General features: G+C 42.1%; 9 protein-coding genes across 24 annotated transcripts in view; all 9 read right to left on the bottom strand.

Moving 5' to 3' along the window:
• Positions 1-898, bottom strand: part of LOC107278980 (protein DETOXIFICATION 49-like) — a 2,815-nt gene extending 1,917 nt beyond the window's left edge. The window contains exon 1 of the mRNA XM_015757380.3: positions 1-898. This exon is cut by the window's left edge and continues 1,917 nt beyond it. Within this exon, the coding sequence (XP_015612866.1) occupies positions 1-246 (246 nt within the window). The 5' untranslated portion in view covers positions 247-898.
• Positions 899-8,168: 7,270 nt separating this feature from the next.
• On the bottom strand, positions 8,169-12,267 carry LOC4349156 (2-oxoglutarate-Fe(II) type oxidoreductase hxnY). 4 transcript variants are annotated; one of them, XM_026020958.2, is made up of 12 exons: positions 12,125-12,267; positions 11,806-12,001; positions 11,248-11,328; positions 11,131-11,182; positions 10,854-10,996; positions 9,970-10,070; positions 9,739-9,797; positions 9,584-9,640; positions 9,175-9,220; positions 8,862-8,941; positions 8,677-8,772; positions 8,169-8,465 (listed from the first exon to the last, which is right to left on the bottom strand). In XM_026020958.2, exons 1-11 carry the CDS (start codon positions 12,218-12,220, stop codon positions 8,712-8,714), a joined length of 972 nt encoding a protein of 323 aa, XP_025876743.1. In that variant the 5' UTR covers positions 12,221-12,267; the 3' UTR covers positions 8,169-8,465; positions 8,677-8,711. The 4 variants fall into 4 exon arrangements, with proteins under 4 accessions (XP_025876743.1, XP_025876742.1, XP_066161063.1 ...); XM_026020957.2 differs by having other exon boundaries at positions 8,694-8,772; XM_066304966.1 differs by having other exon boundaries at positions 10,875-10,996.
• Positions 12,268-13,446: 1,179 nt separating this feature from the next.
• LOC107279156 (probable serine/threonine-protein kinase At1g54610) lies at positions 13,447-14,497 on the bottom strand. Its single transcript, XM_015758454.3, has 2 exons — positions 14,010-14,497; positions 13,447-13,928 (listed from the first exon to the last, which is right to left on the bottom strand). Exons 1-2 carry the CDS (start codon positions 14,469-14,471, stop codon positions 13,650-13,652), a joined length of 741 nt encoding a protein of 246 aa, XP_015613940.2. The 5' UTR covers positions 14,472-14,497; the 3' UTR covers positions 13,447-13,649.
• A 2,597-nt stretch (positions 14,498-17,094) lies between these two features.
• LOC107279225 (2-oxoglutarate-Fe(II) type oxidoreductase hxnY-like) lies at positions 17,095-21,500 on the bottom strand. The gene is made up of 11 exons (XM_015759116.3): positions 21,351-21,500; positions 21,042-21,237; positions 19,999-20,079; positions 19,860-19,911; positions 19,585-19,688; positions 18,761-18,861; positions 18,465-18,523; positions 18,284-18,340; positions 17,911-17,956; positions 17,579-17,658; positions 17,095-17,494 (listed from the first exon to the last, which is right to left on the bottom strand). Exons 1-11 carry the CDS (start codon positions 21,438-21,440, stop codon positions 17,434-17,436), a joined length of 927 nt encoding a protein of 308 aa, XP_015614602.1. The 5' UTR covers positions 21,441-21,500; the 3' UTR covers positions 17,095-17,433.
• A 1,110-nt stretch (positions 21,501-22,610) lies between these two features.
• Positions 22,611-26,189, bottom strand: LOC4349154 (2-oxoglutarate-Fe(II) type oxidoreductase hxnY). Of its 3 annotated transcripts, none has more exons than XR_001540771.3 (11): positions 26,015-26,189; positions 25,712-25,904; positions 25,142-25,222; positions 25,015-25,066; positions 24,743-24,846; positions 24,460-24,560; positions 24,164-24,222; positions 23,855-23,911; positions 23,358-23,503; positions 23,181-23,260; positions 22,611-23,098 (listed from the first exon to the last, which is right to left on the bottom strand). XR_001540771.3 is itself a non-coding variant. In XM_015759113.3 (11 exons), exons 1-11 carry the CDS (start codon positions 26,105-26,107, stop codon positions 23,038-23,040), a joined length of 927 nt encoding a protein of 308 aa, XP_015614599.1. In that variant the 5' UTR covers positions 26,108-26,189; the 3' UTR covers positions 22,611-23,037. The 3 variants fall into 3 exon arrangements, 2 of the variants coding, with proteins under 2 accessions (XP_015614599.1, XP_015614600.1); XM_015759113.3 differs by having other exon boundaries at positions 23,458-23,503; XM_015759114.3 differs by lacking the exon at positions 23,358-23,503.
• A 13,865-nt stretch (positions 26,190-40,054) lies between these two features.
• LOC9268059 (protein ARABIDILLO 2) lies at positions 40,055-44,326 on the bottom strand. 7 transcript variants are annotated; one of them, XM_026020749.2, is made up of 3 exons: positions 44,233-44,326; positions 44,015-44,140; positions 40,055-41,992 (listed from the first exon to the last, which is right to left on the bottom strand). In XM_026020749.2, exon 3 carries the CDS (start codon positions 41,955-41,957, stop codon positions 40,275-40,277), a length of 1,683 nt encoding a protein of 560 aa, XP_025876534.1. In that variant the 5' UTR covers positions 41,958-41,992; positions 44,015-44,140; positions 44,233-44,326; the 3' UTR covers positions 40,055-40,274. The 7 variants fall into 7 exon arrangements, with proteins under 7 accessions (XP_025876534.1, XP_015614662.1, XP_015614663.1 ...); XM_015759176.3 differs by having other exon boundaries at positions 44,243-44,326; XM_015759177.3 differs by having other exon boundaries at positions 44,015-44,137; positions 44,243-44,326.
• Positions 44,327-44,850: 524 nt separating this feature from the next.
• Positions 44,851-50,619, bottom strand: LOC4349151 (protein COFACTOR ASSEMBLY OF COMPLEX C SUBUNIT B CCB2, chloroplastic). Of its 5 annotated transcripts, none has more exons than XR_010736973.1 (8): positions 50,390-50,619; positions 50,197-50,306; positions 50,051-50,122; positions 49,799-49,942; positions 48,273-48,426; positions 47,582-47,794; positions 45,540-46,469; positions 44,851-45,434 (listed from the first exon to the last, which is right to left on the bottom strand). XR_010736973.1 is itself a non-coding variant. In XM_066304693.1 (7 exons), exons 1-6 carry the CDS (start codon positions 50,586-50,588, stop codon positions 47,598-47,600), a joined length of 876 nt encoding a protein of 291 aa, XP_066160790.1. In that variant the 5' UTR covers positions 50,589-50,619; the 3' UTR covers positions 46,659-47,009; positions 47,582-47,597. The 5 variants fall into 5 exon arrangements, 3 of the variants coding, with proteins under 3 accessions (XP_066160790.1, XP_066160791.1, XP_015614665.1); XR_010736974.1 differs by having other exon boundaries at positions 46,274-46,469; XM_066304693.1 differs by lacking the exons at positions 44,851-45,434; positions 45,540-46,469 and adding an exon at positions 46,659-47,009.
• A 2,439-nt stretch (positions 50,620-53,058) lies between these two features.
• Positions 53,059-55,392, bottom strand: LOC4349150 (F-box protein PP2-A13). The gene is made up of 3 exons (XM_015759454.3): positions 54,853-55,392; positions 54,341-54,459; positions 53,059-53,750 (listed from the first exon to the last, which is right to left on the bottom strand). The coding sequence occupies exons 1-3, from the start codon at positions 55,225-55,227 to the stop codon at positions 53,312-53,314; spliced, it is 933 nt and encodes a 310-aa protein (XP_015614940.1). The 5' UTR covers positions 55,228-55,392; the 3' UTR covers positions 53,059-53,311.
• An 8,028-nt stretch (positions 55,393-63,420) lies between these two features.
• LOC136353790 (actin cytoskeleton-regulatory complex protein pan-1-like) lies at positions 63,421-65,637 on the bottom strand. The gene is made up of 2 exons (XM_066305017.1): positions 64,705-65,637; positions 63,421-64,609 (listed from the first exon to the last, which is right to left on the bottom strand). The coding sequence occupies exons 1-2, from the start codon at positions 65,446-65,448 to the stop codon at positions 64,121-64,123; spliced, it is 1,233 nt and encodes a 410-aa protein (XP_066161114.1). The 5' UTR covers positions 65,449-65,637; the 3' UTR covers positions 63,421-64,120.
• Positions 65,638-67,999: the final 2,362 nt, after the last annotated feature.

Below are 67,999 nucleotides of genomic sequence, written 5' to 3'. Positions count from 1 at the left end.
GCCGAGGAACAGCATCGAGATCATCGGCCGGATGTACAGTATCAGCCCCGTCATGATCATCGGCAATGACAGCCGCAGGATCGACGCCGCCTCGCCGCCCTTGCTCACCGCCGCCGCCGACGTCTTCGGCCTGTCCTCCAACACCGGCGCCGCCGACGTCTTCGGCACCACAACGACAACGACGTCGCCGCCGCCATTGCAACCGCACGGGGGGAGGAGTTGCCGGTCAACGAGAGCCTCGCACATGGCAGCGATGGCGGCAGTATCCAAGCTCTTACACACGTCTTGTCCTGTGTTGCACGTGTGCAACAAAACAGCTAGCTAAAAACGGCGGGAGAAGATGAGGAATTCAAAACTCTAGCAAAGGTAACAAGCTACCACGAGCTTTATAGCAAGATAGCTAAGGCCGAAATGGATAGGGTCATTCGATGCAACAGAGAGAGGGATATCAAGAACAGGACATGGATTAGTTTATAGTGATGTTTTAGAACGGATCAGCTCGACGTCGTCGTCTAGCAGCTTGCAGCTAGCTGTGTGCCGGCGGCGAGCGGCGGCGGCGGCGACGTCGACTTCGTCGTCTCGGGCGGCGGAGCTTGGTTTGGATGATCGATCGCCGGCTCGAGGTGTCTGGATGGAAGGAGACAAATAAATCGAGGAGACGAGTGATGAGAAAGTTGAGAGCTTGAAGCTGGACGAGGAGAAAATGAGCAGCGAGGGATCTATTTATATAGTAGGCGCGCGAGAGGTGATGGGTTATTTCTGCAAAAGCACTTCACTGATTAAATAGACTAATTGCCACCACACAATTTTATAGGTATGTTTTCAAAATAAATTTGTTACTTTTAGCGTTTCTTTAGGTTGTCTCAATCTAGTTAAAATTGTTAAATTCGCTGTCGGAGTTATGAAGACAAGGAATGTTATTGGATGCAATTTGGCAAATGAAATTTGTACAAAATGGGCTAATGAAATCAAGTCAATGCTTAATTTTCTGCAATATTATTCTCCTTCCCTCCTTATATTACATGGAAATGTTGGAGCTGCCCGGCCTGATGAAAAAAAAATAAGGGGAAAAGTCCGACTTGATCATTATCATGAAAAAGAAAAAACTGTTTGACTTTTGCTCATAGACGTACTATTTGTGTTCTTAATTTGCGACAGAATAGTAATAAAGTGCAGCATAGTAAAATCCTGAATTTGTGGGTCATGACGGGGTACTAAAAGTAAATTGAACTTCATTGCTTTCCGGCCGGCCCCTACTATTCATCAAAGATCCGGCATTGCAATGCCATTTTTTTTGGCAGAACAGGAAAGAATATTACAAATTTACAATAGTCCTCTTGTTATAAAAAATAATGAAAAAGTTAGATACTAAGATAGAACAAAGAAACTGTAAATATTGAAATTCCGCGAGTAAGCAGACGAGCAGTCACAATGCCGAGCAACTCTAACACATGTAACAAAACATGAATGAGCATCGGCCACCATCTTCATTCTTTTGTAAGATTCTAAACCACCGTCACCAAAAAAAACTTTATGAACCCTAAATCCGGCACCATTGACTGAATCATCAACCTGACAGACAAGGCCCCGCACATTGTTGCAGGAGTTTTGTATGATAATAATATAAATAACATGTAATTAATAGCTAGACGATATAACTTTATATGCTCTATATAATTTTTATCTTTTGGTCGACCATGGAAAAGAATATAAATAATTAAGATATTGCAGTTTATAACAATTTAAATCATATATAGGTTAATCATTTAAAAGTAAAACTAAGATGATGTGTCCTCAATGACAGAAGAAAAAGAAGATAATATAGATTAATCATTAAAAGATAAAACTAAGGTAATATGACTTTATGGGATACGGAAAGGAGGGAGATAATTTGGACTATAGATCATCCAAAGTTTAGAAATAATTAAGCTGATGTTGCTTAATGAGAGAAAAGAAATATATTAATGGGGATAAACTTTAAAAATATATAGGATATAGATACATGTCGTACAAGTTTAATACATTTCCTTCCATTCTTAAGTGATTTAAATATGCCTTTACTTGGATAGTCAACTAATTTGCTAACAATTTACTACTAGTGCACTAGCTATAGCTTCCTAGTATTCGAGCTGCCAGAAGTACACAATCTGTCTAGTAGCTAGCTAGCCACTATCGTGTGCTGATATTGTTCAGAAAACTTAGATTGCAAACCAATTTTCAGATACAATGATGTACAACTTACTCGACCGAAACTTTATCCTCAAATCAACCAAAATGTCAACTATTTGTTTATAACCAGAAGTAAAAGAGAGGGTCAGCTGAATTCATTTTGTAACAGTGCATGCGTACCCGAGGTACGTGCCTGACATATCTACATTCATTTTGTAATGTCAACCATAGTCCATATACATGATCTCCAAATTTCAGTTTCAAAATATGAATGGAGCTAACTGATCATTACAAACAAAACAGTGCCTGTCATATCTAGAAGGCTGCAAAAGAGTTTACAAATTACAGATAACTACTGGACCTAGCAGTTCAGCATGACAGAAACTAAACACAAACTGTTTAAGAATGTTGTTTGGTTCGTGGTCAAACTTTAATTTGCCACAAACCCATAACTAGCTAGGTTTCACTTTTATATGCAAGTGTTTAGTTCGAGCTATAGCTATGGTACCGTGGCTAAGCTAAACTTATGGTATGAAAGTTTGGCAAAGTGTATTAAACATCTAAACAGGTCCTGAATCCAACATAACGTCAAGAACACCCTACCATAAAGCAACGGTTTCTTTTTTTTCCCGATTACACGGCAATCATACATGCACACACCACACTACACATGCAACACCATATTCACACCCCACATATGTTTCCCCTAACACACTTTAAGAGACGAAAACCAGTGGCATATCCATGATCTTACTAAAATTCTCCTGAAATTCCACCTGCATATATGTAATATTCGTAGGCACTGGGATTTAAACTCTGGTGGATGAAATCATGCAACTACGACTTCACCACCACATCACCAGTGCTTCCTCAACAGTTCCCTTTTTTGAGTAAGTAGTAGAGATATTTCCCTTGTTTTGGAGAATTTATATAATTTCTCTCTACCGGAGGATGGAATTAAATTGTTGTTGTTTGGAAGTAGTTACGTAGGGGTCATTTCATATTATTATTATTATTATTATTATTATTATTATTATTATTATTATTATTATTATTATTATTATTATTATTATTATTATTATTATTATTAGAGTAATTTTTACTTTGGGCCACTCTTATTGACCAATTCTTTTTATTATGGACTAGGATCATGCCTATATTTTTCACTTTACAACATATAGCTACCTATCTTTACACTTTGGATCGGGGTTTACACCATATAGCATAAGAACCAACAAATGTACATTATTATGTTATAATACATCCTACAAAATAAATGGGATTTCATTACAAATGAACATTCAAAGATAAATAGATTTTGTTACTACATATGAACATTTCAAAGATCAAATTTCACTACTTGGAGAAATAGATATCAAGGCATAAGTTATGAACCCCGGTCAAAGTGCAAACATATGTGGTGTTATGTAAAAAGATGAACTACCTCCAGTCCATTGTGAAACTTTGGCCTATAAGAGTGGCTCAAAGTAAAATTTACTTTGATAATATTATCAGTATTATAGCCTATTGTATGGTTGTACTAATGATTAGTTTGGAAACATACGTGTCTCTTCCATGTTGATCCGATGGTCTCTATATTGTTACACAAATATATTTATCCCCCTAACACAGAATTCCCGGATTTTGATACAAATGGAGTTCTGTGATATATCCATCCAATCATGAGAATTTCAATTATATATAAAAAAATGTACGTGCGTTGCAACGAGAATTAAGTAAAGAGAACCTCACCGTACACTTTAAATCCTAAAAAAATATAAAATAAAATTAGTCCCTTATAATTTTTTATTTCATATTTTTCATCACTTTACACCTTGTTTTAAAATATTTTTTTTCTAGTTTGATGTCTTGGTGTTGGGGAAGAGAAAAAAGTCCACCTATCTTATTGTTTGAGGGACCCTTATGGCATTGGTGGCCACCATAATATGGAAATTAGGAGATATTGACCTCCCAAAATATGGGAATGCACTTACCCATTGAAAATTTTAACTTTTAAAATTTATCGACATTTATGTCAAGTCTATTATTTAAACCATGATGGTCCGCAGCACTACCAGTTAAACTCTACTCCCTCCTTTCCAAATTGAGCATCATACTTATAAATGGTGCCGAGACCTAGGTAAGAAAGTATTATTCCTTCTAAAATTAAACCTCATCGACTAAGATGTTATATATACTAGTTGGCACCCCGTGCCTTGCCGCGGGATTTGCTAGTTTTACATCAAATACAATCAATGTTTCAAATAATGTGGCTTCATATATAGCATCGATCTGCTATTACAATACAATTCATGTTTGTTTTAAAATGTTATTGTGTATTGTTATAATATACAAAAGTTATTTTCATGCACAATCTGGATATCGTCATAATTAGAGTAGTTTGCACCTCTTTGCTTTTATCTCGAGCTTGTTTCGAAAACAGGTTTGGGTTAATGATGCCTGATTACTATATGTTATCCAATTGTTTATAACAAAACAAAACTAACATGTTATACAACAATTTGAGTTGTATTAAATAAAGAAGATAAGTTTGCATTATCTTGGAGAGGACTTGGGAGGAGAAAACATATTATTATGTAAAGAATGGATAACAATGTCACACGTGATTATAATCTAAAGGGAGGTGACTGGATGAGTAATCAATTATTAAATTAGATGGATGAGTAGCTTCTTGATCCAACGGCTGATAAGTATGTACTAATGCGATACGATGGCTTAGAATTATTGATGATGTGACTTCTTGCATGCCCTACTTTATAGAAGTAAACTAAATGGGTACAACTATATAGGAAGATAGGATCAGGCATGCAAACGTGCAATTGCATGCATGCCAGGCATACGAGGATGACATTTACTCCTGCATGCATAGACAAATAGACATGTAGAATAATGCCATTTATTTATGCACGAAAATACGAATAGACAGAGATTAAAAGATGATCAATTTGAGAAGACAAAAAAAAATCTTAAGAGATGATTAAATTGAGATGAAGGAAGTATTAGGTGCACTTAGCCACACCGGTCTACCGTAGAATTGAGGCACATCACAGGAGGCCCATAGACCCCAAAAAACCGCGTGGACTCCGTAGAGGATGAAGATCCATCATTTGCTTTGACCTGGCAGCTGAGGCAAATATTCTAACTATTTGACTATTGTCCGGTGAGAAACGGTAAGTGGAGGGTGCCCCTGATCAATCTTCCTCTGTCCATTTTTTTGCTTTTGCGTTAAATTGTTGATGATCCAACCACTTACGATATATATTTGCTAGCTTCAAAGGCAGTGCTTGTCGAACTTAATTGTCAATTACGTACGTTGCCAATCAATTTGTTTGTACCTTTCAAGAATAAAAAAATTGTTGACTGACCTTGCCGGCCGCTTGAGGATATATAAGTCGTCCAATCACCATGGGACGTGTAGATAAAATACTTTTTCGAAAGTCAAACAGCTAAAAACCCAACATACTAATCATAGAACTCGTCCTAGTTTTTGAAAGGTCAAACTGTACTATTTTTCCAAATAAAAAAACTGCCTAAATTTGTAATTTTGATAAGTAAAAAGATTATTTTGGACCTTCAAAAGATGCTAGTCTGGAGAACACCTTATGTTTTAGGCCTTGTTCGGTTTAGAGGGGGTTGAAGGGGATTGGAGGGGTTTGAGGGGGAATAATTCCACACCACAATAGGTGTGGAATAAATCTCCTCCAATCCCTCCCTCTTGGGGATTAACCAAACATAGCCTTAGCGTAAATTTTAATACCTTTCACTACCTACGTGGTATTATTGTATCACAAGGTAATATATATATAAAATTAACAAGAAAATTATGGTACCTCCTTAAAAAATCGGTAAGTATACACTTAAAAATGTATATTTTTAGTGAAATATTCTTAAAACATATACTACATAATACATGAATGATAAAAATTTAGTGCTTATATAATTGTTGACTTTGAAAGGTCAACATAAGATCAACCTTTTTTTTTATTTGAGACGACTATAAATTTAACGAATTAACTATATATTTAGTCCTATCAGCTGGCTTGCTATGCTAACTTGTGGGAGATTCCTCTGACGTCCGAAATCCATTAATTGTAGCCTCATGTTTTTCTCTTTTCATTCATGTCGTCGCAACGTGGTAAGCCGCAGGCAACTCAGCACCCGGTTTTGCATTTAGTTTTATAACGATATTAAGCATGATGATCTTGATCAGGTAAGATCTGATTATAAACCGTAATGTACTTCTCCACTAAAATTAATCTTGCAATTAAGCTGCCCGCCCACAAAACCCTATAGGCTTCTCCTTGCGTGCAGCTACATTCATTCGAGCAGAAAAAGACCAGCTGCAGTTAATATTCTTGAGGTTTGGTATCAGTAGGAGAGGTTAGGCATCAGATTAATTTTCAGCATGCCACATGTAGAAATAATTAGTGTTTCTGAATTGGATAACATGTTGACACTAGCTGTATAGTTTTAGTTTACTAATTTGAGCAATATTTTTGGTGGAGTTTGAGGAGTTGAGATACATGATGCATGTGTCTAGAAACATTGGACGAAATTAATCAAAGACATCTCTTTCACTTCAAGTATAATAACTTTGGCAACTCTCCCATGCAGTTTTCAAATATCAGCCTGAATTTCTTGACGAACCAATTTTTGAGTTGTCACCAAGCAGTAGTAGACACTGTAACTCTATTCATACTGTACAGGTTTGACCTGTCCGTGTGTTTGTATTTGATGCCATGCCGAGATTAATCAACGTATATTTAATGTGCTTGTCTCTATGTAATCATGTAATTATTACGCATTGCAAAGAGTCGCAGAATACCTAAACGCACCTGTCATTGACCTGTTTGGTGAGGTGAGATTTGTCACTTTGTACGTGTAGTTGTGTGACACTTCCGGTCTATTTGGCACAGCTCTAACTTTAGCTCCACCCCTTCTGAAGTTAGAGCTCAGCCAAACAGTTTCAACTCCACCAAATGGGAGTGTAGCTGGGTGGAGCTCTCTCACCAAATAAACTAGAGTTGTGGAGCTGGGTTTAGGCAGGTCCACAACTCCACTCCAGACTTAACTATTAGAGCTAAATTTAGGAGTTAGAGCTGTACCAAACGTGCTCTAAAATAATCTACCATCTCTGCTTGACCATACTACTTCATTTGGTCACCAGTCTTCTTGCCAGAGTTCCGAGCTTTCACCGGCAAGCGAATCAACAGCAACGGCTCGAACCATGAGTAGTTTGAGCTTTTGCATGGATCCGATGACCATTCTGAACTTGTCATGGAAGCCGCCACCCACCAAGCTGCCGTTTCAGACCAAGTTGTAGCATACACACTTGTAACTCTTTGACATGCTCATGGATCCGGTCATGGCAAGCAGTGGATTTTTTTTTCACTTTTGGTCTCTTGCAAAAACTTAGTTTACAAATAGTTCCTCGAAAAAAACTTATAGCAGGAATAGATCCTTTTCACGATGCCAACGACATTGCCGTCGAGAACCTAAAAAAATCAAAAAAAAACTTATTTGTAATAAAAATTATTTACAAATAAGTCCTTAGCATCAAGGTTATTAGTGCTAAGGACTTATTTTATAAATATTTTTATTACAAATAAGTTCTTTTCAATTTTTTTACAAATAGGTCATCGGTGCCATTCGCCATCATACAAGTGACTTGGCTTCTTTGGGAAAGCTAGGGGGCATCGGCACCGTCATGTTGAACCATGGTACCAATGACATTGGTGCCACCAAAGGCGGAATAAGTTTTTTTAAGATATATTTGTAAAATAAGTTTTAAAAAAGGTCCAAAATGTAAAAAAGCCATATGGCAAGCAGTTGTTAGCCATGCAGGACATCACAATCTTCTCGATGGCATATTTAGTCGCGTTCATCAGGTATGAACAAAATCTAGATATCACAACTCAACTTCACTTTGTCAAGAGTTAGAAAGTGAAGGATGGAGATGGGGAATCACTTGCCTCCCAGGATCAAACTGGAGTTTCTTTACCAAGTCAACAAGAATACTAGTCCAAACACCAGTCAGCTCGCAGGTGACAATAAAAAGTTTTTTTTTTGAACGACAAACAATAAAAAGTTCAGGTTGGTGTCGAGCAGTGGAGAGAGAAATCAAGCATAGCACATCACTGCAGACTTTTTCTTTACAGCGTTACAGTAAAACAACACAAACAACCTTCTGGACTACTGTGATGTCTAAACGCAGAAGAAAAATGGACAATGGAGAACGATGGCCGGCCGTGTAGCACATGTTAGCCTCCTTTTACCTGCATCCACAGTTCCACACGGTTAGTGTCGACCTAAAAATCCACTGCTTGAACTTGTGTAGTTCTCTTGCGCGTTTTTGGAAAAGATATGCAGATCCAATTCACATTTTTTTATGTAAACTGTCAAGTGTCCAAGCAAAGGAACTGAGCCCGAGGTAGCTCCACGGGCCACCTAAAAAATCACTGCAAATCAGAACGGAATTTAAATAACCTTATGTTAAGCCTTACACATGAAAAAGCATAGGACTATTTGTATGTAGCGCTCAATCGCTCTTTCAAATAGTCGCCACTCTTTATAGGTGAGAACCTGAAAATGAATCAAATTTCAAGCAGTATGAGAAGCAAGCATAATAAAAGGAACTAGACTTGTGCTAAAGCCTAAAGGAGGAAGAGAACCTCGGTGGGCATGACTCGCTGCAACAGCTTTCCAAACACTGAACCACTAAATCAGGGTTTGGGTCAAGAAAAAAAGCCGCCTGACAAATTGAAGAACATGTGTAAGAGAGTGCACCAAAAAGGTCCTAACATTAAGCACGCAATTTAAGTCGCTGAAACGTTACGTCTATATTATCAGTGATAGTTTGCACATGAATAGGTCCACCTGACTATACAACATGTATTCAGCAGGTGACAAAACCCCTTGATTCCCCAGGAAAAAAAAAAGAACTCTCAATTATGAAATTCTGAATTCAGCAGTCATAATACTCACAGAATATCGCTCTTTACCAACTGCAACAACACGGTGCACTGTAGACCTACAAGTCAGCAAAAGAGGGAGAACATTCAAAATTCATATACAAGGTTTTTCTTTCTTAGAGATATAAAATAGAAAAGGAAGTGTATAATGTAATAAAACAGAACTCCAAAAGAATTATAGAATTTCAAAAACACACTGAAATGGTCTAACCTGTTCATGAGACAATCCTAAACCAACTTCTTGTTAAGAAAACATTGTGTCATACAACAAATTTAGCCATGTCGAATTGCAAAAAATAGAAAGTTCTTGGTGCAACTACTCACAATTGTAACTGGTTTGTTTGAGCTTTTTAACAACCATGGTACATGAGGCTTCCTCACAACCACAGAATATGTCATCAAAAATAAAAGGAAAAGGGTACCTGTAAATACAATTCGTCCACCTTTCTAGCAAATCGCCAATGTTAACAATCAGGGCCCTGAGGGTACAAGAGACCAGCAAATTAAACAACAAAGTAATGATTTATTTGATTTTTTTCCATTAATATATTAAAAAAACTTATTTACTTTTATTTACCCATCAATGTGATGAACATCTTCCCAGAGCTGGGGATTCCTATTCTTTTCCCTGCATATCTGCAAATTCACAACAGATATTCTTACTTTTCTAAACAAGAGCTATTTTTTGCTTGAAAGTGGTAAAAGGTGGGAACATAACCCCATCCTCACCAAACCTTCTGACCATATATTTGTCTACATGATTGGTTAGCTAAGTTGGTGAATTTATTGTGCAAAGAAAATGTTGTACCTGTAGCCCAGGAGTGCCGTCTGTTGCTAGGAGGGTTATCATTCCATAATCAGAGTGAGCTGATGCACCATAATTGCCATCATCAGAGTCGTCTACTTCACCTACATTTAAAATTATTTTCTATTTAGATAAAACCAATAAATACTACAGTACGGACGAAAAACACAACGCTTAACTAGCTCCACAGCAAGAAGGAAACACAGTCAGCTCACAAAAACAAACGTTCCTAGAAGCTTGAAGAAGCTTCACGATATTTTCAGTTCACATCCCGCTTTCCAGTATAATAACAGGTAAGCAAAACAATCAACAAAATGAAGCAACCTAAGGTATCTTTAAAACTTAGATTAACATTGACTTACAGATTACAATAACATATTTATCATTATGCTCCAGCAAACAGCGGGCAGCAGCAAGACAGTTGCTTTGAGAAATTTTAGCAATAGAGATCACACAGATCTGCTCCATTAGCTGCTACTGTAAGTTAACAGTTAAGATATTTTTACAAACTGAAAAGTAGTCTTCAATGCAAGTTTTAGCTAACAAATGAAATTGTTATAGTTTAGAAAAAGATTATAATTGCGATCATGAAAGTAGCAATTTCCCTATTCACTGTAATGGACAGATTTGTAATGTTTCTGAGCACCCACACGACAATACCACAACAATAGGATGATATCAAGTTCTTCATTCTTTAGAATGACATATAGTGCACTCATTCATGTTTGAAATAAATAAACTTGTTGAATAAATCAGAGCTAAAGAAACCATTGGCAATTATCAGCAATCCAACACAACAAGAAGCAACCTAAAGACCAGCACACATGTTTTTAGCATTTCTCTGCATATCATGAGAATACTACTTTGGTTAATGTCATATGACATACAGGAGCATGAAATAAGTTGACCTGGGTAGTGCAATAATCGAAGAAATGCTGATGGGCAGCTGAAGGCACCAATGTTCTCAAAGAATTCAGCGTCAAGATTCAAACTCAGAGCGATTAGAGAGAGTATCCTTTTGCCAGTAGACCTAGTAGTGGTAGCAAATAAGCAGGAATATTTAAATTATTTAAACAAATAACACCAAAGTATTATACAAACACAATGCTGACGTAATACAATTAATGGATTTCCTTCGGTGAGATGAGCAAAACGAGGACTTACAGTGCACTTGCATGGTACATCTTAATTGTCTCCCTCCGACTTGGTAAGCGCTCTGTAGCCAAAGATAGAATTTATTTATGTTTTGGAAAGAAGTGATAAAAAAGGAGAAGGGAGTACCTTCAGAAGGCCACTGGTTAGCATCATTCTGCAAACCTTCATCTCCAATAGGCCCAATATAGAAACTTTCCTTGAGGTCTCCTGTATCATAAATCACAGTTACAGATCTTAAATAAGTACATCACTACAAACACCAGAAGGTAAAATCCACAAAACCTAGCGGTTGTTCAAAGTATAGGCAGTGAGCGCTTGTATTTATTACTCCATGCACCTTGTACTTATTGAAGATTGTGAGATGTTCAGGATAGATCAAACCAGAACCATGGTTCCTAGTTCAGTTTTTAAAAGCATCTTTCACAAACATCGGAACATTTTTAATTTGCTTAATACTGCTAATAAAGAATATTCCATAATCAGGCACTAACATGTCAACTTCTGATTTTTGCCGACAAAAGGGTCACTCCGGCTCTGTCATGTGCTACTATTATACTAACTTGCCAGTGTTATCCCATACACTTCAGGATTAAATTTATCAACAGTCTTCAAAAAGGAGAGGATGCTTAGGTTTAACAATTAGCAGTTTAACACGGCGAGCAGAGCAAAACAGGAGGCGCAGACCTTCGAATTTGGACGAGGGATCGAGCTTCTCGGCGTAGGGCGGGGTGTATCCCCGGTGGTTGCTGTTCCTCCGCAGCGCTATCTTCTCCTCCATCGGCAGCTCGAAGAACTTCGAGCTCTCCGCGAACAACCTCTTCAGCAATCCCTCCTCCACCCCATGGTTGACCACGTAGAAGAATCCGGACTCCACGCACGCCTGCAAAACCAAACCACACCACACGAATCACGCCCTGTTCTCTCTCTCTCCCCGCCGCCGCCGCGCCCACGGAACAGATTGTTTCCAGGAAAATTGCCATGGAATCCGGAATGGATTGGGTACCTTTCGGATGGACTCGGCGGCGGCTCGGGGGTCGGAGGACGCGAGGTCCACCACGGGGAGGTCCAGGCGATTCCCGCCGCCGCCGCCGCCGGCCATCCCGGATTCCTCTTCTGCCAAAGCGGCGGTTTGCTGCTGCTGCCGCCGCCGCCCTCCGCGTCCGCCGGCGGCTGTATCCCCACGGTAACTGGGCTTACAGAGAAGGAAGCAAACTTGGCCCATCTAGGGTAAAACGGGACCACGAACGGCCCATTACTCAAAGATTTGGGGCCCATTTACAACCAGAGAATAGCCCAGCAGAGAGAAACTTAGGCCCACTAATGGCCTAGTATCCCATCACGTACAAAGAAAGGCCCATTAAGAAGCCTATTATGAATTAAACGAGGCCAATTATGCAAGACAAAGTACAGGCAATTCACCTGAAGATAATGGAATAATTAATTATTTACCACTCTTACGGATGGTGATAAATGATTTGTCACTGGACCCACATATCATAGACACATGAGAGCCCACATGTCATAGACAGCGAGTGGCAAATAATTAATTGACACATCTTAAAAGTGGTCTAAAGTTAAATGTCCCGAAAATAATCCAGCTGCTCCATCATAGATCGGCTGCATATCATTTATCATTTTTAATCATTTTTTCTAGATGAATTTGAGACAGAAATTTCAGATATGTCATCAAACTGTTCGTGGATTGCATCATCTCGCACCAGGGCTTCCATTACATCCTAGTTTTCAGGGAAAACCGGAAAAGACTGAAGCGACGACGCGCAATTTCGGATAGTAGTTGTTAGTTCAGTTTTGAGCCTGATCACTGATCACTTACTGTTTAATAGCCACGCATCACATAAGTGCGACTTGATACTTGTATCTGCCATTCAGCCATCAAATTTCCAGTAAAAGCTCAGCATCAAATTTCCAGTAAAAGCTCAGTAACTTAAATGCAAACGGATGCTTGAGATTCCCCAATTACCACCCCCTACCCAATTGAAAAGGAAGGGCTTTTCATCCCACCAAAATCCCTTTGGGATTAAACGAACAATGCCGAATAAAAGATTAGTGCCCGTCTCGTACAAGATACAGCCCAGCAGAGAGAAACTACGACTAACCCATCGCGAGAGGCCCATGAAAAGCCTATTATAGACTTGACTAGGCCCAATTCCGAGTACTGATTACCAGTCATTTCATTTCGGAAAAAGTCCACTTTAAATCCCTTAATTGTACGCCGAATCTAATTCGTACCCCTCAACCAGAAAACCGGATAGAACGACTCCCCGAACTATTGAAAACGGTGCAATTTGACTCTCCCAGCGGTAATGGAGGGCGGTTTTGCTGACGTGGCGGCGCTAACCCAGTCTTTGTCTCACGTGGCGCTTAAGTGGCATTACAATTAAAAAAATATACGTGGGACCCATATGTCATTCACACAAAAAAAAATATTGTGGGACCCATTGACATGTGGGGCCCACATGTCATCCTCTCTCTCCCACCCTTCTTCCTCCTCCCTCTCTCTCCCTTCTCTATCTTTTCTCTCCCTTTTTCTCCTTCCCATCGGACGGTAGGGCCGGTGAAGGGCGGGGGCGGCGGTGCCGGCGTCGGGGACGCGGGGGCGCAGTGGGGCGAGGAGGCCGTGGCGGCGAGGAAGGCACGAGGGAGCGGCTGGGGGGAGGCGGCGGCGGCCGGTGCGGGCGGGGATGTCGCGCGCCGGGGTGGGGGCGGCGCACCTTCTTGAGCGCCACGATCTTGCCCGTCACCGTGTCCCGCGCCTTGTACACGTTGATGTACGTCCCCTGCCCGATCTGCGCCACCGACAAGACCGATGAGCTCAGTTCCCTTCCCCCACCACCAACAATGGCGAGCGCGAGGGCAGGAGTACGTACCTTGTCGATCTTCTCGAAGGAGTCGGCGCGGCGCAGGGTCCAGCCGTCGATGGCCTCGCCGACGACGGCGGAGAGCCAGGCGGGCCAGCCGGCCGCCACCTGCTCCCCGCGCGCCCTGTTGGCGAAGCTCCCCCCGAGCCCCAGGCCGACCGCCTCGGCGGCGGCAGACCGCGACGACCATGCGTGCCTCTCCCTCCTAGCCTGCTTCGGCGGCTTCTTCTCCTCCTCCTCCTCGGCCGCCTTCTTGGCGACGGCGGGCGGCTTCTCCGGGGCGACGGGCGGGGGGTTGGGCTGCTGGGGGTGGTCGAGGGAGGGGGCGGAGGGGCGGCCGAGGACGCAGCTCATGTGAGAGGAAGGGAGGAGGAAGAAGGGTTGGAGATAGAGGATGATATGTGGGCCCCACATGTCAATGGGTCCCACAAATATATTTTTTTTGGTGTGAATGACAGATGGGTCCCACATTTTTTTTTAATTCTAATGCCACTTAAGCGCCACGTGGGACGAAGACCGGGTCAATACCGCCACGTCAGCGCCACATCAGCAAAACCGCCCTCCAATACCGCTAAGGGAGTCAAATTGCACCGGTTTCAATAGTTCGGGGAGTCGTTCTCTCTGGTTTTCTGGTTGAGGGGTACGAATTAGATTCGGCATACAATTAAGGGAGTCAAAGTGGACTTTTTCCTTTCATTTCAGGTTTCAGCCTGATCAGTGATCAACCACTGATCACTCACTGCTCACTAGTCAATAGTCAATCATCACTCATCAGAGCTGCTTCATACTAAATTATGGTAAAAATGGAGCTGCAACATGTAGCAGCCAATTTAATGGGAGCCAGTTATCAATTTTAAGCTTTACACATGTAAAAATGTTGTAGGCAAAATTAGCAATAGGACATCTTGTTAACAACAAATTTTGGTAATCCAAGTATCGGAGATGAAGATAAATCGAAGCGGAATTCAAGATAGAGATCGTTCCGGAAACAAAGCGAGAATCGGCTAAAATTCCGAATCGGCTATGATCAGGATCGGCAGAGTTCGAGTCGGACAAGGTTGGCCGATTGAGCCGATGCCAACAATGTGGAGCGGTACACGCTGTCGGGTTGAGTTAATGTGCTTCATGAGGATTGCCATGTATGGATCGAGTCTTGAGAAGACAATTGTATCTATTAATTAGGATATTTCATGTAATTTTCTTAGAGATATGTTTGGGCAAAAGTCTGTCGCAAAGACTTATGGTATCTTAGAGTTTGTTAGAGATAAGAGTCGTGTCCGACACGGACATATTTTGTAAATCTCGGGTATTAATAGACCCCGAGCCTCATGTAATACAACAACACACGTTCAATACAATCTCAGCGCATCGCCACCCTTTTACTTTCGTTTTGTTTCGACGAGTTCTTGCTTTCGGGTTGAGCTGCATCGTTTTCGATCTTCAACTAGGGGTAAAACTTGTTATGGCGGCTTGCATTCTCGGGATTAGTGCTTCCATCTTCATGATACTCTAGTCTTGTTTATGTAATTCGTCGAGTTATCATATACTCTGTATAATCTTCGACAATATCGTTGTCTAACCTTCAACCGGCTAACATCTATTATTGGAAGGCAGCCAATTAGGTTAAATATCTATGTTGACTTAGATTATACATGATATCTACCACTCTATAAAACATACAACGGCTTGATCATCTAGATGTTGTCCTTCTTTTCATACTTATAGCTGCATCAGTTGAGTTTGATCTTATAAGTCATTATTAGAATCTTAATCTCTAGCCTGCTTTTGGTTGCCGATTAGGGTAGTATTGGGGTTTCAGCCGGTCTTACCTGATTTAGCTTTATATTTCATGTGCTTAATCGATATGCTAGATCTGCCATTATGTTAAGATCTTATTACAATAAAATATATTAGGCTTCTGTTTGATATATTTTGCTTGCTTTAATATCTTAATATAGAGTGGTATCGGAGTATTAGCCGATACATGCTAGATCTATCTGATCGGCTATGCTATGAACATCTATAATCTCATTGTTAGTATATATTTTGATCTAAGTGATTTATATTGTCTCGGCATGGCGACCGATCTATCCCAATCACTTGATTTAAGTATATATCGACATAAGGATTATATATTGTTAACATCTACAACCGATCGAGTAGATTTAGTTCTTTCTTATTTATTCATGATTACTTATCAATTCACATATGACACCAGCTTAAAGTTAAATGATATGTCATCGGCGGCTAGCCGATCGGCTATCATTTATGGATTTAACCGCGGTTTCTTTGTCTTTATTTCTTGTTGATTGCAGGATCAAATCAACTGGCACGCTCACGAACCTAAAAGCAATATTTTTGGACCTGCACTGAAGTTAAGCAGATCTTTCAGGCCTCGTGTTTTTCACATCAACACATCTAAAATTTATGGTCTTAGCCACAGGACATCCAAAGATCGCATATATGCTAGAGGACACCGTGAAAACATGGCAAATTGACAATTAGCTGTTGGATACCAAACACATTATTTTATTATATTTGATTCAAATAGAGGGAGAAACTTTTAAAAGGGACAAGTTTACCCATGAGGCTAGTTTCTTTTTAACCCGAGTAGGTCTGGTTCAAATTTCTAAAATCCTAGGTTTTGGTGGTGACGATGGTGCTGTGATTGCAAGGTTGACCATCGGCTGTGAGCTTTAGACCCTGTTTAGATGGGACTAAAACTTTTAAGTCCCTATCACATCGGATGTTTGGATACTAATTATAAATATTAAACATAGACTATTAATAAAACACATCCATAATCTTGGACTAATTCGCTTGATGAATCTATTGAGCCTAATTAATCCATGATTAGCCTATGTGATGCTACAGTAAACATTCTCTAATTATAGATTAATTAGGCTTAAAAAATTTATCTCGCAAATTAACTTTTATTTATGTAATTAGTTTTGTATACAGATACTAAAGTTAGGCCAGCGACAGATTCAAGCAGCGAGTGCAATATCGGATTGAAGCGGCGAGTGCGGCGGCCGATTGAAGCAACGAGCGCGCAACAGCGGATTCAATCGGCGAGCGGTGGATTCAAGCGGCGAGCGAGTTAACTTCCTTTTTATTTCTGGAAAGATCATTCCAATGTTAACTAATTTTGAGTCATGATCGTACATAATATGATACGTAATTAGCTGCATTACATTTAAGCTACTGCTGGGGCAGCAGCATTAAGAATTACAGCGGCTGCTTCGAACTAGACACACCTTACCAACACAAGGGTAAATGTGTACTTTCATTACTGTTTCTCCCTCCATTGGCATCGAATATAATAATAAAATAGTGTGTTCGGTGTCCAGCAGATAATTACCATGCTTACACGTTCTTTGAGTGTCCTACGGCTAAAACAACAAACTTTAGGTGTCATGTAGCAAATTTTTCCTTATTTATATGTAGAGCTCAAGCGCTCTTCCAAATAGTCTCCACTTTTTATAGGTGGGAACCTGAAAATGCATCAAATTTCAAACAATATGAGAAGCAAGTGCCAAAGGAACTAGACTAATGCTAAGATTGAGAAAGAAGAGGACCTTGGTGGGCATGCCTCACTACAACAGCTTTCCAAGCACTGAACCACTAAATCAGGGTCTGGGTCAAGAAAGAAAGCCACCTGACAAATTTAAAAAAAAAAAAAACTTGCGTATGAAAGAATGTCCACCAGAAAGGTCCTGAAGTTAAGCACACAATTTAGTCTAAGTCACTGAAGTGCTATATATTATCAGTGTTAGTTTTCCCTTAAAGCGGGGTTCATCCAACTCTAGAACATGAATTCAATGGGAGCTTCCACAAAAAATAGCAATAATTCAATGAGCTGAAACCCCTCAATAATGAAATTCTAATTTCAGTGGTTAGTAATACTCACAGAGTATCGCTCTTTACCAACTGCCACAACACGATGCAGTGTAGACCTACAAGTCAGCAAAAGAGCAAGAATAATCAAAATTCATACACAAGGCTTTTTCCTTAAATTTCAGAACTCGAAAAGACCTGTAGAATTTCAGAAACAACACGGACATGATCTATCCTGCTCATGATATTGACAAGCCTAAACCAACTTAGAAAGCATTGTGCTTTCGAGCATATTTAATCATATCGAGTTGCAAAAAACAGAAAGTTTTTGGTTAAACTACTCACAACTGTAGCTGGTTTATTTGAACTTTCTTAACAGTCACCACAGCACATGAGGCTTCCTCACAACCACATAATGGATTAATTGAAGTACAAACGGATGATACCTGAAAACACAGTTTGTCCACCTTTCTAGCAAATCGCCAATGTTAATAATCAGAGCCCTGTACACAAGACCTGGTTATCTAAGGAGCACACAAGACAGTGATCCAGAGAGCTAAGAGCAAAGCAACAGTATATTTGGAATTGTTATTCATTAATATCACCAAAAAGTATTTTACTATTTACCCATCGATGTGATGAACATCTTCCCAGAGCTGGGGATGCCTATCCTTCTCCCTGCATATCTGCAAACGCACAACAGTGAGAAAACTAGAATATAAATGTAAAAATAAATAATACATATTATTTTTCTGCTTTTCTAAACAGGAAAGTATTGTTTTGCTTGAAAGTGGTAAAAGGTGATCACATAACCCCATTCTCACCAAACCTTCTGAGCATGTATTTGTCTACATGATTGATTAGCTGGAAAAGAGAACAGAATTGAAATTGGTGAATTAATATATGTGAAGAACATGGTGTACCTGCAGCCCAGGAATGCCATCTGTTGCTAGAAGGGTTAGTATTCCATAATCTGAGTGAGCTGATGCTCCATAGTTGCCATCATCGGACTCGTTGATTTCACCTACATTTAGAATTATTTTCTATTCAGACAAAACCAATAACTACTATATAAGGAAGAAAACACAATAACAACGAAACAAAGTCAGTCCTCCAAAACAAAAGTTCCTAGAAGCAGGTTGAAGTTTCATGATATTTTCAGTTCATATCCTACTTTCCAGTATGACAATAGCAAGCAAAACAATGCAGAAAACAAAGCTACCTTAGGAACCTCCATAACTTAGGTTCATATTGATTTACAAGAACATATTTATCATTACACTCCAGTATACAGTATGTCAGCATCAAGATAAATTAGTTTGAACTGTTAGCGATTTCTATCACGCAGATCTACTCTGTCAGCTACTAGTGCAAGTTAACAAGTGAGATATTAAACGAAGTTTTAGTAAAAAATGCAATTGAGACCATGCAAGTAGCAGTATGACTTTTTCATTATAATTTACTTGACATATTTGTAATGTTCCCAAGGGCCAACCCAATAAAGCTACATCAATAGGAGGATATCATGTTCTTCATCCTTTAGAATGACATACAGCATTTTGTTCAAAGAAAGAAATTTGTTGAACAAATCAGTGCAAAAGAACAAATCCAAGCATCAATCTGCATTCTGACATGGCAAGAAGCGAGATAAGGACATTATCAAGCATGTACATAGCAGTACACTGCATATCATTACTCCACAACTTTGGTTAACTTCATATGAGAAAGGGACATGCAATAAGGTGACCTGGGTAGTGCAACAATCGAAGAAATGCCAATGGGCAGTCAAAGAATTCAGCGTCTAGATTCAAACTCAGAGCAACTAGAGAGAGTATCCGTTTGCCAGTACCCCTGGAAGTAGTAGCAAATAAGTGGGAATATTCAAATCATGAATGAAACAGTCATATAGAAGTATTACACAAACACAATACTGACGCGGCGAATCAGTGATGGACGGATGGCTGTCGATAGCAATATAATTATTGAATTTCCTTCACTGAGACGAGCAAAATGAAAACTTACAGTGCGGTTCCACGGTACAGTTTCATTGTCTCCTTCCAACATGGCAGGCGCTCTGCACCCAAATATAGAATTTGGTTATGTTTTGGAAAGGGTTTTGTTTATGTTTTGGAAAGGGTGGAGGGTGGGGAGTGGGATTTACCTTCAGAAGGCCATTGGTTAGCATCATTCTGAAAACCTTCGTCTCCAATAGGCCCAATTTTGAATGTCTCACTAAGGTCTCCTGGATCACAAAATCACAGAAAACAATCTCAACTACATTACTACAAAACACCAGAAGGTAAAATCTACAAGATGTATCAATTGTTCAAACTATAGGCAGTGAGGATGTGGTAAACTGGTAAATGGTTCTTCAGCACTTGTCTCATTATGTGCTCCATCTTGAATCATATCCACCTTTTACTAATTGAAGATTATGTGATCTTCAGGTGTATCAAACCTGACCCATGGCTTGTGGCCAGTTTTAAAAGACATCGTTCACAAGCAATGGGACATTTTTAATTAGCTTATACTCCCTCTCTCCCACTCACTAAGGTGCTATCAAACTTAGTAGTCTATCTTTGACTTTAAATTTCTCATATACTAGTATACTACAACGTTTGTAGCAACAAAATCATAATCATATAAAGTAAATTCAAATGACAATTCAATGATATTATTTTCATCAATAACCATGAAAATTTAATTCATAATAAACTATTTATTAGTCAAATATTTAAAAAGTCAAATCTTAAAATGCGTGTGTCTTAGTGAGTGGGATGGAGGGATATTCCATCAGGCATTGACTTGTCAAGCTCTGTCTTTTGCTAACACAAGGGTCATCCCATTCCAGCTCCTCACGTTCTACTATTAAATTAACCTATCTAGTACTATCAGGCACACTTTAGGCTTAAAATTTCGAGATTTGCTCCGATTCAACAAAAAGTATCTCGAGGTACCAATACCTTACGGTACCAAATCATTTCCGATCATTGGATCTAGCTGGCAGGATGGGCATTGTTAGATCCAACGATCGGAAACGATTTGGTACCGTGAGGTACCGGTACCAAAAGGTACTTTTTGTTGGACCAGAGCAAATCTCTAAAATTTCACTTAACACAAACCTAATTTTGCCATTAAAAAAAGACGGGTCAGCATGCAGCAAATCGCAAGCTAGCGATGAATCGACTAATAGAAGGCGAAGACCTCTGAATTTGGACGAGGCGTCGAGCTTCTCGGTGTAGGGCGGGGTGTACCCCAGGTGGCTGCTGTTCCTCAGCAGCGCCATCTTCTCCTCCAGCGGCTGCTCGAAAAACCTCCTGTTCTCCGCGAACACCTTCTCCAGCAACCCCTCCTCGATCCCATGGTTGACCACGTAGAAGAATCCGCACTCCACGCAAGCCTGCGAAACCAATCCACACCACACGAATCACGCTTCCTCGTCGCCGCACCCACGGAACATAGCGGAGCCTCGCAGAAGTTGGCGGAAATTGCCACGGGGAGAAGGGCGCGCACCTTTCGGATGGATTCGGCGGAGGATCGGAGGTCGGAGGACGCGAGGTCCACCACGGGGAGATCCAGGCGATCTCCGGCGGCGGCGACCATCTCCGGCTTCCAGCTGCCTCTCCCGCCGGGAAGTGGTTGCTGCTTGTTGCTTCTGCTGCTGTCCGCTTCCGAGAATGCTAGTTCTCGGTCGACCGGCGCGGGTGCGCCAGGATCGGACGCTCGCCCTGCGGCCCACCCACGTGTCTCCCTCTCCTCACGGACCCACCTGCCACTTCCACACACCCACACAACTTCATTGCAACAAATCACCCATATATTTTAAAAACTCTCTATTAAAATAATTTGGTTTATTTTCTGTTCCACCGAAAATATTCACCTAGTGTACTCATAATGTTTCATTATGTATAGATCTAATGTTGCAGTGAACTGAAACATTCTTTCGCTATTTGCTGAAATATTTATTTTTATATAAGGTGAAATAACACCCGATTTAAACGAGTGAAACACTTTCGATCTTGTTTTTATATACCTAGTGAAACATCGTGCAATATTTAAAAATAATTTAATAATAAGCTATTTTTTTCGTCGGAATATAGTCTTGTTTTTTTAATATTTAATTGCAATGAATTTAATGGTGCAATCGGATCATTATTTGGATGAGTAATTTAAGAGAAAAATGAGTTTACACGTAGTAAATCGGGTGCTGACGCCCGATTTTAATCTCCTTCCACCGGGCGCCCGAGCGGGAGTCACGTCCATCCGCTTCCGGCGTCTGTATCCACGGACTGGACTGACAGGTGGGCCATCACTGGACAAACAAACAGGGCCCAGCTACAGTAAACATGGCCCACTAAGGCCCATTTCTTACAAAGGCATGGCCAATCTCGCACAAGATTACAGCCCAGCAGAGAGAAAATACGACCGTACAGGAGAGGCCCATGAAAAGCCAATTATAGAACAGACCAGGACCAATTCTGGATACTGGTTGTCAGTCATTTCATTTCAGGTTCCAGCCTCATTAGAGCTGATCAATTGTCCACTTATCACTCATCAGAGCTGCTGCTTACTAAACTATGGCAAAAATGGAGCTGCAACATGTAGAAGGCACAGGCTTTAGAACACACAGGAAGTATGCATATCAGCGCTTCCCCCGTCAAAATTTTCAATTACAATAGAAAAAACACATGAATTTCTTGCTCTTGTCCCTTACTACAGAATGTGAAACCATACAACTTGCTTCAATCAAACACAGATGGGCAGTTCTTGATCTGAGAGCAAAGTTACTTTATTTGTGTCTTCCTTAATCGTGAAAGCATCATAAGAATCTTTATACAAAAAACTCTATACCAATGTTTTGGCAACAGAAAATACAGTGGAGGTTATGTCCAGTCTTCCTGAAAACAGTGAAGAGCAAAAATATATGTTGACACTCGAAGGCGGTTACAAATTTCACCAGATGCTGACATGATTGCTCATAAGTAAAGCTAGTATTAACACACGCGAGAAATCAGCAACAGCAGATGGGCTACATATAAGATCAAGATGTTTCCGTCCATCTCAACGGAATAGCTGCTCACTGAAGTTCACTAATCTTAAGCTTTACACATTTAAAAACGTAGGATTATTTGTGTTTTTCAGAAAATGGATTAAAACCTGGCCTTTACATCCAACATGGATGTACGCAGCCAACGTAGGATTATTTGTATCTAGCCCTCAATCGGTCTTCCAAATAGTCGCCGCTCCTTATAGGTGGGAACCTGAACGTGCATCAATTTCTAACAGTGAGAAGCAAGCATGAAAGAACTGCAATAATGCTAAGCTTAACAGGAGGAAGAAGACCTCGGTGGGCATGCCTCACTGCAGCAGCTTTCCAAGCATTGAACCACTAAATCAGGGTTTGTGTGAAGAAAGAAAGCCACCTGACAAATTGAAAAACATGTGTAAGAAAGAACGTGCACCAAAAAGGATGCAATATTTAGTTGGCGAAATGCTATATATTATCAATGGTGGTTTTACCAATAAGAAGTTCACCCGACTTTACAACATGAGTTCAATAGGAGCTAAAACTCAGTTATGAATTTCTGATTTCAGGTGTTAGTTATACTCAGTTACTCACAGAGTATCGCTCTTTACCAACTGCAACAACGCGATGCAGTGTAGACCTACAAGTCAGCAAAAGAACGAGAACAATCAAAAAATTGTTCTTTTCCATAGGGATAAAATAGGAAAAGAAGTGTATAATGTCATAAAACAGCACCCTGAATTTGTAAGGAACCACACGAACATGGTCTAACTTGTTCATGATATTGACAAGCCTAACCAATTTATCATTGAGAAAGTGCTGTGCCTTCTAACATATTTAACCATATCGAGTTGCAGAAAACAGAAAGTTCTTGGGGGCAACTACTCACAACTGTAATAGTTCGTTTGAACTTATTTAAAACAGCCAGCACAGTACATGAGGCTTCCTCACAACCACAGAATAGGATAACAGAAGTAAGAAAAGATGGTACCTGAAAACACAATTAGTCCACCTTTGTAGCAAATCGCCGATATTAACAATCAGGGCCCTACAGATACATAACACAAGACAACGCATTATCTAAGGAGCACACAGAATTGAGGTCCAGAAAGCTAAGAACAAAGCAATGGCGTAAAGCAATTTCATATGATGTAGGGCTATGTACATCCAGTTTGGATGTAGAGACCGGATTTTAATCCATTTTCTAAAAAAGACAAAGCAATGATATATATGAAATTGTTATTCATTAATATCATAAAAAATATTTGTTTTTTTTACTAAAAAAATATTTGTTATTTACCCTTCAATGTGATGAACGTCTTCCCAAAGCTGGGGGCACCTATCCTTCTCCCTGCATATCTGAAAACTCAAAACAGTGAGAGAAACCAGAACATAAGTGCAAAAAATTATGCATATTATATTTCTACTTTTCTAAAGAAGAGGTATTGTTTTGCTTGAAAGTGGTAAAAGGTGGGCAATAATCTCATCCTCATAAAATATTATGAGCATACTCCTATATTGTTTTAAATGATCAATTAGCTGCAAAAGAGAACAGAACTGAGATGGAGAATCAAAATTTGTGAGAACATGGTGTACCTGCAGCCCAGGAGTGCCATCTGTTGCTACAAGTGTTAGTACTCCATAGTCTGAGTGAGCTGATGCACCATAATTGCCATCATCGGACTCGTTAGCTTCACCTGCATTTAAAAATATTTTCTATTCATACAAAACCAATAAGTACTGTGTGTTTGTGTAAGGAGGAAAAGAAGCTCAATTGGCTCGACAATAATGAAAATGCTCAACTTAGCACTCTGCTGCATATTATTAGAATGCAACTTTGGTTAATTTCATATTATAAAGGGACTCGCACTAAGGTTACCTGGGTAGTGCAATAACCGAAGAAAGGCCACTGGGCAGTCAAAGAATTCAACGTCGAGATTCAAACTCAGAGCAATTAGAGAGAGTATCCTTTTACCAGTAGCACTGGAAGAGGTAGCGAATAAATAGGAATATTCAAATTTGAGACAAATAGTTATATAAAAGTATTACAAACACAATGCTGATGCAGCGAATTAATGATGGACTGATTGTTGTAGATTGCATCACAGCAGTTAAATTTCCTTTGCTGAGATGGGCAAAATGATAACTTACAGTGCAGTTTCATGGTATAGCTTCATTGTCTCCTTCCAACATGGGAAATTCTCTATACCCAAAGAAAGAATTTATTTATGTTCTCGAAGAAATGACAACAAAGAAAAAGAAGAGGAGGGGGAATTGCCTTCAGAAGGCCATTGGTTAGCATCATTCTGATAACCTTCTTTTCTGATAGGTCCGATACAGTAATTTTCATTGAGATCTCCTGGATCACAAATCACAAACAAAAGTCTCAACTGCATCATTACAAACACAAGAAGGTAAAATCGACAAGATGTATCGGCTGTTCAAACTAGAGGCAGAGAGGATACGTTAAAGTGGTAAATGGTTCTTCAGCACTTATCCAGTTATCTGCTTCATCTCGAATTATATTGGCCTTGTACTAATTGAAGATTGTGCGACCTTCAGGTCGATCAAACCAGAGCCATGACTTGTAATCATTTCTAAAAGGAATCATTCACAAGCATTGGGACATTCTTAATGTACTTATATAGCCTTGTACGCGTAAAGAATACTTCATCATCAGGCACTAATTTGTCAAGTTCTGCCTTTTGCCGACACAACTCGTCATCTTCTATTATTACAGTTACCTAGCTAGACACCCCTTAGGCTCAAATTGGCTATAGAAGAGCAGTGCAAACTGCAAACTGCAAAGCTCAAGCGAAGAATTGGCTATGGAACATGAGGCGCAGACCTTTGAATTTGGACGAGGCGTCGAGCTTATCGGCGCCAAGCGGGGTGTACCCCAGGTAGTTTCTGTTCCTCAGCAGCGCCATCTTCTCCCCCAGCGGCTGCTCGAAAAACTTGCTGCTCTCCCCGAACACCTTCTCCGCCAATCCCTCGGCTCCATGGTTGACCACGTAGAAGAATCCGTACTCCACGCAAGCCTGCAAAACCAAACCACACACCAACACGAATCACGCTTGCTCACTGCGCTCACAGGCGGCCTCCCAGATTGGTAGGAGTAGAAGAGCAGAATCCGGAATCAGGCGAGAACCTTTCGGACGGATTTGGCGGCGGCGGCGAGGTCGGAGGACGCTAGGTCCACCACGGGGAGGTCCAGGCTCTCGCCGGCGCCGGCGCCGGCCATCTCCGGCCGGCTGCCCGCGGCGCTGCCTCTCCTACAGAAGCGGTTGCTGGTTGCCGCTGACTTTGCTGCTGCTGCTGCCCGCGTCCAGCGCCTGGATCGATGGACTGGGTTTAGATGGGCCGACCAATGGGCGTAAGTCTACTTAAGATCCCTCGACTATGGGTCGAGTTTCAAACGTAACAGGAATAAGTCTACTTAGCGTCCCTAAACTCTTGCGGCTGGTTGAATCGCATCTCTCAACCACAGAACCGGGCATAACCTGTTCCCTAACTTTCAAAACCGTTGCAAACCGACTCTCTCAGCTGTTTTGCCCTTCGTGGCACTTACGTGGCGAGCTGACTTGGTCTTCATCTCATGTGACATCGACGCAGCGCTTACGTGGCACTAAAATTGAAACAAACCTTAATGGGACCCACAGGTCAGTGAGTAAAACAATAAAAATAAATTTTGGGCCCACATGTCAGTTAACTTTCTCCTCCCTCTTTATCCTCAGAAAATGGCCAATACACTGTAGATGAGGCCCATTAAAATCTCACTACGAACAGAAACAGTCAGCCCGTTAACTTAGCATATCCCATAAGGGCCCATTTCTCATAACAAAAGAGCCCAGCAGTGAGAAGGCCGAATCGAGTCCCATTATAAGCCCAATATGAACTGAACGAAGCCCCATACAAGTTATTACTAATCCCGTAATCCCGCCATAAAAACCGACTGTGCAATTTTTCCTAGACGAATTTTGAGACAGAAATCTCAGATATCTCATCGATGTTCCGCTGCCGTTCCACTCAATCAGTTTATCAAACTATTCATAAATTGGCTAACCGTTGTCTCAGTGTCTCCGCTTCTGTTCCATCATTCCAGATTACCAGGGAAAAGACTGGTAAGCATGAATCAACCATGCACAATTTCAGGTATACTGTTTGTCAATCAGTTCAGGTTTCAGCTCCAACCAGCGACAACCCGCCCTCCGGCTCCGGCGTGTCCTCGCCTGATCGATCACCTCATTACAAATACTTGTTCAGTTTCATCAGCGAAAGTTGATTTTTTTTCTGAGAGACTCAGGCCCTGTTTAGTTCCAAAGTTTTTTTTTCCAAACTTTCAACTTTCCATCACATCAAAATTTTCATACACACAACTTTTCAGTCACATCGTTCCAATTTCAACCAAACTTTTAAACTTCAGTGTGAACTAAACACAGCCAGAGTGTAGGACGAGACTTTTGGTTGCACGGCCGCTGTCTGAACAAAGAGTCAACACCCACACATCACTCATCAGTGTTACTTCACAGTTCACACTCGCATCAGCCATCAGTTTCCCAAGGAAAATCGAAAAACTCGCCATGGTTTTGGTCACAAAAGCTCACGGTTGTTTCAGCTGTAAAATCCCGTTCCTCTCAACTCACAAGCAGACAAAGCTGATGTATTAGAAGTTGGAGCATATGCGTGCGAAATTCCTGAACTTCACAAGAGTTGGTGTGCAGCAACGCAACACAGAGGGGCCTCATCTGCAATGATTCCACTGAACTGAGAGGATGAGTCAAATGAAGGAATTGTACTACTAGTAGCAAGTAGGAGCATGATACATTCATACAACTCGACCTGACAAGATTCCAATTTCGTGGGGTTAAGAAATACAGTACAATATTTGTGACCAAAGGGGACATGTGCATAGCTAATCCGGACAAGAACTCCCAACCACCCTAGCGCACAAACAACAATTAATCAATGCGATACATCATACAACACTCAAATCACAAGGGGAAAGCCGGATGAAATATAAGAAAATGGGTAGTTAAGCTGGAATATTAAAGGTTCAGGACCTGTGAAAGTGAAAAAAAAATAGCCTTACCTTTAAATTAATCCATTGAGATGTATCTTAATGTTTATCAGTAACCTTCCCTATCAAACTTTTCTATTACAATAAGAAGAAAAAGAACACCCATGATCTTCTTTGTTTTGTCCCTTTTCTGATAGAATATGAATGCACACAACTTGCTCCAATCAAACGAGATGGGCAGTTCTTGATCTGTGAGAGAAGTTGCTACCTTTGGAGGTTGCTTCTTTATCCAAGCATCCTAAGAATCTGTACACAATACCATACGAAACAGTCGTAACAAGGTTGACAAAAGAAATGCACAATCGTTTGCTCTTCAGTTTATCACTGCAACCAAAATGTAAATTTTAAACTTAATTTTATAGGTGATTTCGATGGTTTTTCATCGTAGTTTATTTTCTGTTGTTGGTTTTTAAGTCACTAAAACATATTTATAAAAATACATTTTTTTTTCACTGATAAGCGTTACGGTTTATAATCAGGACGAAATGACAGAAACACTTATTAGGGTTAATGCAAGATTACAGGGTTACCGAATCAGTAAAATGGTTAAAACGAACAGAAAAGACACCGGAGGTTATGTCAGGGCTACCCAAAAACTGTGAAGAGCCACACTAGCTGTTGACACTCAACGGCACTCACAAATTTCTGATCTCATATCAAGTGGTTGGAAACCCCACATGCTGAAATGCTTGATCATAATATTTTTTTTAGCAAATGCGACAAGACGACAGCAGCTGATGGCGTACGCATCAGATCGAGATGTTTCTGTCCGTCTCAACCGAAAGATAGCTTGTTCACTGAAGCTCACTACCACCATGGACAAGCACGAAGCATATCCATGTAGGATGAAAGCCACTGGGTAAAAGAAAACCATTAGAGCAAATCTCCGAATCTGTGGCTCTGTTAAAAAAAACTCTCTGAATCTGTGTTCTCCAGTTTCTTCCAAGAACCGTTAGTAAAAATGGGTCCAGCAGATAGCCCTGATTGAATCTCTGCTGATGCTGTCAATTTGTCAAACACGAGGTAGAGTAAAGGCTTTAGCGACATCTATCTAGTTAGTTATCTAACTATATAAGCAAAGTGAAGCATAATTAAGCGAGAGGAAAGCACACTCCAGAACCCAAAACAGCTGCAGTGCCATCAGTTTCAGTTTCAGTTTGAGTGAGCTCGAGGGAGCTTAGGGTGGCTGCCATGCTGGTGGTGGAGCTGGGCGTGTGGCTCATCCCGCTCACCCTCTTCTTCGTCCCGTGCCGGCGGATCGTGCTCCTCCTCAAGCAGCTCCAGGGGTTCCACCGGAGCATGACGCGGCCGCGGCGGCGCGCCTCCGCCGACATGCTCAGCCGATTCTCCGGGCTCAACGACAACATGGTCTTCGTGCTCTGAGAAAGTCTGAAGAAGGTATATGTGGGTGCTTTTCTTGGTTGATCTAGTCGGAAACTCAGATGGCTTTTGGCCATGGTGCTGGATTATTGCTGATGCTAATTCAGCTCGTGCTGTAGCTCTTCATCTCTTTCTCTTTTTGTTCGTTGGAAGATCCAAAGGAGTTCTCTCTCTGAATTTTTCATCTTTCTGTGTACCATAAGCTAGCTCCAGTAATCTGAGATGTACATGAACTTACTGCATTTTTCATCTTGTGTACCATAAGCAAAGCTCAAGTGGTCTGAACTTACTTAATCTTATGTACAAGAACATCAGAACTTACTGAATTTTTCATCTTCTCGTTGACCTGAGAGAAATTCCTGCATGATTCTTGTTTTCTTTGTCGGCTCGATGGATCGAAAAAGTACAGGAAGGAAATATTCCAGTTGTAAATTCAGCATGCACAAGAGAGAACTAAGGATCAATTTGGGGAAGCTAGATTTATGTATCCTATACTCGAATTCGTAATATTTCAAAGTCAGAATGCTATATTGAGCAGCATGGCATCACCTCCATTGTGCTTCTGCTCTCTCCTTCGAGGGCAAAATCGTCCACAATGTGGATTTTCTGAAAATTTTAACATTGATTGTGCTGAAATGATTAGTTCCTCATCCAATTCTCCTTTTTTTCAAGCAAGCCTACATCATTTCACAGTATTTATGCCCTATGACAAGGAATGCCAATCTTATCCTGCAAAAGAAAATATGTTGTGTTGCTATCAGTTAGGTCCCACGGTCAGGCAAGATCCACAGAAATAAAATCCTGGAATTTAAACAGATTTTTCTAAATAATCATTTGTCAAACAGGTAACATTAAAACTCAGATTCTTGCCGAACTTATTTGAACAGCACATAAGCTACACCTTCCAACCCAGAAAAAACCATATAGATCCATAACCAGAAAATATTTTTTAAGGAAAAAACCATATAGATACATAACCAAAAATTGTTTTTTTTCTAGAGCAGTGGAAGTAGTTACTTAAGTACTGCATGATTGAGTTCTACTCCCTCCGTCCTAAAAAAGACAAACCCTGATTTCCGTGTCCAACGTTTGACCGTCCGTCTTATTTGAAAAATTTATAAAAAAAAATTAAAAAGACAAGTCACGCATAAAATATTAATCATGTTTTATCATCTAACAACAATGAAAATATAAATTATAAAAAAAATTCATATAAGACGGACAGTTAAAGTTAGACACGGAAACTCAGAGTTTCTTTTTTTTTTTTTGACTGAAGGAGTAAGCCTCATCTGCTGCCGCACATGCGCGCTCACTCCTGATCAGTACACTGTGTCACCAGACAGGAGGACGTTCGTTGCCCCCGGATACCATCACCCTAACATGGCTTCCTATAAGGCTATGTATTAACCAATCACTCACCCACTCATCACTGTGACTTCACGCACACTTCACACTAACATCACTCACCGACTTCCAACGAAAATTCATCACGGTTTGGTGCCTTGGTCACATTGCTGACAGTAGTTTTCAGCTGCAAAACTTTTCTTTAAAAAGACGTGAATATTAGAGAATGACCTAATATCAAATAGGGAGTAGCTATACAACATTCGACATTTTTTTAATGAAAAACTTTCAATTGTAATTGTAACTACTATGTAACTACAATATAAGTAATATGTAACTCATATATAACTCTGAAAAATTGGATGGAGCAATTGGTTAGTTGAACGAGCATGCAAGCTGCAGGTCTCTGGTTCAATCCTGGCCACAAGCATCAGGTTTTTTTTCCATTTTTCCTTCACAGCACAAATCTCAAAGTATATCGTACGGTTAATTTATTTTTCCATTTTTTCCTTCACAACACAAATCATTTTTCCTTCACAGCACAAATCTCAAAGTATATCGTACGGTTAATTTATTTTTCCATTTTTTCCTTCACAGCACAAATCTCAAAGCATATCGTACAGTTAAAAATTCGACAGTTTTCACCCCTAAAAACTTTTTTTTCCATTTTTTCCCTCACAGCACAAATCTCAAAGCATATCGTACGGTTAATTTTTTTTTCCATTTTTTCCTTCACAGCACAAATCTCAAAGCATATCGTACGGTTAAAAATTCGACAGTTTTCACCCCTAAAAACTGTCGACAGTAGGATAGCAAATCCGTATCAAATAATTAGAAAGAGTGATGTTTCGAACCCAGGTTATTTAGCCCACCACCTTGTGAAGCAAGCCGGAAGATCCCTGGGCGTTTCTCGCAAAACTTTTCTTTTCTCACATGAATCCATCAGGTAACAAGACTGAAACGGTCACAGGTAGCCGCATCATTGCCGGGGCAAAATTGGAGTAGAGGCATATGCATATTAGCATATATCGGCGTCAGATGTCACACTATCTTCCAAGATCGATGGGCATGGAGATCGTAGGATGAATGCCAGATGCATGCAGCTTCCAGATCGGTACAAGAGTTGGTGTTTCAGCAACAGAAGCTTCAGAAAAGGGATTACGTTATCGCCACCTCCAGATCTGCAAATGATTCCTCACGCTTGATCGTCTGTAACCGAAATGATGCGCCAAGCTTTGTATGATACTGTGTGATGTGATGTAGGCATGTAAGATGGAGAGAACAATCGATGAGATCGTTAGAGGTGCAAATCCAGATTTAGGTGGATCAGAATGTGCAGAAAGAGACATATGCTTTGGCTAATATTGGACAGGCTTTTCCAACTAATAGCATTTAACAAATTAAGTGTCACACACGCAAAGAAAAAGGGAAAAGGTACATAAACAAAAGTGGTATGTGGCTACTGCACAGTACACACAAAAGGGCTTTCAATAGAAATTAAGTTAATGCAGTAATTAATCGTTGGTTTATTTGGAAAGAACGAAACAATCGAGTCTTCAATCAGCAGCACAAAAGTTGGGTGGAGGTAGCCAGAGGAATGGTCGACAAGGCGGCGTTGTGGCGGTTAGCCAACGCTGCTGTACCGGTGTTTCGCCTCTAGTTGCTAGGAGCTTTTAGGTCACAGTCTTTCTTCGCGAGATTAGGCTTTAGTCCCCCCCTTCCAGTTCTCCTGTCTTCTGCTGCTCTTTGGTTTCGTTGTACAAACTTTTTACTCCTCTTAATTAAAAAAAAAGGCTCCTTGCGTATACCTGAAAAGATTAATCGTCGTCTCTAGGGATGAAAACGGAATGGATAGTTTCCGTCCGCTCCGAACAAAAAATGATACGGATACCTTTCGGATATGGATACGAATACGGATATTTTCTCCCGGATATGGTATCGGGGTTTCCGTCAGATACGGATAATAATTCGGATATCCGGTGAACAGTGCTATTCAGATATCCGCAGAAGCCATAAGACATATCCCATTTCTTTCTAACTCTATAACCTTCAATATGACTTTATAGATTTTAATAGTAGTTTATCTCTTAACACTAGTCCATACTATTAATATTATTTAAATTTTTAAAAATATTTATAAATTATACTTCATTTTATATAAAATGAGCTAATTATATAAGTTGATATTTGTTTCTATTAGAAGTTGAGTTGGTTTTCGTACTCTGAGAAAAATTTGTTTCCGTATTTATGTCTGATCATATTCGATTTTTATTCGTATTCGAGATAATCCGTATTTATTTCCGTATTCGAGCTATCCGTATTCGTATTCGTTTTCATATCCGGTAAAAAAAAGTGATAACAAATATGGTATGAGTATTATTCGTCCGTATCCGCTCCGTTTTTATTTCTAGTATGTCTTTGAGCATGTGTAGGCTCACTAGTAGGTGCTGTGGTATGTGTGTGCGCGTGCATCTTTTGAGTAATCGAAAAAAAAAACTTGGAACATGGAAGATTTTAGCTTTAGGTGCAACCCAAAAACACAGTTATAAAAACAAACTACTACTCTTAACCGAACCGCAGCAAAGTGGAGCTGTAATCTGAAGAAGAACCAATGAATAGAGAGATCAGAATGTGACTGTATTTGCTTGTATTGATCCAATCACAATCTGTTGGCTGGTAACTGTGATAAATAAGATACAAAAGCAGTCACAATCTGTTGGCAGCACAGTTAGTGCTACAACGGTTTTTATGCAAGAATACTTCTAGAACTAACAACTTCACCCAAGGCAAACACAAAAGAAAGACAGTGAGTCTGAACAAAATGAGAAGGTATAATAACATCATTGAATGTCTGAATGGCTACGGCGAACAGAAAAGACAATACTACTAGTAACGGTGAAAAGCTATAAAGCTAGCTGTGGACAAAACACTGCCTACTAATTTCTGACTTTATATCATTTCTAGGGAAGACTGACAGGCTAGCTCGTCATGTTAATATAAGCATGATTAGGGACAACTGTTAGGTCAGATGATTCGCAAAATATCGACATGTACCTTTCTGAATGTACATCTCAACTGACTAGTGACTAGCTAGATGCTCACTGACGAGTCCATCATGTAATGAACATACCGTAGGATAAATTCATATGGATAGAGCATGATACTATGATACTATGTGTAATGGTGCTACACTTTTAGAATCGGTAGCCAAGGGTCTCTTATTCTACTATAGGTGACGTAGTTCCATAAGAATTGCTAGCTAAAATATTTTATATGGTTTAACGCTAGTCAATAATAAATGGGAGTTGGGGATTTGTCCCATCACCTTATTTCTCATTTGATTTACTTTTATCTTACCTTTTTATTACTATTAAACTTATGGTTGTGTGTCTTATGACAGAAGCCGGAGATGTAATCCATTTCCATTATCCAAAAAAATCCATATGGATAGTTTACAATTAGTACTACTCCTCCATACTTTCCTGATATTAGTGCTATGCACGTACTTTACAATGAAATTGAAAGAAATAAAGACGAATAGTATTATAGGATTTAGTTTTATCTATTCAGTTTTTCTGGCAAGTAGCATGTTGATTTTCGTACAAATACATTGCTTTTTGGGTGGGTTGTTTTTTCAGCATGGTGTTCTTTTAGGGAGAGGAGGACAACAACGACTCCGCTTTAACAGTAGCAGAGAAAATGATTAATCCGTAATTGCAGGAACCTAAATTACTAATGTCCCCCTCCAAAAAATAAGAGATTTTGTCTATATATACTAGCCAAGAGCTTGTGCGTTGTAACCGAAAAAAAAGTCTCTAGCTTATTAAATCAATGAATAAGTACTCATTTAGTTCAAATAGTACTATGTTTTTTCTTATTGAATAAGTAAGGTGGTTTTAAAATTTGGGGAGAGCTAACAGTTAAACAGGGGAGTACTCATTGAAAGTTGGTGTGATAGTATATATTGTGGGGCCCAAATATCAGTGATAGGTGTGAAAACAGACACCACCACTACTAACATTTTAAGTGGTATAGATAACTACCTATATGATTCATGAGCCAATTCGAACCTTTCAATTTGATTCTAACAACGTTGAAGTGTTAGAGTTATAGTTGCGCTATAGGCTATGAGTAATTTTTACCATTCTTGAGGAAGTACTATAGGACCAGAGGTACCATATTTTTTAAGTGTAAAATTTGGTACCTCTATTAAGTACCTCAAGATATTAAAATTTTAGTGTAAAATTTAGATACCTCAAGGTACTTTTTAAAAACTGTAAAATTCCTCATAATTTATGATCCTACTAACTCAATCTATAAATATAAGCATTTCTAGGTGCATTCCTTGTATTTACGAACAGAGGAAATAGTAAATCCATGTGGGATAAAGGCAGTATACATGACAAGGAATAAAAATATCATAATGTTCAGCTCCCCACAACCGAAAGTAATGTCCAAACAAGTTCATGGTGGGTGGCAATGGCAACACTTTCCTCTATATAAACAACTTGAGGCACACCACATCACTACCAAGAGAGAGAAGCACACCACACTCCAAAGAGTTGAATAGAGCCATCGACCAGTGAAGGCTGTGGCCATGCCGGTGATGGAGCTAGGCATACTGCTCATCCCACTGACCCTCGTCTTCGTGCCTTGCCGGCGGATCGTCCTCTTCCTCAAGAGGCTCCAGGAGTTCCACCGGAGCATCACCCACCCGAGCTTCACCTCCGCCGACATGCTCAGCCGCTTCTCCAGCTTCAACTCCATGGCCCTGATGCTGTGAAGGACTTGGAGGCAGCAGGTACTCCCTGCAGAGCTGAACTGATTCTTAACTGTTCTGGAGGCAGCAGGTACTCCTGCAGAGCTGAACTGATTCTTAACTGTTCTGAAGAACTCGTCTGTTCGTGAAAATTGTTCTCTCTTTTGACTATTCGGCTGTTCATCCTTCCTTTTTTGTACAATAAGAACAGTATAGTAGTTTGAGACTTTGAGATGTAGTAGACTTACTTCAGAACTTGCTGAAAGTTGTATATATTGGTGTTATGAGAGAGATAAAATTTCAGGCTGCATCTGACAGAATTTCCTGAACTTTGCTTCTGATATGTAGTATATGCTAATATGCCTCTCCAATACATGATAGAATTTTCAGCATGATATTGTTTTCTTTGTCACCTTATACGTAGTGGATGAGCCACACGCTCCAGGGAGAAGGAAAGAAAAAATTCAGGAGGAAATATTCGGCTGAATCATATAATAAACTTATTACAGTGACAATACTGAGAGTGAAAAAGGCTGAGTCCGGCTGGTTATAAAACAGAGCGTTGTACTGAAATATTCAGTTGCTTTTTATCCTTTTTCAAGCGATATCATGTCTCCTTCATACTTTTGGCAGAACGTACACCTTGCCCCACAACAACAGAAAAGAGATAGATGTTGCTATCATTTAGGTCCACACAAAACGATTAGTCGCATATAGCAGATTACCATCTTTGCAGATTTGTTTGGATAATATTCTCTCTTTAGAGTAGAGATGAGGAGCCACAAATTAATAAAAAAAATTATTGGTTACTCCTCAAACACAGTAAAAATCACTCTATCATGCAAGTTGCCACACTACCATACATGATACTATCAGTTGCAAAGTTGCAATGCAAGAAACAGGTAACCATTGCAGGTAGGAGAGATTATCAATAAAATCGCCAGTCTACCTCATATGGTCGCCATCACCGGTTTAGCAAGAGGCACATACCTGATTCGGTGTGATGGGCAAGAATATAAGGTCCTGTGACTCCTGTCAGCTTATCCAAGAAACAGTTTGCATTTCGAAAATGAAAAATAAATAAATTCGCAGGAAAGTTGGATGAGAAGAATGAACAAAGGTACAGTTCAAAAAACCCAATTTTGGTGTCATGAAACCAAAGTTAATGGTTGCCATTTGCACTTCTATACAGCTCATTGCCTCGTTGGCATCAAATCCTCGGTTGGTAGACTTCCGCTGCTGAGCTTAACAGATTCTGTACGCCTGTACTGACACTTGTCAAACCTCTTAAAATTGACCAAATGACTTCACAAAGTTCGAGTTACTACTTAATTTCGATTTAGAATCAACTCGTTTTACATGTTGTAGCTGCTAGGTCTACATGATCAGAATAGTTAGTGAGATTAGATGTTGACATAAACATCCATGTGTAAAATGCACATCTATTATATAAATACTCCATATCCGATACTCCTATGTCACTAGTTGCACATCCATGTTCAATGCATGGGCTTATCTGGCCCAAGAACAGGAACAAAAGTTTTCAAAAAAAAAAAAAGTATAGGAGGAGTACTGTGCAAACGGCTAGTGATACTGTAACAGCACTTTCACTTAAAAAAAAGCTGCAACTCTCCCATTATGCGCTCAGTGTAAACAGTGATGCAAACAATAGAATCATTCGCGCACTGCCAAAGAAAACAGTTCAAAATCAAATAGGTCAAGCCGTCATGGGGTTCGGAGATTACAGAGACAATCCATTATATGCCACTGAGTTTGTCACAGCTCTACGATTTGCTACTGACTTTATCGCGTTCTATAATATGCCATCGACTTTTATTTAACCCCTATGATTTACCATCGCCGTCCGGTTAGTCTACGTTAGTACTGTACAATTTTATCCAAATGACCAAAATACCCTGAGCTAAAAACTTCCAAAATATGGACAAAAATTCCAAAATACCATATCATAAACATAAGATTGTAAATATTCAACATTTGGCCAAAAACTTAAAGTCTGACATTTCAGAATTTTTATCCAAAATTTGAAAGTTTTTGTTTCAGGGGTATTTTGGTCATTTGGACGAAAGTGTACCGTACTAACGGAGAATAACCGGACGACGATGGTAAATCATAGAGGCTAAGCAAAAGTCGATGGCATGTGATAGAACGTGACAAAATCAATGGTAAATCGTAGACTCATAACAAACTCAGTGGCATCTAATGGATTATCTCATTAAGATTACCGTCCCCCCTTGGGACCTCTTCTTTCTCATGTTCTGCATGGTCCTCAACTTAGTTCATTACGCCGATTATAGGTTATTGTGCGTTTATTTTATATATATATATATATATATATATATATATATATATATATATATATATATATATATATATATATATATATATATATATATATATATATATATATATATATATATATATATTGTTTGTAATATGTTGTTCTAAGATAACCTTTTAAACTTGTATTAATTCATGCTTTTATACTCTAAAATATTGTAACAAATTCAGAAAATGTATCATCCATTCATCTATTCAGCCCTTTCAAACGGGCAAGCAACCTGGGTGGTAGAATGAAAAAGGAAAAGGGCATCGATTTACCGGTGGGTTAGGATGGAAAACGGTGAAGCTTCGGTCGCCGGCGGCGGCCGGACGTCTCCGCCGTCGCGGGAGGACAGACACCGGCACGGAGACCTGCGTACGTCGTATTGCAGGGCTTTTCTGGAATGGGCCGGATAAAGCTACGGTCTTCTAGCCCACGAGATCTCCCCGCGGTTTGCTGGCCTTTGGGCCCTGAAATTTCGTAGTGGGTTAGTTCAGATGCTAAAAAGGCTTCGATGGAACGGCACGTGTGGTAGTTCTTGTGAAACAATTTTGCTATATATTTGTCGACAAATTTTCTTCCAAAAATTTGACGGATGTAATTACAGTACAATCGTAGTATAATTACATTACAACTTGCATGTAATTACACTGTAACTATAATGTAACTTGTATGTAACTATCAAAAATCTCTCCGTAACATGTTATTTCGGTAAAATGGAGGTCATGGGAACAAATCCTTTCACATATGTGTGTGTTGTGATTTTTTTTCTTCCTCACTAGAACAAATATTGTAATAGATCTAACGATTCAAAATTACGTGAAACTTATATACAAGTTACACTGTAGTTACATGCAAGTTACAGTGTAATTACACTACGATTGTACTATAATTATATCTGTCAAATTTTTAGAAAAAAATTTGTCGACAAATGTATAGGTGGTCCCTGAAACATTCATAATAATAATAAAAATATGGCATATCCTATATAGTTTGTTTATTTTGAAATAAAGGAAGTACATAATATCACCTCTCTCTTAAAATGTAAGGAGTTTTAGGTAAGGATACAAATATTAATTAAGAAAATACGTGAAATTAAATAGAATAAGTTTATGATGGTTGAGGAGAGAAGAGTGATGGAGAATTTTAATTGTGAAAACTGTGACTGGTTAAGAATGGAACAGTGAAGAGGTTTTATTTGGGACAAACTTAAAATATTAAAAATTGTTATATTTTAAGAACAGAGGGAATATATCATATTATCCTCTTTTATACGTTTACTACACTCGATCACATTGCAAATCTTTCTTTTACATCTTGCAGTGTACCAAACCGCCCTATAAAAAAAATCCAATCTTAGCTAACCTGGATACATGTATGTTCAGGTTTATAGTTAGAATTGACCTTTTTTAGGACAAAATAGTGCCTTTTCAAAAATTCTTTCAATAAATCATCTAAAAAAATATTACCTAAATGTTACTTCCTTGTCCCATGATAAATTTATTTTTAAGCTCATTTCATTTGTTCCAAAATAAGATTATTTTTAGAGTAATTATTGTATCGGAGTTTGTGAAAGTAGAAAATCATTGTATTGAGAGTATACAAAGTGATGAATAATTGCATTGAGATTTTGATAGAGTATGAATATTCTAAGTCTTTTTGGTTTTATATTGATATACGTGGGATTGTGAAAAACAAATTTATGATAGTACTAATATATCACATCTCTGGTTATTATATGAGGTATATTTACCTTTGGCTTTTACTGCCGTGGCAGATGAGACAAGCATTCGGAATCGACGCACGCAGCGGTGCTCAATCACCAGCCATCACTCGCTCATCTGTCTTCTCGCTGGGCCAAGCAAACCCCTTTTCCCGGATCAACAACGCATGTGTTGATCACTTGATCGCCCGTCACCTGTAGCAAAAGGCGAAGGGGACCGATCACCAGCCGCGTAACACTCGCGGATTACGCCCGTTTACCTGCACAATCATCACCCATTCACCAGTACTCCAGTACACTGATCATTGGCGCGTGCGTGCGGTGCGGTCACCTGCTTGAGACTTGTCCAAATCATGCCCCAATTACTCTGAAATAATCACCCAGCAATCTGCTTATAACAAGATACCTGCAGCCATTGACAGTGATTAGTAGCAGTACTTCAACCATGCAATCTGCTTACAAGAGCTTGGGTGTTTCTGTGCTATGAACACTGACAATGTGGTCATGTAACTGCAAAGACAGTGCAAATGATTATGTCTGAACATTGCAAATGATTATTAGCACTGACACGGAAACTGCAATGATTCAGAGTTCCATACACAGCGGAATTAGACGGCGACGATATTACAACGGGTTTATGTCCAGATCAGATAAACGCCGATGCTCTCTGCACCCCACTTACACTTCATAGAGGCTATGAAAAACAGCACGGGATTTTTATACAGTTTACGGCAAAAAGGAAGGCTACTAGCTTACTGCTACTGGTGGTCGTTCGCTTCGGTTTTTACTTCCTACTGAAGAGGTTGCGCAGCTTGCCTCGCTCAAGCTTCTCGAGCAGCTTCTTGGCGCCGGCGACGTCCATCTCGGAGAGCTTCTTGAGGTAGCCAATGGCGCCGTGCGAGATCATCAGCTTCTTGCAGCGCTTGCTCGCCGACAGCGTGAGGAGGCAGGAGATGGCGTACTTCTTGGCCGTGTTCTGGGGGCTCGGCTCCAGCAGCTGCACCAGGTTGGGGACGCTCTTCTCGTCCTTCTTGATGTCCCTGGCGTTCGCCAGGCAGCTCATCAGGCTCGCCACCGCCTGCGCCGCCACCTCGCGCGCGCCGTTCGACTTCGCCTCCAGCAGCCGCACCAGCAGCGGCATGCACCCGTGCTCGCCGACCAGGCGCTTCATCTCCGACGAGCTCGACACCCTGCAGATCGCCGCCGCGGCCGCCTGCTGCGCGCCCACGGAGCCCTCGCGGAGCACGTGGACGAGGCGGGGGAGCACGCCCAGCGACACCAGGCTGTCCGGCGAGATGGCGCTGCTCACCAGGTTGCGGAGCGCGCCCACGGCGGACTCCTGCGGCAGCGGGCCGTCGAGGTAGGCGAGCAGGCTGCGGAGGCCGCCCTCGGACACGACGGCGCGGCGGAGGCCGTCGTTGCTCGACGTGAGGCTCTGGAGGCACTCCGCGGCGTACTCCTTGCAGCCGAGCACGACGCCGCAGTCGAGCAGGTTGACCATGACGCGCACGATCCCTTCCTCCGCCAGCGCTTGGCGCACCTCGGGCACCGCGGAGAGGTTCTTGAGCGCGCCGGCCGCCGCGGACTGCGAGATGGAGTCCCCGGTCTGGCAGATGTCGATCAGCGGGCGGACGCCGCTGTGGCCGACGATGGCGCGGGCAATGTCGGGCGACATGGACAGCCGCTGCAGCGTGATCACGGCCTTCTCCCGGCCGACCAGGCTGCCGGACTCGACCAGCCGGATGAGCGGCGGCAGCGCGCCCTCCGACACCAGCAAGCACTCGCAGCTGCCGGACTCGGCCAGCAAGCAGAGGACGGTGGCCGCCTTCTCCCTGATCTTGGGCGCCGTCGCCGTCAGCAGCTGCACCAGCGCCGCCACGTTGCCGCGGCCGAGCGCCGACAGCACGCTCTTCTCGTCCTCGCGTAGCGCGTCGAGGAGCCCATCCACCGCCCGGTGCTTCGCCTCCGCGTGCCCGATCTGAAGCCTCGCAAGCAGCTCCCGCACATCCGTCTGCGCCGCCGCCTCAGCCGCCGGCGCCACCGGTGGCACGGTCGCGTCGGACAGCACACCGGTCTTGATAAGCAGCGCGCAATCCCGGAGGTTCAGGTCGAGCTTCCCGGCGAGCGCGTCGAGGTCACTCTGCATCTGCAGCTTCCCGGCCCTCGGCGGCTCGCGGCAGCGCGCCCCGAGCTCGGCGGCCTCGGCGAGCGTGGCGGCCACCGACTGCAGAAGCTCGCGGCAGAGCGAGTTCTTGGAGAAGCACGGGTGGCTGGACAGGTCGGACAGGCACGGCGGCACCCTCTCCAGCCTCGCCGCGATAACCTTCCACCGGCCGCCGAAGCCGGTCGCCGCGCGCGCCGCGTCCAGCGCCGCCGGCACCAGCGACCGCGCCCGCTCCAGCAGCTCCTCCGCCGTCCCGGCCGGCGCCGGCGGGTCGCCGGCCGCCGGACAGCAATGCAAGCTCATTCCTCGGTCGAAGCTACAACACCGCACCTCGTGATCTGCAGTGTTCGGAGTATGGAGTAGATTAGTGCTCACTCTCAGTTCAGCCAAGAACGAAGCAGACAAATCTGGGAAAAAAGAGCAATCAGCCGAGAAGAAGCTAGAAGCAGACATGGGCAAGGAATCCTACTTAAAAAACGAATCAAAAATCTGATCTTGGAAAGCTACCGCTAACCATTCGCCCCACTGAGATGAGCTGCTACAGTGCCCCAGCCCGATGTTCTTCTCTGGATCGAAATGTGAATTCCGGAGAAGTAAATGCTCGTGACAAAGAATAAAAACGACGTGCTGGGTACAAAAAGTCCTATTCAAAATTCCCGGAATTTTCTGACAAATTATCAATGCTTGGTTTAACAAATTCAAGTTTTGACTGGACAGAATGGTGGCAAGGTTGGTGGAGAGTGAATGAGAACAACCGAAAGGAAAAGTGGATGAAATCAACAAGTGGATTGAATACTAAAACTAATGTATACTGTTGTGAGCTACAGCATTCGATTCTGCATGTTACATCTCAACTAAACAGACTGGCCCATGCGACGCAGTTCTCACAATTAAAGAAAAACTGAAATTAAAACTCTTATACTATTAGAAAAATTATAAAATTAGAAACACGAGGATGATAAGATTTGATCTTTCAAATCTCAAGACAACGAGATAACTATTAAATAAATTTTAAGTAAAATCATATTAAAAAATATATAATTTTATATGGGTGCTAGCAATTGCGCGGGCTACCTAGCTAGTTCTCCTAGTATTTGCTTTGATCTGAAAGAAAAGATTGCGATTTAAAGCGAAAGATGAGTGCTTAAGACAAGCTTTGCGAAAGGGGAAGATTTAATCGCCCACAATTTTCACACGACTTTCTTGTATTCTAACCCAAAGATCTCGCCCTTTCTTAACACAGAAGAATCATGGCGAAATAATTGCGTGGGGGAACGTATCGTAAACGAACCGAGTTCTTGTCAAAAGCTGCAGCCATATATAACTCCACCAGGATGCTTTTACACATTTTTATCATGAACCCTAACCTACCACGCATGCACATCGAAGGAAAATAAAAAGAACCAAAAAGACTCCACCTTGACTGACTCGAGATTATTGGTAGTATAATTAACAACTTAACCATGGTTTAGCTACGAAAGTAAATGAAAAAAAGGTTAAGAATGAAAAAAAGGACGGGCAGGGCCCACACGTCAGTGGCGGCCACCGCGCATGCGACCTGGCGATTACACGGCGCCTTTTCGCGTCAACCAACCACTTTTTTCCGCACGGATTAAAAGCTCGTGGGGGCTCGTGGCAACTTGGCATGGCGCGCGCACCGGGTTTGTGGGGCCCACCATGTCAGCCTCACACGGCCGGACCGCATCATGAGCCGAATCAAGCAAACCGACCGAGCCCGAAGCGCCACACACCATCGGGCCCACGGATCGGAACGGACTAGTACTCGATTACGCACAGGTGGCGAGGGTGCGGGGCCCCGCCGTTTTTGGCATCCAAAGTCGGGGATCTGTCGTGCGGGGCCCAGGTGTCATTGGGTGGTGGTCGCTAGACAACTGGACCGCACGCAGTAACGGCGCTGTTTGGGGGGAGCGGGTGGGTGGGTTGGGGTGAGGTGAGGTGAAGTGACTTTTCTACCCCTCCAAAGCTACGGAATTAACCGCCGCCGTGCCGTGTCGTTGCCGGCGGCGTTGGCATCGCCGGCGAACACTCTAGAGAAGGAAACCTATCTCTTATATGTGGTTTTCAAAACTAGAGCTCACTCAAATCGATCTCTCGATCAGTCTGAGAGTTGATTTTTTTTTAAAAAAAATAAGAAAGTTAAAGAGGATCTAATGTAAAGTGAACACGGCGGAGAAAGGGAGGCGGCGGCCGGAGAGGTGGAGGCGAGAGAAAGCGGATGCTTAGCTTGGAAGCGTACCAACCGAGCACGAGCGAGAAAGAAAGCGAGGCGTAAAGACAGTAGTAACAAAAAAAAGAATTACGCGAGGGGGGAAGAAAAGGCAAGGTCTGGCTATAGTTACCTCCGATCCGCTCCTCCCCTTCTCCTCCGCCTCCGGCGGCCGCCGCTCTCCCCCTCCTCGAAGCGACGCCGATCGCCAGCGCGCCGAGAAGAATAGCCGCTCCTCCTCCTGCTGCTGCTGCTGCTGCTGCGATCAACGAGACGCTAATCACCATCAAGCGCCGGCCATCATCATAGCGAGAAGCTTCAGCTATGGAGAGAGGATTGGTGAATCATTACACCAACTCACCCCACGCGGCCGTCCTCCTCCTCCTCCTTCACAGCCTCGCTCTTCCTCTCTTGTAGTTGTAGCCGCTGCCCGACAGGTCCCTCTGCCCTCGCGTTGGGGATGAGTTTCGGAATTTATTCCCGAGGAGACGAGGACTCACTCAATAGCTGGATTGGCCCCGATGGGCGTTGTGCTCCGCCGTTTCAAACGAGGTTTTGAATTCTGGGGGAAGATCTGGACCGTCGGATCGGGGGAGCGGGTGGTGGGGATCGCTGCTTTGGCTGCTGGTGGGATCCGACCGTTTGAGGGTGGCAGCCATTTTGAATTGGGCCGGGCTTGCGTGGCTGCGTCTGCGTGCCAGCAGGGGACTTTTTTACGGCTTTTTGGCTGACATCCGCTGCAGTCAGAGAGAGACGGATAGTGGAAAGGACTAGAGGGGTTTTTTGAATTCAGGCTTTTGCTGCTATTCCGATGATAACTTCAACAGTTCGACTGTTTAGTTACAATTTTTTTCTTTAAACTTTTAACTTTTTCATCACATCAAAATTTTTCTACACACAAATTTTCAACTTTTCTGTCACATCGTTCCAATTTCAACCAAACTTTCAATTTTTGCGTGAACAGCCCTGTTTAGTTCCAAAGTTTTTTTTCCAAACTTTCAACTTTCCATCACATCAAACCTTTCATACACACAACTTTTCTATCATATCGTACCAATTTTAACCAAACTTTCAAACTTCAGTGTGAACCAAACACAACCTTAAAAACACCCGGACATATGGCTATGTGTTTTTTGAATTCAGAAATGGCTGATCGGAGATGGTGCCACGCCAGATTTGTCGTAGACCGTAGTGCCGTCCATTCCAAGGCGAACCTTGTTTTCCTGTCCAAAGTCTCCATAGTGCGTAGTACTGTACTTCTCCTAATCCAAACAAACATTTGGTGTTCTTCGTGAAATTCCTCAGCCAAACAATTCTTGATTTTATCCATCTGAATGCCCCAGCTGATTGATTTCCAAGGGGGTAATTGTACGTGTTGGAAAGGAGGCGATTAATGCTTGATGATGCCCTACTCCAGAGGTTAAGCAGGAGTAGTACGTTGCACGCGAATGTCACTGTCTCTGTCTCCAGGTCCATCGCCAATCAGTAACAATCCCCAGGCTTTCAGTTGCAGTGCAGCGCGAGCTCACTCGATCAGTTACCGTTGAGATCACCTGCATTTGACAGTTGAGCCTTGTGAGCCAACCAGCCAACCAGGTCTCACCGATCCAATAACCATATCATTATCAGCGTGTTAATAACAGGACATTTCCAACTACCTCTTCCATCATTATCTGTTGCAGCATTGAAGCAGAAACTGTACATACGCATGGAGTCATGGAGATGCAAACAGGACATGATGCATCGACCTCTCTTTATCATAGGTCACCTGCTGGCAGTTCACAAAAAAGGGGGAGGAGAGGACCATCGGCTAGGCTTATAAGACAACTTATAAGTCGAAAAGTCTAAGCCTAAACAAACAGGCAGCTTTTCCGTTTGTCTTTTTTGAAGCCATAAGCCACTCTAACACTATTAAGCCAAAAGCTAGGTTGGAGAAGCTTTTTTTTGCTTATGTGAGGTAGATGTATGGCTCAACCACTAAACTTAGGACATTAAATCCACCGGCTTATAAATCATATAAGCCAATAAGCTAACTTAAAAGTCTAGGCCAATAAGCCTAAGCCTAAACAAAGAGGGCCTAACCAATGTCCAGCGTGACATTGTACACACGGCAAACCGGGTACTGCAGAGTACCCAATACAGACTGCATCAACTACATCCGGCTGCACGCATTTAAACACCGGTGTACGCATTTTGGCGGTAGAGGAGATCAATAATTCAATCTGAGCTTAATTACGGGACGCAGCAGCAGGCTTCTACACAAAACAGAGGATTGTTGAGATCCATGTGCACCTGAGGCTACATGGCATGGGATTTGAATGCACAAAGTGGATCCACAAGAAAAACACTGCAGCTCATGTCACGGGACAATAATGCAGTGAGAATGGCTCACCTGCTCTTAACTATACCAAGCTTCAGCTGGCAAAGAGTGGTTAGCGCCATTGTAAAGGCCGGGGAAAATTTTGGGCCGCGGCGTCAACCGACAGCTCTGTGCTCCACAAGCACAAGCATTCACCATATGCGCCTGATGTCTCCATCTCCTATTGAAGATTGTCCTCAAATTGTTCATTATGTCCTTTTAGCTGTAACTGCAAGAGGTATGGTCATCAATAACTTGATCGAATCCTTCGATTGCGACGACAATTATAAACATATGTTGTTGCTGGCTTGCAAGATGGAAACAGATCAATTCTAGGTGATCCAATGAGAATGTGTGAATATTTGGAGAATAGGCATCACATACCACATAACTCAAAGGTACTATTCCGATGATAACATACTTAAGATTTAACTGCTTTATTTGAGCCACTAAAATGCTGTCAGAGTAACAAAGCAGTCAGTGAAAAGGCGAAAAAATGACACGCTTATCATAATTGCCTTTTCCCCAAACCTTTTACAGTATGAGTCAATTTAATTGCTTGAGACATTTAAAGCGTCAGGAATAGGCATTGCTTTCCATAAAGATTAATATGTCCTACTTGCACATGCCAGTATATGGGGTTAGCTTCTGACACCTCAACTAACTAATGACACGTCCATCCATCTTCACCAGAAAAATCTTCATCCTTGTCGGTACTCTAGTAATTCACATTGATTAACCAATCTTCCTTGCATCTATAACAGGACAGCTGCATTCAACAGTTGCGAACAATTTTGTCTCTTGCAAACGATGCCAAACATTATTTACACATCGCAACAGTTGTAACAAATGAAGCATTACAGGAGGCTTTCACAAACTACATGTTATGCATAGATAGGATGTTCAGATTTTAACTTACCAACAACGTATAGATCTTAACAACATCACCTTAATGTAATTGACTGATTAATAAAAGCTTCCATTATCTACCCAAAAAAATCTGAACAAGATGTTCTCAGGATATGGAACTATGGAAGCATAAAGATATCTTCTTGGATCACATATATTTGTATATGTTGATTTTACTTTACACACCAAAGTTTGGTGAAACTATTTTACACTACTGCTCAGAATCAGAATTTCCATAGATTTGTACAAGTCAGTCAAATTTACTAGGAACCTAATACAGGCTCTAAAGGATACATTTTGTCAATAGTTTATTGCATAGGCCTAATATTGGATAGGTGGCTACAACGGTGTTCAAAATAAATGATTGCAAAATTTCAAGTTCATATAGCTGAAAAAAGAAAAAAAAAACATGGTTTCAAGATATAGGAATACCTTCAGTATCTCTGAATTATGTACATTGAAATTTATTCGCAACTGTTCTAATCCAAACCCTATGTTTCTCGCTGTATGCGTAACTCGAATTGGACGCCAGTAGGATGAAACCTTCAGCTTTTATTTCACTGTTAGTTGGATCAGGGTTGTTTAGAACTGGTTGTGCCAGCACAGAAAGAATCCCCTGTGGGAGAAGCTTCCCAAGCTGAGTGTCTGTTCAAAGCAGAGTTCTTAGTTCAGTACAAGACACAATTAACTGAAAGATGTGGAATATGGATTAAAAAAAACAATGCTATGAACATTTTAGAGGCAGCAATAAAATAATCATGACTTTTATCAGCCAGCATAGCATCAGTATGTGGTTCCTATACACTTAATGTGAAGTAAACTTCACATAGTTATTTAGCACAATAAAACAGTTCACATGTGCACAAAACCATACGACATGCAACCTGAAACACTATTAAAGCTACCAGACGACCATACTGAATTTCAGCACAAACGGTATGATGCTTCATGCATTCATCTCAATGTTATCAACCCACAGTTCCACACATACAAATCTTTGCCATTTGTTACAAGAAAACAGTTGCAGAGACTCACTTATGCCAGAAAAGGGGGAGAAAAGAACAAAACTTAAACATAGAAATATGCTCTGGCATTCTGCAGGGCCTAAGAGAGTGGCATTTACCAGAAAAGGTAGGGAAGTACAAATCCTCCCTCAAATCAACAATTCCAGCTTCCTGCATCTGACTTTTGAACCACTCAATCATGGCATATTTGGAAATATCTTCAGGCGGATCCCAATATCCTCGTATGCACAACTGATTGCCAATTGATATGAGCTAGCAAGAATCAAAACTAAGGTGAGTGTAAGACATCTGATCAGTTAAAAAGTTACAACTGCTCCAAACAGATTTGACACAAGAACTAAAAAACTGCCATACATGGAAAAATCATCCACTATTTCACATTTCCATAGCATGCAAACTTTGCTATCCCTATAACTGCTCAATTATTTTAACTACTACTAGCTTCGTTAATGTTAGAGAATGCTCTAACATTAACGATGTTAAATGTATTCTACATGCCCTAACGATGTTCAAAACAATAATGTGGTTTCACATCAAACAAACCCTTCACCTCTTTTAAGAACTGATGGTGTCTACACGAGTTAATTGTAAAATTAACTCATACACTACATATATACAGGACAATATATCCAGTCATCATGGGAATGATGAAGTACAAGCTAGCTAACACCACAAGTACTTCTTCTGTTAGGAAGGTGTGGTGTATACATGGTGTTGTGTGTTGTACCTTTCGGTACTTCATGGTCAGGCTGTGACCAGTGATTGAGGTTTTTCTTTCTTCAGATACCTGTGCTGCAAATGTATGCTGGCAACTCCAGCTGACTCTGCCAATATGGCTTTCTATATAAGCCTAGCCAGGTCCTGTTACCTATATTCTAAAAACAAAAACATTTCGGTATGCTCTCTTCTTAATGAAATGATATGCAGCTCTCCTCTATTATTCAAGGAAAAAAAATATCTGGTCATCTTGGACCTTTCTTGTTGCAAACTTGCAATGTGGTTACAGGGCCAATAAGAAGCAAACAACATATGGAGGGTCTAGACTCTAGCGTTTATATGAAAGAAAATTACAGAGCAATCCATAAGAAATGGAGTGTGGAGATGGAGGATCAGTACCTACATTCAAATGGAGTCTAGATACACAATTACAGAACAATGTATTGTTGCCAATTCGTACACCCATAGAAGAAATAAGATCAACCATTTACTGCACTGCAACACAATCCTAGGGCATGTCTATATTCTATAGTAAGCTAGAAGCTAGGTACCGATGTTTTCTTCTAAGCATCATATAGCAGCAAGCTGGAACAACCAGGTCTTAAGCTTGTCATGGAAAAACAAATGAAAGGTTGCTATCTATTTTTTTCCATGGAAATTAAAATTAACTGTTTAGTAGCTTGAAACTGGAGCATAAGTACCACAAACAAACACTTCAACCACCTGGTTTTGAAAGCTGGAAAAGGAGCACCTAAAAGGCTAACACATCACATTTTGGTCAGCACATCCCATCAAGCGAAATTCAAGCAAGTATGACAGCACCTAACAGGCTAACACATCACATTTTGGTCAGCACTGCACATCCCATCAAGCGAAATTCAAGCAAGTATGACCGGAAAGAACGTACGACAGATGTGGTGTTTGTGTTCCGCAGCAGGACGTACGAAGCCCACGCCATGTCCTCCTTCTGTGCTGCTGACAGGCTATCAGACATGGCAAACACCTGCCTGCTCCCCTCAGGCAAGGGCACACGTTCAGCAGCACCAGCACCCTACACCAACCAAAATCACCAATCACTCATTTTCCCCTTCTCAACATCCAACACCAACACAATGCACCATTTCATCAAACACCATGAGGGCACCATCTCGTTCCCCACCTCTAGGAACCTCCCGAGGTACGGCAGAGTCGCCGAGAACGCGGCCAGGCACAGCCCGAGTGCCTCCGACCTCTGCAATTTCACATAAACCATCAAGCCTGGACATACCATAGCTGCAAATGTAAGAGGAACACGAGGGTACCGACGAGCTGCGCGGGGGTGGGCGACGGGGAGAGGAGGTGGTTGAGGAGCACGAGGGCGCCGAAGCCGAGGCCTATCCACCGCGGGAGGTACGACTCGTCCAGCCCGGGAATCCCTGCGCGCGCGCCACCATCGCCGTCAGGAAACCAACCAACCAGCTCGCCGCCGCGGCGGAGGGAGGGGAGTGGGGGTTATTACCGAGGGTGAAGCGGAGGACGGAGAGGTTGACCTGCTGCTGCTGCTGCTGCGGCGGCGGGTCGGAGCCGGAGGCGCGGACGCGGGCGGCGCGTGGGCGGCGGCGGCGGCGGGGACTGGAGGAGGAGGTGAAGCGCGGGAGGAGGCGGCCGCGGTGGCGGAGCGGTGGTGGAGGCGGTGGCGCGCGGGCGAGGAGAGGCATGGTGTGGTTGGTGCGGATTTGGTTGGCTGCCGCCGCGGCGGTGGGAGGATTTCCCCCTCATATCTGGGCTGATATTTTGGGCTTGTATTGTAGGCGTCAAAAGGCCACGAATCCATGCTGCGTCCTTTTAGTTTGGGCTTTCTCACGGCCCAATAGAGAACCAGTGTTCGCTCACGCGGAGGCCCACTTAATTTTTTGTAGCCCGTAAGGCCGCCGGCCCACCGACGCCGCGTGGTTGGGCCTTGGGCTTTGTACGCGGCCAGTCAAATGCGGCAAGTACTGGGGATTTACGCGGTACTACCACCAGTAAATGCAGTATTATTATACTACAATTCAATGCAGATGAGCAACGCGTTTTGCTTCGGCTTTTAGCAGTTTGACGCTCCGTCGTCGAGGTTAAAAGTCCAAATATTTTCACTCACCTAAGGGCCCGTTTAGTTCCTCAAAAGTTTTTCCCAAAAACATCACATCGAATCTTTGGACACATGCATTGAGCATTAAATATAGATTAAAAGAAAAACTAATTGGACGGTTATGGAGGAAATCGTAAGATGAATCTTTTGAGCCTAATTATTCCATGATTAACCATAAGTACTACAGTAACCTACATGTGCTAATGACAGATTAATTAGGCTCAAAAGATTCGTCTCGCGGTTTCCAGGCGAGTTATGAAATTAGTTTTTTCATTCGTGTCCAAAAACCTCTTCCGACACCCGGTCAAACATTCGATGTGACACACAAAAATTTTCATTTCGCGAACTAAACAAGCGCTAACTTTGAGAGGAAAATTGGCTGGTTTTATTACTTGGTCAACCTGTCCAAATCGAGCTGGTTCTGAAATTACACGAGTATGTAAACGCGTTTGTTTGGAGCAGAAAGTTCTAGCATCCATCTGTAGACCAAAGGCACACGAACACACAGTTTCCTGAGCTGCTGAGCAATCGAAGGATCAAAAATGTTGTTGGTTGCTGATGGTGATCAGATTAAGGGAATCATCTTTTCAGTTTTCAATTATGTTTATCTTCAAATTTAGAGTTAATTTTAGTGTTTTTATATCGAAGTTTATTTTCAGACTTTGCATTTAGATTGTTTTTTTGTTTGTAAATATGTCTTTTGGCTTATTTCCAAAATAAGCGAAACGATGGGGCTGCGAGATCCTCTACCTTATCGTGTCTTTCTCCTTGACATGTGTATCTAAGTTTGAAGGTAAAGGATCCTGATCTAATGGGGATCACACTGTCCTCAAAGTTCGAAACCAGCCCTCACATGAGCCTACGACTGCTGTTCTTCAGAGAAATCGAGTACCAGCTGAACCAACGGATGGCTCAGATTCGACGAACGTTCACCGTAGCATGGAAAAGAGGGGTCTCCCTCAGATTCCCAGTGAAAGTAGCCCAAGTATAGGGGGACAATGCCGAGACAAGCTCATGGCGGCAATGCCGGTATCGGCAAAAAGGTCGGCCATAGCAACCGCAATGTGGGCAACACAGATGAGTGATGATGAGTCCAATCCTTGGGCACGCCGAAAGCTTCTTCGCCAACTGAGAATTGCACCATTGGATTCCCTTGGTTTCCTCAGTCATCCGCAAGTTGCCATAGATTACATTTAGCCCAAACTCACCAGGTAAAGTTTAGAGCACACATTGACAGACTGACAGAAACCGGCAAACCATGCTAGTACAAGTTATAAATGTGTAAAATTCAGAACAGACAGAAGAAACATTATGTTCAATCACCAGTTGGTGCAAGTTTGTTTATAATTTGGACCATAACAATAATAATACATGAATTCAAACCGTTTATTAATCTGGAAAAGGAGGGCATCTCTCTACAAAGTACTGGTGAGAAGGATTAGATCATGCTGATGACGATGAAAGAGAGATCACCCAAGCGAAATGCAAATGTAAAGCTGCTGGCAGCATGTCTGCATGTGACAGCTGAATAGTCCGGACAAGAAAAGAAGGACAAGCATGCGAGTTCGGCAACAAGCTTTCTGATCGGACAACACCCAACATGCACTGTCGCCCACTGATTCATTCTCTTATCATCATCCTGATCGATCGATGTGTGACGCACCTAGGAACAGGATCTTGCCTGCCCTCCACGGCCATGGAGAGTACTTAAGTACACGCACCTAGCAACAGGAAAGGTTTTAATTTGATCATGCTATGCTAACTGATGATGGGCTTATCAATGTCAGTTCATGTCAATATCAGATCGAATTTTCCAAGCTCGCCAAATCTGACTGCAGGAAGAAACTGGGTAAAGAGTGTTGATAGTCAAAGCAATACAGTAAGTCCTGTCTCTGCAAAGGAAACTGGCTCATTGATCTCATCTGAATTTTCCACAGAAATTCATAGAACTTTTTGTATTTCAAAAGGTGCCTGAAGCAAGTCAAATTTGGATATCAGTAGTAAAAAACAGTGACAATGGATGGAAATGAAAAAAACACCAGAACAACGTATCGCAATTGGAGAAAGGTAAACAACATTTTCTGATCTCAATTTGGTAGAATCTTTCATGGGTAACTTGAAGACCCATTTAGCTCCAGGGAGGGGGAAAAACCATGGGAAAATGGACACACAAAGCACATTCATGTTACCGATCACACAAAATTGAAGCCTACAATTATATACACCTTTCGCCGCGCATACATGAGCCCAAATTAAAAATAGAATTAGGCTGCAAGCTGCATTTGTCTACAATCTAATGTAAGTTCCTTCTCAACATCTACATTTCTGAGACCTGACCATCCTCTCCTGCTGAAAGCCCTTTGGGTATATGAACGCCGAGTCGACACAAAGACCACCTTTTGTGTGTGTGCAATCGATCTGCGCCATCGAGAACTTCAGCTTGATTGTTTGGTCAGGCTTTGAGACCACAAAATCGCCTGCATGGTAAAGTACCCAACTCCCGGGCTCACCCAGGGAGCACTGAGATAATGAGTGCTGCCCATCAGAGGTGGAGAGCTGGAAGCGAACAGGCTTCTTGTCCCAACCATGGACATGCTCAGTGCTGCAAACTCGGCGTCCAAATCGCTTGTAGAACTTCCCGAGATGAATCCTGAAGTATAAGCTGTAGGTTCCAACAGGGAAGCTGAAATCGATCTCTCCAACCACTTCAAACCACCAGATTTGCTGAAGGTATGCCACAGAATAAAATCTGCATGAACAAAACAAGAAAGCATAGGTAAGGTTGGATCCAGAACATATGATGTCCTCAACCGTAATTGAGTTTGAATAGATGAATACATTTGTATGATGTATCCACAGTCAATATCTTCCACTGGCACAGAGTAGATACATACTTCTTATGCCATCACTTGGAAAGACTGCAGCTACATTACATTTCGACAGCAGCAATAAGATATATATTATTCAACCATTTGATTTCATGTCTCGTGTATTAGAGCAACAAACAACATAAGCATGTTACAAGAACACTATCCCGAACAATTGAGAACATGCTCATACAGCCAAACATATCATTATGTTTCAGAACTAAGGGTACACTTTGTGAGTTGAATACACGAGTAAAAAAGAAAGCAAAAAAAATAAATAGCTATATGGTCTCATTCATTAATTTTCTACAAGAAACTAGGAACAGGTCAATCACACCATGAGATATTTTGTGACATCATCACGATGCAAGTAGCAACTCATACGATCTTATCATATCATCTTTCTGAAAAAAAAAGACACAGAGGAACAGATAAATATTACTAGTGAATATCAGATCAAAGCGATAATTACCTCGATTCGGCAGTTGGAATGTGTTGCCAGTATCTCCTATCATCAATCCCAGTTATCACCAGAGATTTGGAGGATAGCGCCATGCAAACCCTGCCTTTGCTCTTCTCCAGCCAGAACTCCTGCAATTAACAAGAAGACAGAAAATTTAGCAAAGCTAAGCGTTTTCTACTAAAAATACTTTTATTACTAAAAAAAATCTCTGTCCTTTGGATGCTAAAAGTACCGAATCACGATTATCGTAAGGTAAAAAGGACAATTGGTTAGTTTTGGAGCGGTTCAGGTTTATCACTTTGCAAATGAAAAAAACAAAAACATGCTATGATTAAAACACACGGCATGGCACAAAGAGAAAACGTTTCAATCCCCACAAAAAAAAAACAGCGACTAATCACCAACAATTAATTGCAGACAAAAAAAAATTTCAATCCCACGAACGTGTTTCATATAGTTTCAACTTTCAACTACTACATGGAAAGAAAAGAAACATCAAAAGGGGGAAATTTTCATCATACCTTTGAGCCGCCATCGAAGGGCACAGGCCTAGCCAGCCTCGCGTAGATCTCCTTCTTCCCAGCCGGCCGCCACCGCCGCCGCCGCAGCTGCCTCCCGTCGTCGCCGCCGCCGCCGCCCTCCACGAAGCTCATCAGATACCGGTAGTTCTCCGGCAGCTTGGCCTCCCACACGAAATCCGCCCCGGCCGCGCCGCGGAACGCGTGGTTGAGCCGCGCGAGCCGGCAGATCTCCGGCGCGTCGAGCCGGAGCAGCACCTCCGCCGCGCACAGCTCCGGCAGGTCGCCCAGACCCGCCGCCGCGGCACCACCAACCGCCGCCGACGTCTCCCCCTCGTCGCCGCCCAATCCGAACAGGCCCGACACCCCCGCCCCCATCTCTCCTCCTCCTCCAGTCGCAAAAGCTTCTAATCACACACACCTCCACACACAGAAACCCAATCCAATCCAATCCACAACCAAACCAGCCAAGAAATCCCTCGAATTCACGCTGTCCGCGAGAGAGAGAAATCGAAAGCGAGAAGGCCGCGAGCTTTGGAAGACGGAGAGGAGAGGAGAGGAGAGGAAGGGGAAGGGAGGAAGAAGAAGAGAAATATAAAGAGGACGAGAGGAAAGCGTGGAGAAAGGAAGGAAGGAGAGGGGGTGGTTAATAACCATGGATAGGACAAGTTCTTGCTTTCCAATTTTCCCAAACCAACCCCTACAAAACCAAATATTTACATCCCAGTCCTTTTACAGGGACCTTTCCGTAAAATACAGCCGTAACACCACCAGATGGACAAGGGTTAACTCGTAAATTTACGGAACGAGATTTTTTTTATTAATCCACAATTAATTAATGTTACTAACAGATTGGATTAAATGAGCCGCCACGACGAGGCGGGAGGAGGTGCGTCTCCGTGGACGCGGTCCATGCACCGGGCGGATTTTATGTAACGTGGTACGCCACGTGTCAGCGATCCGGTCCATGGATATTGGCTCGTGGGGTTGGTCCATGGAGCGTGTCACAGTAGGATACAGTTGTAGTGGTAGTGGGCCGTGGCAGGTCTGGTATATCTCCTGGAGCTTTCCGGATTTGCCCTTGAGGGTGTCGTACGGCTTAAGGACAGGATGGGAAATTTGAAGCAGAAATTTTACCCTATCCTTAATTTCTTCGGTATAAAAATACGCGCGAATTGATACTGCAGCTCAGTATCCCTGCAATAATCCAACAGTGGATAAAGGGTGATTTTTTGACATACCGATTTTAATTACAGTGGATAATAAAGGAATGGTTATCTATTTTTGGCATCCTTTTCCCACCTATTGTGGAAAGGATAATTTGTTGCTTATAATAGGGTATGTAGCTTTCAGGTTTAACTACAGCCATGTGTTATTTTGAATTTCTGAATTCTATATGCTCTAGATAATTAATAAACATTTCTAAAGGGGTTAATAGCAATTTTAAAAGTAACTGGACGCGCTCGCTCACCGCACATTCCACTTATAGCCACAATAACACGTATATTTTACTCATGGTGTCGACAACTGTCACTAGTGCTAGACGCCATATGGGTATCACATACACGTCCTCTGAACCCATACCACCATACATGTGTCCATCCTTACAGCCGATGAACACTAAACTGACAGCTTTTATTGGCAATCTTCTAGAAAACGTTTAGCATTTTCTTTTAAACAAAATTGGATGAGTACACTCAACCTAGTGTACTTACCGCATATTGCATTTACGCCATCATAGTATATATCTTTTACGTGTGCTCAACAGGTGTCAATGGCGCTATACGCCATACCGAGTGATCACATACATCCCCTGAATTTGTACACGTGTATGGACCCCTCCAAACGATGAACGAGTGCTAAGAGAGTTTGAACCGTAGTGTGTGATGTATAACGCAACACCATGTGAACTGTCTGGCATTCGCAACCTCCTAGAACAATTTAATATAGTTTTCGGTGGAAACTTGAAGAGTACACTCAATGGGATTGTTCGGTAGGCTGAAACTAGGGTTGCGGCTGCCGTTTTGCAGTTACTCTGTTTGTGTAGCACTGTTTAACACAGTGGCAAATCAGCAGCCGAATGGTCCCAATATTGTAAACCATAACTTTAGTACAACAAATTTGATATTACACGATAGAAATCATATGACATTCATGCATAAAATAGTTGTGACAAGTTTTTTTTTAAGACACATTAAACTTGTATGAGTGTATATCCCTACAGGCAACGAACCTCTTATATGTACTATGCATTTGCAACCTTTCTAAACAGTTCAATAAAAATAGGAGAATGATACGGAGACCGAGCTAGAGTACAATACCGTCGAGTTCAATCGACCGCGACAACCTCCAACATAATATATGATTAAACTGTTTAAGAATGGAGCAAAATTAATTTATTATGACACGATGATACTGACGAACCAATTTCCTATATTCACACCTGATTGGCACGACACCCAGCACATGCCATAGCACAAACCACCTTGATGAACCATAGCACGGTAAGTACTACTAGTACACAAAAACAACACTGCCTGCATCTGTCACTGACCAGCATCCACATCTGTGTCACTCCTTCACTGCAATTTTTTTTTTGTTGTCCATTCACATTAATCATATCACAGTTAGACTGTAGCAATACGCCAATACCCCATCAATCGACCGAGAAACCGTACCTTTCAGCCACGCTAAACTAAACCAATCAGCCGCCAATCCCAAAAGCCAACCAAATACCAATCTTAGTTACTACTCCCTCCATTCCATAGTATAATGGATTTTGAGTTTTTACTTATACTGTTTGACCACTTATCTTATTAAAAAAATTTATCCAAATATAAAAAACGACAAGTTGTGCTTAAAATATTTTAGATAATAAAGTAAGTAAAAAAAATAAATAATAATTTTAAATTTTTAAAATAAAACGAATAGTCAAACAGTACAAACAAAAAAATCTCAAAATCTGTTATATTATGGAACGGAGGGAGTAGTATCCCAAACTAGCCAGCCTCAGTAGTGAGGCGATATCACGCTCGATTCCCCGTCAAAAAGCGAGATCTCACGGGAATATTAGCGCATTCGGGGAAGCCGTGACATGAACATGACATGACAGCCACAGTTAGTGTTCCAGAGCGAGAGAGGATTAAGCTAATCTGTCTCCAGAGAATTAGCCTGCACACGTAGCGCAGGAAAATCGTTCTGAAGAAGTGGGCGAGCAATTGTGGCCGTCAGAGAGTGGTTATAGCTGGTGGCTGCTAGTACTGTGCATTTTTTTTGTCCTGGAATTATCGATCGATGGAACATGAGACGTGAGACCATTTTGTTTTCTACTAGGAGTAGCTTTATCTCTCTCGAATGCTCCAGCCGTCACCCCGGTCTCTGTCACGCCTAGATTAACATCCCGCTTTCTGTGCCGTCATTTCGTCACTGCTTGGAGTAAGAGATTTGTTTAGGTGTAAACCAAAAAGGCTAGCGAAATCTTAGAGTTAACAAATCCAAAATGATCTTTGTTTAATGTGCGTACTTATAGATATTAGATCAAGTACAGGATGACTTTACGAGATTTCTCGAGTTAAGCTCGATCGGGTTTATTCAGGCCCTGTTTGGCACAGCTCCAGCTCCAGCTTCACCCCTTCTAGAGCTGGAGCTCAGCCAAACAGTTTCGGCTCCACCAAAACTGGGAGTGGAATTGGGTGGAGCCTTCTCACAAAATGAACTAGAGTTGTGGAGCTGGGTTTAGGCAGCTCCACAACTCCACTCCAGACTCAACTCCTGGAGTTAAATTTAGGAGTTGGAGCTGTACCAAACAGGCCCTCAGTGAAAATTTTGGTTTTGAACGTATAGGAGTAAATATTTATTTATTTGAAGCGGAATAAAATTGAGGTGATGAAGTGTTCTTTGATGAGGCCCAAACGGCAAAAATAAACAAGTTTTTTAAAAGCGAAAAGCGTCCAGAAGTTGGCAAGTTTGGTCCGAACTCCAAAACCGGTGCAGTCCATACCACTCGTCCGTATCCCGGATTAGTTATCCGACGTGTACCTATAAGATATACATTTTATACACGTGGCGATGACGCAGCCAGGGTAAGTTCGGATGGTGTGCAAACGTGTAACGTTTTGATCCGTCGAGCACACAAATCATTGGAATCAACACGCCCAGGAAAAAGAAAAAGAAAAGAAAAAAATCAAACACATCAACAAATTTTATCCGAGAGCCTTTTCTCGATGCATCCACAGATCAACATATCCCCTCTCTGTTTCTTTTATTGTTGCAAACAATGTACTCCTTCTAAATATATATGACGCCATTGATTTTTCGATCAACGTTTAACCATTTGTTTTATTTAATTTTTATTTTTATAAATATAAAAATATTTATGTCATGCTTAAAAAAATATTTGATGACGAATCAAGTCATAATAAAATAAATAATAATTACATAATTTTTTAAATATGGCGAATGTTCAAACGTTAGATAAAAAGTCAACGGCATCATATATTAAAATATGGAGATAGTACTCGTTAGAAGCGAAATGTATATGATATCCTTATGAAACTCGAAGGTAGTCATGGGATATGTGGTACGCATAAATGACTGTCTGTGCGCCTATATACAGAGGCTAGAAAACATTAACTAATCAAATTACACCGGAGTATTACCACAGCATTATTACTCCAGAATTACCGTGACATTATAGGTGACTTGTCAAACTCATGTCACACTCACAAACCCCCAAATACTACTATTAAAATCCAAAACAGACCCCACAAGGCAGGAAAGCTGTAAAAAAAAAAGAAAGATGAGGGAGATATGTACGGAGCTTTCCTAGTACAGCTCTCTCACTATGAGCTGGTTTGGTTTGAGGTCTAAATTAGACTTACCAATATTTAATAATTTTAATAGTGTTTAGTGTCTATTTATTTTGAAGCCAAATTTTGACATGCCTAAGAAAATAGGACATTTCAATTGTGAACTTAGGCTATTTTGATTTCAATCCAAACACAACTTTACCTTACTAAAATTAGTCATATTAAAACTTACCAAAATTTAGTACTAATAAAATTTGGTAAGACCTATTTAGGCCACCAACCAAACCAAACCCTATATGCATCACGATCACCAGCTAGCCTCCTCTCTTGCCTGCAATTATGCAGGCAGCGTCCACGTCACCGCGGGGCCCACGCCCTGGTGTCACACTCGCAGGTGGGGCCCACCCCTCCCGCGCGTAGAGAGATAGAGCCGCGGTGCTAAAAAAAATATCCCCACCCCGCGCACCGGCGCGCGTTGGCGGGGATCCGAGTCAGCAACGCGACGGCCCGTGGAATCGCCGCGACGTCGCGTGGCGGCTGCCTCACGCTGGAAAAACGATTAGGCGAGCAGAGCTACTGTTTTTGGAGGGAGATTACCGGATTATTATAAGCTTTTGGTTAATTTTTCTTCGTTGTGATCCATGTGAATATGTGATGATTTGGAGTAGTTTTTTTTCCCCGTAACTGGTGTAACTGAGGTCTCCAGTAACTTTTTTGGTTGAGCCTCATCAGTTGCCCGCATTTCTCAATTAATCAAAACGGTTTATTAAAAAATAAAAATTAGTTCATAGGTAAAACTTTTGTATATGTATTATTAGCGATAAAAATACCAATATAAAAAAATAAGTTGAAAATATTTTAAAATTAACATAAAAATTAAATTTGAAATTCAAATTATGACATTTGCTTTGGCTTATTAGGCCAACCGATGAAGCCTCCAGCTCATCTTCATAATATGTGTTCTTTAGTTTATGTTCTCAACTCATCTCCCGCTGTGTTTAGTTCACGTCAAAATTGGAAGTTTGGTTGAAATTGAAACGATGTGATGGAAAAGTTGGAAGTTTGTTTGTGTAGAAAAATTTTGATGTGATAGAAAAGTTGGAAGTTTGAAGAAAAACTTTGATCTAAACACGGCCTTCCTCTTTTTCGCGTGTACGTTTTCCAATTATACCCTTTTTTAAGTTTTATATAGAAATTTTTTTAAGAATTATATTAATTCATTTTCCATTTTTTAAGCTAACATGTAATTAATTACGCGCTATATTTTAATGTGAGGATGTGGATTTTCAATTATAACAGCTCCAATCGATGTTACTGATACTGTAGATGCAGCACAGCCGCAGCATGTAACAGCTGTGCAGCCACAGCAAAGATGAACCGATCAAGCCCTAAGTTGCAATAGTTGAAAAGATCGCAGCCTCAAAACAGGTGGTCTTTGTCCGTGCGGTCGAGTTGATGGGAATTGACCGGAGGAATCGCCGGTGCTGACCCCCCTGAGCTGAGGCCCTGAATCGCAGCCGGCGGCGGCCACAATCCGAGATCGCTAGGCTGTCCGTACGGCCCCCACATCCTCTCCGACCTTGAGATGATCGCGTTATCAGGAGGTGAGTCAGCTCCGACGCCGCACGCAGGGGGCAGGTCGCAACGCACAGCCGAGCACGGAGCAGCCAGTTGAGTTGTCTCTCTCCGTTCCAGTTTTCCGGTGGGCGTGTGCCTCTGTTTCAGACTTTCAGGGGTCTTAACTTGACCTCAGGGGGACATGCCCGGTTCTATGTGGGTCATAACAAATCCTAAAATCCATATTAGTGCCATGTCACTGGTACATAATCCACCATGTAGTATATATGCTAGTATTGATTTCACTGGTGTTATTATTTTATCACCCGCGACATGTGACTCGTACATGGTGGAATGGAAACGTTTAGTTCGGTCGTTTATATCGGGTAAATATGTAGTGCAATCATCGCATTGAAAAATAATCATATCAGATTAAGCCACATCATCGATAGTAAAAGTTTAATTTCCATATTCATATTCAACTATAAGTAAAAAATTTGTTGGAATTATTTTTTTTCTATTTATGACGTGGTCAAATTTTAGGCGTTCATTTTCCATTCAGCGGTAGCTTTTATGTTTTCCAATATATGCGGTTTGCATCATATATTTCCTCGCTTACTGTGGGTTACTATTTACTCATCACCGTTGACCAATCCTATTACAATTTTAATCATTAAATAATAAATTATATGGTTAAATTACGAAGAGCAAGAACTTTTTTTTTTACGTAAGAAGAGCAAGAACTTAATGCTTATGTTTAGGGTACAACACTCTTTGATAGTACATTTTTCTTCAAGAGTACTTATATCTTTTAGAGAAAAACGAGTGGTAAAAGTTTAATTATTGATAATATCTAATAAGGAGAAGTGTTTAAGAAGAAAACGAGTATAAAGTTTGTTGGAGGCAGGAGCTCTGTTTCGGCCAGTCACAAGTGTTGTCACTGGTGCAGAAAGCGTTTGTAGTCCCGGTTCGTAACCCCCCTTTAGTCCCGGTTTTCAAACCGGGACTATCAATCTGGGACTAAAGATCGCTATCTTTAGTCCCGGGTGAAATAACCGGGACTAAAGATCGAGCTGACCTTTTTTTTTTGCATGGCCCTGTTGCACCATGGTTCATATATATATATATATATATATGACCAAAATATATATTTACATTATAGAAAATGTGTGCACATGCATATAGAAACATAGTCATGTATTAATTACAATCCATTATATGTCCTAGCTAGCTACGATTTCGACGTAGTAGTAGTTGCTAGCTCAGAAGCTAAGGAACTATGAATTGTGTTTCCGTCGTAGTAGAATTCACCCTTGGGATCAAGGATTTGTTCGTTGATAAATCCCATGAGTTGTTCTTGAACCGCCGCGATAAATTCCTTGTGTGATCAGGTTATCCCTCATGCAAATAAACTATATGAATGTATGAAATTGATTAGTAATTAAACAACAAATCGATACGTAATGAAATTTTGAATTTATTTGTACGTACATCGAGCTCTCTTATGGTGATGATTTGGTCTGCAAGGCAGTGGCAATACTTGCACATGTAGTAGCCGCACAAGTTAGTTCCCTGCTTTTGCTTTGCGCACTATAAATAACAAACGACGAGAGATCTAATTAATATACACTTGTATGTATTTGAATCAGAGAAATATAAATGTAGAGCATGTGTACTCACAGGAAATTTGAACTTCCGCCTAAGTCTTTCTCTCCAGTTGCCGCGGACCAAATGACGGAACCGATACCAAGCACTACATGGAGTTTAAAGCTATGATTCGTAGTAGCAATTAACATAACAAGATTTTCTTAATTAACATAGGAACTTATGACAATACCTGTCTATAAGTTCGAAAACCTTGTCAAACGTAGACTCTTTTTTATCCATTGAGACATATACGTTGACGGTGCAGGCCTCCAGGTCGAAGAGTAAAAGCACCCAGTGGAATCTGCAATGTGCGTGGGATGCATTACATATGAAACACTTAGCAAGTTCGTATGGGAATGAAATTTGGTATAGGAAGACAGTAAAATTAAACTAACTCTGTGTTGTATGACAACAGTATGAACGTCTTGTAATGCTGCGCCTTCAGGAGATGGACGAGATTGTCCTCTGTGGCTTGCGGATATTGGTCGAGCATTGCGACGTTTACTTTCCGAGGGTCGATGAATCCAGTATCGAAAACCACCCGCCGTCGGGCCCTTTGAATCTCTATTCTACAACGATAAAAGGGAGTATATATTATATATAGTCTACTTATATACAAGGACCTAATTAATTAAAGGAGACGTAGTAAGAAATCTAACTGAACGATATACTTACAAAATCCAGCAACTCATAATAGAGACGTCGAGGGCGTCCAGCTGGTATAGTTCGTAGATTCCCTTGAAATTGATCCAGAGAATGTCATCTCCTTGCAAGAAGTCCGTGTCCCTGATCCTCGCTCCGATCATCTCTCTACCGGTGGCGCTCATCTCCATGTACAGCTGATGGAACTTGTACATTTATGTGGGTAGGGACTGCAGCAGCTCAGGCTTGACAAGCGGTTTACCGAGTTCGTACATGTATTTCACTTCCGCCTTTTCGATTGGTGCGTCTCCTAGAAATTGATCCGTAGTTAGCCCGGTGTCATAAATAAATTCTTGTATTACAAAATCTTCACTGGTCACCAATGGCTCGATCTCCTGGTTTGGTTGCTCTCCAAGCTGAGGGACTGGTTTGGACTTTCCAGAAGATGCTTTCTTGAGCGTTCGCTCATAGTCCGATAGCTTTATGGCCTCCTTGGCAGGTGCAGACATACCCCTGAAGAAGTTCCTGACACTCGAGTATATAGGAATCTTCTTTTCTGGACTTCGAGGCTTGAATTGTCTCTTGACTTCTGATGCCACGTAAGCATCAAGCTCCTCTTACGTGCAATCGTACCCCGGGTCCTTGTTCTTGGCGGCGTCAACTTTCGTCTTCTTCGTTGCCCTTGTGGGGGCAGGCGGTGGAGCTTGGGGGGCCCTTGACTTGGAAGGTGCCGGAAGAGGAGCTTGCGGAGGAGTCGGTGTAGGAGCCTGAGGAGGAGTCGGTGCAGGAGCCTGAGGTGGAGACGGTGCTGGAGCATGAGGAGGAGACGGTGCTGGAGCCTGAGGAGGAGATGGCGGAGCCGGAGGAGATGGTGCACGAGACGCCGCTTGTTGCCCAGGGAGGATGATGTACCGCTTGCGCCATAGAATAATGGCGTGGCTTGTGTCTCGTAGATGCGTCTCACCGTCTCCTCCAGGGTAATCCAGCTCGAGGTCCTCATACGCGCCTTCGACAAACTCAACTTCGACCTTGGAGTATCCTGCTGGAATCGACCTGCAGTGGTAAGTACCTGAAGTGTCCGTTGGGATGGCCATGCCCGACGCCACCTTCATGTGGTGAGAGGTTATTTATTAGTAATCAACATATATAAGCAGCAACTAGCGGAATGGCCAAATCTAAAATTTATAAACTACGAGCTTACCTTTATTGATAAGTTCTTGAAAGGAATATGCAGCTCACATGGTGTCCGCTGAGTGATGTCATCAACGGGGCAGGTGGATTCATCCTGGGTTTGCATGGCGTCCATGCTCTGTGATCCTACCTGCCCCGTTGAGGCGTAGCTGCTACGGTTTCCTGACGGGCTCACCATTGCAGGAGGAATGGTCGGCTGGGGATCATGGGACCGATGTGCGGCCATTCGTTCATCAACCTTTCTTGCCACCTCCTCTTGCATGCTGAGCTCGTAGCTCGATACCCTAAACTCTAGATATGCAATCTTCGCCTCGGTATCTCTCTTGCTCCTCATCCGACTCCTGTATGTGTGGATGTCCTCCTTGAACCCAATCTTCGAAGGAATCACCCCTTTCCCTCGTGTTCGTCCTGGATGCTCTGGAGTCTGCAGGGCGAGTGACAGCTCGTCCTTCTCTCTGTCCGGTCGGAACGCGCCCTGAGAAGAGGCTTCCAATTCGTCTGTTAGTCGACGCGCAGCCTCGCGTATCTGATCGCCGAAGACCAGGGAGCCATCAGCTGGGTTGAGCGTTCCACCGTGAGCATAGTACCAGAACTTCGATCGTTCCGGCCAATTAGCAGTGGCCGGTTCAATACCCCTCTCAAGCAAGCTAGCCTCCATCTCCTCCCACTTCGGCATCGCGACGCTATAGCCGCTTGACCCCAAGTGGTGATGGTACTTCTTCTTGGCGGCATTTTCTTTGTTTCTTTCCATCATCGCCTGCCCTTGTTCACCTGTCTTATATGCAACGAACTCGTCCCAATGATCCCTTAGCTTTGGGAATGTGTCGAAGTTCGGTGTCTGCCCCTTCAGGATATATTTCTAGTACAGATCTCCCTTGAAGCTCTGAAACTGTTCTGCCATTTTCTTCAGAGTCCACCTTTTCACTTTGTCCTCTGTACCCGCGGGAAGGGTGAATGTCTCGAGCATTGTGGTCCACAACATCTCTTTCTCCGAATCTGGGACAAAGCTCTCATGATCTCCGCATGCCCTTGTTCTGCGCCAGTACACCGTATTGACAGGCACGTTATCCCGCACAACCCAACTGCTGTGACGTACATAGTTCTTGGCGGCTTCTGCCGGGGCACTAGGTCGGCCATCTTCGTCCACTTCCGTTATGATGTGCCGACCCTCAAGCTTCTTCGCGGCACCTCGTTGCCCGCGTGCCCTCTTCTGTCCAACGGAGGGTTGACTTCCACTAGCCTCCTCCTCCTGGTTCCCCTCCACATCCCTTTTCCCGTGCCCCTCCTGGTTCCCCTCCGGGTTCCCCTCCGCATCCCTCTCCACGTTCCCTTCCTCGTTCAAATACTGGTTTGGATCCTCGTTCCCCTCTTCTTCGTTCCAGTACTGGCTGCTTCCCTCCGCAATTGTATCGTACAATATCTGTTCCTCATCGCGATCAGCCATCTGTTCATACAGGAAACATCTGCTAAGTCATGAGACATTTATGTTTTAACAATCTTATATGCTAACAATCATATGCTAAGTCTAGGTGACGTATATTATAGGACCCTAGCTAGTCAATAAATTATATAGTAAGTCTAATCACAAATCTAATAATCTTATATTAAAACTCAAATAATCTTATACTAAAACTCAAATAGTGATAAATGCTAAGTCTAGGTGACGTATATTATAGGACCCTAGCTAGTCAATAATTATATACTAAGTCTAATTACAAATATAATAATCTTATATTAAAACTCAAATAATCTTATACTAAAACTCAAATAGTCATATATGTTAAGTGTAACTGTCGTATATTAGAACCTTACACAATCTTATATGCTAAGTCTAATTACAAATCTAATAATCTTATACTAAAACTCAAATAGTGATATATGGTAAGTCTAAGTGTCGTATATTAAATCTAATAGTCTTAATTGCATTACAAATATAACAATCATATATATAATTACGTCACTTGCCTGCGCGAATTCCTTCGAGGGCTAGCTACCATTCCGGCTTGAGGGACGACTCCGACAACGTCTTTTCTGCAAGATACAAAAAGATGTATTAGGATAAACGCGAAATAACATATATTGCATTTGACGTTCACGTTTCGTTCACGATCGTTCACGTTCGCGTTCTCGTTAAGGTCACGTTTCATTCACCTACGTTCATTCGTTCACGTTCATTCACCTGCCTATATTGCATTTCACGTTCACGTTCGTTCACGTTCACGTTCGTTAGTTCACGTTCGTTGACGTTCGTTCACGCTCGTTCGTTCACGTTCGTTCGTTCTTTCACGTTCAATTCTCGTTCACGATCGTTCGCTCGTTCACGTTCGTTCGCTCGTTCTTGTTCACGTTCATTCGCTCGTTCACGTTCTCGTTCACGTTCGTTCGCGGCGGCGGGGCGGCGCAGCGGCGGCGTGGCGCCGCGCGCGGCATCGGCGTGGCACGGAGGCGGCGTGCGGCGCGCAGCGTGGTGGCGGCGTGGCGCGCGGCCCGGTGGCGGCGTTGCACGGCAGCGGCAAAGCGCGCGGCACGGCGCCGGCGTTGCGCGGCGGCGGCGTGGCGGCGCGGCGCCGGTGCCGTGCTGCGGCGGCGTCATGGCGCGGCATCGTGTCGTGATGACGTCGACGTCGGCATCGGCAACGAGGCGGCCGGCGGCAACAGAGAGGGAGAGAGAGAGATCGAGATCGGAGAGAGATAGCTAATGAGAGCGAGGCAGCGGCGGCTCTCACCCCAGAGATGCGGCGGCGGCGGAGGAGGCGGAGGCGGCGGTGACGACGACGAGCGCGAGACGACGGCGAGATACGGCGGCGGCGTCGGCGCGGGGATGCCCTAGGCAGTGGCGGCGAAGGAGAAGCCGAGAGAGATCGATCGGGCAAAAGCTTCTAAGTGTTGGTGGAGAAGACGAGGGCGCGCATCGGGAATATATATACCCCTAGATCTTTACTCCCGGAGTAAAGATATCTTTACTCCCGGTTGTTCTCATCAACCGGGAGTAAAGATATTTTCCCGCTATTTCCAAATTCTTTTTAAACCCGGTTAGGGTTAAGAACCGGGACTACTGATAAGCGCACTGAATATTATTTTCCATTACATATGTGCTTCTAAAATAGAAAATAATGCATTAAAATTATTTAAAGTACAAAGATTAATGATAATTACTTCGAAAAATTATTGTTGTCAGTAATAAATTAAGTGGATAAAACGTAATAGGCAAATATATGATTTAAAATTAATAAAAATTATAATAATCATATATACTTAGCATATGAATGATATTAAATTGGTAAAAACTCTAATTAACATATGTA

This window comes from Oryza sativa, chromosome 10 (genome assembly GCF_034140825.1).
Source record: "Oryza sativa Japonica Group chromosome 10, ASM3414082v1".
Taxonomy (NCBI): domain Eukaryota; kingdom Viridiplantae; phylum Streptophyta; class Magnoliopsida; order Poales; family Poaceae; genus Oryza; species Oryza sativa.
Note: the sequence above shows the minus strand (reverse complement) of the source record. Positions and strands in the feature narration are given on the sequence as shown.

What these genes read in the sequence shown, in the direction of transcription:
- LOC136353790 (XM_066305017.1), bottom strand. Translation starts at nt 65,448, where the DNA reads ATGATGGAAAGAAACAAAGAAAATGCCGCCAAGAAGAAGTACCATCAC. An exon ending in TCAAGAACTTATCAATAAAG is followed by an intron (nt 64,610 to 64,704) that starts GTAAGCTCGTAG and finishes CACCACATGAAG; the next exon opens with GTGGCGTCGGGCATGGCCAT.
- LOC4349151 (XM_066304693.1), bottom strand. Translation starts at nt 50,588, where the DNA reads ATGCCTCTCCTCGCCCGCGCGCCACCGCCTCCACCACCGCTCCGCCAC. An exon ending in CGCCCACCCCCGCGCAGCTC is followed by an intron (nt 50,123 to 50,196) that starts GTCGGTACCCTC and finishes GTGAAATTGCAG; the next exon opens with AGGTCGGAGGCACTCGGGCT. An exon ending in ACACAAACACCACATCTGTC is followed by an intron (nt 48,427 to 49,798) that starts GTACGTTCTTTC and finishes GATTCTTGCTAG; the next exon opens with CTCATATCAATTGGCAATCA.
- LOC4349156 (XM_026020958.2), bottom strand. Translation starts at nt 12,220, where the DNA reads ATGGCCGGCGGCGGCGGCGGCGGGAATCGCCTGGACCTCCCCGTGGTG. An exon ending in TGGACGAATTGTATTTACAG is followed by an intron (nt 9,221 to 9,583) that starts GTACCCTTTTCC and finishes GCTGACTTGTAG; the next exon opens with GTCTACAGTGCACCGTGTTG. An exon ending in AGCGAGTCATGCCCACCGAG is followed by an intron (nt 8,773 to 8,861) that starts GTTCTCTTCCTC and finishes ATTCATTTTCAG; the next exon opens with GTTCTCACCTATAAAGAGTG.
- LOC107279225 (XM_015759116.3), bottom strand. Translation starts at nt 21,440, where the DNA reads ATGGTCGCCGCCGCCGGAGATCGCCTGGATCTCCCCGTGGTGGACCTC. An exon ending in TCGATTGTTGCACTACCCAG is followed by an intron (nt 18,862 to 19,584) that starts GTCACCTTATTG and finishes TTCTAAATGTAG; the next exon opens with GTGAAATCAACGAGTCCGAT. An exon ending in TTGGTAAAGAGCGATACTCT is followed by an intron (nt 17,659 to 17,910) that starts GTGAGTATTACT and finishes TAAATTTGTCAG; the next exon opens with GTGGCTTTCTTTCTTGACCC.
- LOC107279156 (XM_015758454.3), bottom strand. Translation starts at nt 14,471, where the DNA reads ATGTGGGACCCATCTGTCATTCACACCAAAAAAAATATATTTGTGGGA. An exon ending in CCTTCGAGAAGATCGACAAG is followed by an intron (nt 13,929 to 14,009) that starts GTACGTACTCCT and finishes TCGGTGGCGCAG; the next exon opens with ATCGGGCAGGGGACGTACAT.
- LOC4349150 (XM_015759454.3), bottom strand. Translation starts at nt 55,227, where the DNA reads ATGGGGGCGGGGGTGTCGGGCCTGTTCGGATTGGGCGGCGACGAGGGG. An exon ending in CCTTCGATGGCGGCTCAAAG is followed by an intron (nt 54,460 to 54,852) that starts GTATGATGAAAA and finishes TGTTAATTGCAG; the next exon opens with GAGTTCTGGCTGGAGAAGAG. An exon ending in ATTCCAACTGCCGAATCGAG is followed by an intron (nt 53,751 to 54,340) that starts GTAATTATCGCT and finishes TTGTTCATGCAG; the next exon opens with ATTTTATTCTGTGGCATACC.
- LOC9268059 (XM_015759173.3), bottom strand. Translation starts at nt 44,168, where the DNA reads ATGGTGATTAGCGTCTCGTTGATCGCAGCAGCAGCAGCAGCAGCAGGA. An exon ending in AGGGGAGGAGCGGATCGGAG is followed by an intron (nt 41,993 to 44,014) that starts GTAACTATAGCC and finishes CGAACACTGCAG; the next exon opens with ATCACGAGGTGCGGTGTTGT.
- LOC4349154 (XM_015759113.3), bottom strand. Translation starts at nt 26,107, where the DNA reads ATGGCCGGCGCCGGCGCCGGCGAGAGCCTGGACCTCCCCGTGGTGGAC. An exon ending in TAACCAATGGCCTTCTGAAG is followed by an intron (nt 25,067 to 25,141) that starts GCAATTCCCCCT and finishes CTTTGGGTATAG; the next exon opens with AGAATTTCCCATGTTGGAAG. An exon ending in GACGTTCATCACATTGAAGG is followed by an intron (nt 23,912 to 24,163) that starts GTAAATAACAAA and finishes ATGTATCTGTAG; the next exon opens with GGCCCTGATTGTTAATATCG.